Genomic DNA, 65,156 nt, shown 5'->3' on the forward strand with positions numbered 1-65,156 from the left:
GGATAATTAGTTAATTTAGTAACCTATTGTCAATTAGGGCATTAAATCCGTAATTGTTTAATTGCTCTGAAATAGTGACAGCTGGCATGATTGGATTTGTGTCAGTGGAATACGCGGGCAAATCTAAAATAACCCTGGTAGTGCGTTATTTGGTTAGAATAGGGCTCCTCTAATACGTAAGGCAATTGGGGAATTAAATCTTACGGGCGTACCTAGGATTATTCTCAATTAGAGCAGTGATTAATGGGCGTACCTTAATCATCGACACAGTAAGGAGGGGTTGACTGTCATCGCTTGTTTGGCAGTTATAACCTATTTATTAGTAAATAATTGGAATTGCCTTTGCATCGATGATCAATTAGGTGAAACATTGCTGAAGTTATTTCTTGGCTAGACCTTTAATTATTATTACCTTGATTTTAGTGAATTGTCATTTAATTTTTAGTTGGCTCTTTTATTCTTAGTTGAATTGTTTTAATTGTCATCTTTTATACAAAAACACCCCCTGTGTTACTTTGGATTTCTAAAGAGACAAATATCCCCAGTATATGAGGATACGACCCTACTTGCCCTATCTACAAATTCATAATTATTTGTGAAAAAAGCCATCCCATTTGGGTATATCGGATCAAGCAAACTCTTCGGGAACAGGGTGAATCAAGTAACCTATTGCACACCTAGAGTCCCTGCTCTAGTACTTGGAATCGGGTTTTGGTTACCTTAACTGGCAATTAGATTTATTTTATTATTGTACAGGTTTCGACAACCTGTCAGTACTGGATGCGATTACATTCAAATATCTTGTGAGTTTAGTAGTGCATGAACAACTAGATTTGTATCTAATGGACATAGTCACTATTTATTTATATGAAAATCTTAATAACAATATATACATGAAAATCCCTGAAGGATTTAATATACCTGAAGCATGTAAATCAAATTCCAAAGATATTTATTCTATTAAATTGCAAAGATCTTTATATGGGTTTAAATAATTTAGACGTATGTGGTATGACCGTCTCAGTGAATGGTTAATTAAAGCAAGTTATATCAATGACCCAATATATCCATGTGTTTTTTATAAAGAAAAATGTGTCAAATTTTGTAATTATTATAGTATATGTCGATGATCTTAATTTAATTAGAACACCTGAAGAGCTCCAAAAGACTGTCGAGTAATTGAAAAAAGAATTTGAGATCAAGGATTTTGGAAAGACTAAAATTTGCCTTGGTTTACAAATTGAGAATTTAGAAGGTGAAATTTTTGTCCACCAAGTTGTTTATACCCCGAAGGTATTAAAGCGGTTTTCTATAGATAAAGTACATCTATTAAGTACTCTAATGGTCGTCAGGTTTTTTTATCTGGATAAGAATTCTTTTAGACCAAAAGAGGAAGATAAAGAGATTCTTGGTCTTGAAGTACCATATTTTAGTGCAATGGGTGCACTAATGTATCTTGCTAATTGTACAAGATCAGATATATCATTTACTACAAATCTATTAGCAAGATTTACTTCCTCTCCTATAAGACGACATTAAAATGGTTGAAATTTATGTGCAACATATCCAATTTAGCAATAATCTAGCAGATTTATTTATCAAGATATTGCTTACTGCAACGTTTGAAAAATTAGTGAAGAATATTGAAATGCATCGGTTAAAAGATCTCAAATGATATTTGAATCTGGGGGAGAAATTTAAACACAAGAATAATGCACTCTTTTTCTTTCATTAGGGTTTTTTTCCACTAATTTTTTTCCTAATAAGGTTTTAATGCAGCATATTCTTTGTGTAATAGACATCTAAAGGGAATTGTTATGAAATAATTAAATATTATGGATATCTATCACATTTATCTTATCTCCGATATAGTGACAAACCTTTCTTTCATGTTATTCGAGACGATAAAGTTATCATGACTTTCGAGGTGATAAGTTGGCATGACTTTTGATAAAATTGACACGACCATCGATAAAGTTATCATAACTTATGAAAAGATTATATCACCATCTTAAAGAAATTAGTTGGTGTACTTTCCCCTATAAATAGGGATTACCCTCTTTATATCTAAGTCATAGAAAACTGATGTTTCATTTGAGCGAATGAAAGAATAGCTCTTTTCTTACTTTTCTCTTCTCCCAAGCTATTTAGTATTCTTGTTTTTCTTAACATATTACCCACCGTATAAACAACTCAAATCCTATAAGTGTGGTTAGTCTCATATCATGTTAGTAGGCACATAGTAGTTATAATAGATGTGATTGGTATATTTGTGAAAGCATAAATCAGGTACATTTGAAAATTATGCCATATTTAGTTAAGGTAAATAAACTTAATTAACCGGTAATTTTTACTTGCAAGAGTAATTAGGAATTCCGTAATTTTAGGAACCTCTTTCTTGTTACTTTAATACTTTTGTTGCATGTTGATAGTGTAGATTTACTTATTTTATTTATGATAGTCTTAATAATAGAGAAGTTTGAAAACCACTAAACCACTGGTAATTGAAAATTTTTCCTATAAAATCGATACCTAATATCCCCTATAAACGATAAGCGGTCTATATACTTGCAGAAAATGAGGCATTTAGGTTTCTAAAATTTGGTGTGAAGTAAAAACCTCGTCAATGACGATAAATGATTCTTGCTCTCCACCATTCCATTTTGCTGAGAAGTGTATTTGGCTATCAATTGGTACTTAATCCAATTCTTTACCCAAAATATCATAACAAATAGTAAACTCAGTGTCTCTGTCAGTTCTCAAAATTTTAATAAAATGACCACTTTACTTCTCAATAGACACTTTAAAACTCTTAAAAATATCATAGGCATCATATTTATTCTTCAAAAAATATATCCAAGTTTTTCTACTAAAATTATCAATGAATGAAATAAAATATTTACTACCATCATTGGAAGGGATCTCAACTAAGCACATGTTAGAATATATCAACTCCATTGGTTGATCAGTCCTCCAAGTAAACTCTGTTTGGATCCCCTGTTTTTGGAGTGTTTTTCAAATACAATAAAATTTTTTAAAAAGTACTCTAAAAGGTAATCTAAAAATTAGTTTAAATTTTTTTAAAATTTTAAAAAATAACTCAAAATATATTTTAGAAACTCTTCAACTCTTAAATATCCCAAAATATTTTCTAAAAATATTCCAAAATATACTCTAAAAACTCTGCTATAGCAAAGTTTTTCAAAAACACCCCCAAAAACAGCTATTCCAAAATGTTTTTTTCCCCAAAATACAAGACCCGTGGTGCTTAGCAGAAAAATTAATAGAAAACAGCCTATATGCCACATTCTTTTTGGCCAAAAAACTCGAAACCCCAAAATTCAATTGATAAAAGTGCATGTGTCACAATCAATCAAATATCATCAAATACAACAAAACTAAAGCAAAGTAAATCATGACAATTAAGAGAAATAGGCTATAGACGATTAATATTCACATATACCTTTGCTATTTATCCAAGACAATCATCATTGATAGTATCAATGCCACATTTAAATCACAAATCATATCCCTTCTTAGAAAGTTGTCCAACACTCAACAAATTATGATAAAGGCTTGGCACATAAAAATGTGAGAAATAAAATTAGATTTACCGTTTTTTCAAAATAATACCAATTTTTCCTTTCCCAAACATAGGCATCCTTTCATTATTACCAAATTTAATGAAGGATATGAAAGATTCATCCAAATCAATAAATATATTTTTTATCGCGACATATATGGCTACTATAATCAGAATTTGAAAACCAATTATTCTTCTTATTTTCTTCCATCCTCGAGGTAGACAAAAAATGGTTACATTCTTTTCACCATTATTCTCTGCTATATTGGTATGCCCAACTTTATTGTCAAAATTGTACCAACACTTTACAATGATCTAATTTTTTGCAATTATGGCACTAAATATTACATTTGCGAGAATTATTATTATTTTCTTATTCACTATTAGGATTATTGTTACCTCCTTGTTGTTAAAAATTATTTCCGCCTTGACCTCTAAAATTGCCTCTACTACAGCCTCTTCCTCTTCCTCTTCCTCTAAAATTTTGGTTCCATTGATTTGAAACATCACCCTTCTCCTTGGATTTATCCATCTGCACCTACAACACTTTTTCTACCGTTTCTTTCTCTACATCGGCTTCTAGCTTCCCATTAATTATCTGTTCATGAAGAATTAATGAGCCCTGCAATTCTTCAATGGTCATAATTGAATGATCTTTTGTTTCCTAAATCATAGTTACCACATGATCAAATTTAGTGGATAAAGTATTAATGGCTTTTTCTATTAGCACCCCATCACCAAAATCATGACCATTGAGCTCCATCTCATTTTTTATGTTGATCAACTTGGTTGTTTTTATTTTTTCATGGTGATCAACTCAAATTTCTTTTTCAACATCAGTAGATTATTTTTCAAGATTTTATCAACTTCTTTGTATGTTTTCTGCAAAATATCCCATGCTTATTTTACAATCTTGGCATTTGCAATTTTTCCAACTATTGAAGCATCAATTGCCTAACGGATTTAAAATAACGCCATACTTCCTTGCCTCTTGGTGCTTGCATCAACATCTGCAGCAATGTCTTACTGAACAGCAAATGGATTTCCATCTGAGTTCTACGAAAACCTGTGATCTTTTCTTAGTGAGTTATGATAATGCACAAGTAATATTAGTTGATGTAGTTGATGCAGTTGATGCATACATGTCTTTTTAATAAACCTAGCTTTGAATACCAAGACGTAAGCCCCCAAAATATTTTATTAAGTGAACAAAGCTAACAGGCAAAGACGGCAATCGGAACGAGCTGCAGGGCTTTGTTAAAATGCAAATTCAATAATGCAAGGAAAGACAAAAGAATTCCTCAGGCCAGAAAATAAGAAACAAAGCAACGGAACTTGTTGGACTTCTTACACAAACGAACCAGGGATATGGTTTCTATATAGACCATCAACTAACAAATCCTATAAGAACTAGATTACCGAATCACACTGGTAATCTAACACCAAAAGTTTCCTAAACAATAAACCTAACAAGAATAGGAAATAGACTTGGTTTAGAATCCTACATTGACCTATGCAAGCACTTAGGACAGAGCCATTTTCATACAAAGAAGGATTTGAACTTGGTGAGACACTATCTTTAATGTATTTCTAGTCAGTCCATCTTGGAAAGACACTATCTTTAATGTGTTTCTAGCCAGTCCATCTTATACCATCCTAATGCTGACCTGAAATCAATCAATTTCAGTCAAGTAGCTTCATCCATATCTTTTTCTATCTTTTATGCCCACGACTTGTGATTGATGAGGACTGGCGACCTTTCTTGGGATTCTTTTCAACATGTTGTTGCACTACCAACACAGAAGTTGTTGACGGGAAATCTGATGATATGAGAAGATCCCCAATTGATCCCAATTCTGGGAAGTCACTCCAGTCATCTAATCCTGACTTTAGAGGGGATGACATTCCAAGTCCTCTTCCTACCACAAATAAATCATAGCTTTCAGCCAAAGATTTTATGATTGAAACAGTTTCTGCCCCATTGTTTGATTCCTTTTCTAAATATGTAACCTTCTCTTTCTCTACTGATTTTTGCCTAAAATCAGAAATGAAATCAGCATCTAGCTGCTTTTCTGTTGCAATATCCACTGTTGCTGAGGCAACCTTACCACCATCTTGTGCAAAATCATGAGGTTCTATATTGCTGGCTGCACTTTCACTGGCTGAAAATTGAATTACTGTTAGTGTTGCCCTCGGATGCCCTGCCATTCGCCAGGCGTAGGTCAGAGCCTCTCTGTCATCATCTCCTCCAATGTATATCATACAAATACGAATTGTCCCATCATCATTGTCGTCCTCTTTTCTGAACGAGATCCCAATGCCACGATCGACAAGAATGCCAACTGAACATGGTGCATTTGCTAGTATATTATCGTTCATGTCTTTGTAGGCAGGGTTCATATCCTCCATTTGGTTGTGGATCGTTTGACGCTTGTGAAAGGGTAAAAGTATGAGGGTGACTCGTTTGTCTTCTGCAATGCTGCAGACATCTTCATGCATCGACCCATAATCAGACATGGCAGTTAGTGGTTGAACTGAGAACATGTTATTTGCTTCCTCTAACTTCTCGAAGGCCGCAATCACTTGGTCCGTTTGTCCATCGAAGCTGCGGCTACTTTGAGAGCCAAAACCTCCAGGACCATGCTCAATTAGCAAAGCTGTGGTGTGTTTGGCTAATCGAATCAGTTGGAGGGCAAACAAGAAAATCGGAGATCTTTTTGTTGCATTAGAAACTTCAAGGAGTGTTATGATCCCTGGAACAGTCTGTAATTCATGAATGCATGCTAGGAGTCGTAGCTCTGCATCTGGCCTCAATTTCTGAAGAGTCCTGTGCTTGCTTGGTAAGAAATGCTTTGTTGGTTTGTAGAGATATCCCAGTATTGGTGATGCTACAACAGTCATCAGAGCAATGGGCAAAATCATCATGGTATATCCCTGTCGGTTCAGAGCCTGGACAGATTTTCAGATTCAGAATACAAAGTTAGGATGCAAAATTACCATATAAAATGCCTCAAGATCCTCTATGACACTTCTTTTGCCAATCCTTATCCTGTTCTCTATTTTCTTGCCAAGTGTGAATATGTTACACGGTATATTCACAATTCTATTGCATGTGTAGTAATAAGTGGCAAGAAAATAGAGTCGGATATAGATTGGCACTGGAAGTGATCAGATAGAGATTCTGAAGCCATGAAACTCTAATAGTATAAATTTATACTAGGTACGAAATTAGACTTGAACACACAACATCATAGGCATTTGGGGCCACAAAAACTGCAGGTTCAACTTGAGCAGCAAATGCACGGTTTTATTAAACATGCAAATTTGTATCTGCTGTTCTAGTTTCACCCACAACCTGCGTACCCCCAAACACAAAAACAAACATAATCTAATTGGAAAAGAGAGGTATTACTAAATGGTCGTATCCCCAATTCAATGCCATTGGTGCAAGAATGCCTTTGGCGTTCATAAGGACACCAAGCGCTATTCCTTCTCTGAAGGGGATCTTGTAGAAGTAGGAAACAGCCAAAGTGGTAATAAGCTTGGGTAGAAAAGACAGAAAAGTCACTTGCAACATCAACGTCCAATCGTTTTTATCATGGATGGTCGAGCTATCAAGATGAGTTCTCATTCCAACACTACAATAGAAAAGCGGTAGTAATAGGTCTGAGACAAAACCCTGAAGCACAGTTAAGAATCTATCCCCAAGAACATCTTTTGGAATGATTAGTCCAAACATAAATGCACCATAAAAGGAGCTAAGGCCACACACATCGGTTAATAAGCCACAGAACAAAACCGTTGTGAGAATAACACAGACAGTAGACTCACTGAACTCTTCTCCTTCTTGAGTTTCTTTAATCACCCATAAAATGGCTGGACGGACCACGAAACAAAAGAAGACTGCTAACAAAACTGCCATCAACAGTGACACGAAGAACAATTGTTTACTACAAGTTATTGCAGAGCTGATGAGGAGAAGTAGCCAGGAAATTACACCATTCACAAGTGCTGAGGACATGGCTACCCTTCCAAATTCAGACTGGAGGAGTTTGTGCTTTACAAGTAAATCACCAACAGGTTGTATGCCTGTGACCGAGAGAACAACACCCCAATAAAGGAATCCCATTTTATAGTTCTGAAGGTATTGTGGGACGCCAAAAATGTAGAATGCAGCACCAACAATGAAGGAGAAGAGAGATCCTGATATGCCAATGCTGAGAGCTTTGCGTCCAACTCTGGTTACTGCAGTTATGTCCATCTCTAATCCAAGAAAGAAGACGTGGTAATTGAGGCCTAAACCTGCAACTGTCTCCATCATCATCAGCCGAGGGGTAGCAAATATAGTATCCGAAATGAAATTTTGCAAACCACTAATATGAGAAGTTAGAGATGGCCCGATCAATAAACCAGCCTGCAAATGAAATTACTTTGTAAAAACTTGTCTGGCATTCCATATTTGAATTTTAACTTAATGCCAAAACAGATAAATGAGATGACTTGACAAAGACAGACTATATCTTATATGCAGTTCAAATTAATGGAGTAAATCAACTCCCAAATCAAATAGAATTCTTTTGCCTAGTTGAGGAAAGGACTCAACAACCTTTTTCCAAATTTTTTTTAGGTGATGAAGCGTTTAGACATCGACCCCTTTAAAACCCCTAAACCACCTGAAAGAGAAAAGCTGATGAAAGCCAGGGCATAAAACTTACCAAAAACTCAGCCACGAAAGGAGGCTGACGGAGAGGTTTTGCAATCACGAGGAGGAGGCGGGTGACGGATGTGACAATAACGAGTTGCATAACAAACATAGGTAGCTTTTGGTTCAAGGGATTGATATCTGTCCATACACCACGGTCTATGGTTGCTTTGGTCAGGTAACAGCTTTGACTCTGCCCTTCTTTTGAACTAATAATACCATCCAGAGAATAAGTTTGTGGATTGTTCAAGAAATTCTTGTTAGGCATTTTGATTTTTGTTCTGAAGCTGAGTAGATGATGTTCAATGCCGCCACCACCACCACCAACAGTACCACCACTTCTTCCTCGGCCTTGCCGGCTCCGCCTCTGCCACGGTGAAGACAACTGAAGCTGCTTCTAAGGAGAACAAGACAATGGCATAGCAAGAATTATGGGAAAGAAAGAAAATTTCATCTCTTGATGACTCCTGCGACCTTCTAAACCATATATTCGTCATTGTTTCTTTTGTTGAAAATTCAAGCGAGGATTTAGGACAACATTCAAATGTATGGTTTTCCGCTTCATTTGGGGATATGACAGTCTTAGCACTATTTTGTTGATGACTCTGTGATCATTATCGTGACATGCATATATAGGCACAGTTTTGATCACAAAAGTCTTACATAGTCCAAGCAGAGTATCATTTATGTCTTTGTGATTCATTAATTAACAATTTATCATTTTGCTTCTTTCTTTATTAATTTTGCAAAATCCGCTAACCTTTCTAAATCTCTATTGAATTTCTCTCCCAATTTTGTCAAGGAAATTGTGATGGACGATTTTTTTCCATCAAAAAAAATTGTTCCATGAGAACAATGATCATTTATATAAGTCGATAATTACACACACATATACGGAATTGAAGGTTTATTCTTCATCATTGAATCATAAAAGCTTATAAAACTGTTACCAAGTAATCTGGTTTATGCACCGAAATATGAACAGATTAAAAATTCTGAAATCGAATTTTTCAAGCAACTTTGGAATATATAGTTCCTTCGCGTGATAGACCTGTTTAGTTCTAGCATCTAATGGAATACTAGAACCTTGGTTTGGTTCATTTTTCGTTTATGCTTAGTCATAATTTTAGGGGAAAAAACCTTTAATAGAGCACTATCTATTTTATCCATAAAAATCAAATATTTTTCTAAACTAAGGCAAATAAAAATTTCACATTTAGCATACGTATCATTGTGATTTATCAAACAAAAAAATATATTTGGGAGGGAGATGAATTGGATGGTTTAGGGGAGAAAGTGTACATGAGAGGTTTCAAATTTAAATATTCACGCTTAAACTAAGTGCAAAAATGGATGAGCTACAAGGAAATAACTTGAATAATTCTCATTAAACCCAGATTTCAGTTTTAATCTATTGTTTGAAATTATTCACATGCAAGATGTGCTTTCTGTAAGATTTTTTTTGATTCAAGTTTGCTTTAGATTCCAAAATGTTGTCGATCTTAAACTGATGAGCCATCAAATTTGTTAACAATATATTGAGTTTGTTCATTACCCCAATCGGATAACTAGAAAAATCTAAAATCGCATAGAACTTTTCTCTTTGATTTTTTATGTATGTACATCTTTCTTTCAATTGGTGAGGTTAATATATCAAGCAATGGCAACTGGCGGGCCACATTAACTTTTAGTTATTTAAGTGTGTGAAATTTTTATTTGTAGACCGTATTCACCATTTAATGCTTGTAAAACTCCCTCTATTTACTTTGCCTCATAAATTTTTCTACTCCCTTTTCGTAAAATTTAAAAGTTTATAATAATTACATTCCAATCAAAGATTTGATATCACTTTATGAAGTAAAAGTTCCTAAAAATTTGATGCCAAATACATAATTTATTATTCATGAATAATCCAAGAAATATTTTATTTATTTATATATAGAATTTAGGGGAATGATATTGCACTACCCAAAAAATTTCTATCATCCAAGCACAACCTAAAGGCTTTTACTCAATAAAATTATACAAAAATTAGGGGAGTATTATTTGCTCTGCCTAAATGATTTCTTGCACACATTTTCAATATTTTTATAAAGCCAAATAACAAGTATGTATAACAGACAAAAAATATTATCAATGTGAAATGAAAAACTACATAAACAATTGTGACGCCAGTTTTATGAAATCGTAGTTAACAACCAAGAAATAAACTAAAATAAAATTCACACCTTTTTTTTCTTCTACAATTTATTTTCTTCAAATTAACTTTTAAATCGGCACATATATAGATTGTTGCATGAATAAATTCTATAGTCAATCTTCCTCCTTTTAGGGAGGAAGAATATTAGAACCCGTTTGAATTGTGAGTTTTCATAGTAAATTTTTTAAAATATTTTATGTCATATTTTTTTTTATTTCACATATGCCATGTCACTTTTGAATTTTTTTTTTTTTTTGGCAGAAAACTAGAAAAAACGAAGCATCTTATCTATTGGGAGACTGAACAAACAGTCGTCCCCTTCGTGCTGGTGCTCTTATCCCTCAACACTTCCCTGAGGTCCCTCCAAAAGCACACCCACACGCACTGAAATCTGAATAGCATTATGAGTTGCTGCAGTTGTTCACCCGTTTCAACCACACCCAAAACCCATTTTAAACCCGGGAAAAACCCATTTCTTGTTGGTGATTCTCTTTTCCCCAGAAGCATTATTTCGTTATCTACATCTAGAAGAAGAACTTCAGCTGCCAAAATATCGATAAAGGCTGTGCTTTCACCTTCCAAAGAGGCAGTTTTGAGAGACTTTCATGAAAGAAACGCTTTAAAGGTATTGTATCTAATCCAGCTATAAGAGTAAGACGTTTTAGCTTTGCACATCATTTTCTCCAATAATTAGGATTCTTGGTCAGTGATATTTTGAGAAAATAATTTTCAGACACGCTTTTCAATTACTTTTTTGCCGCATTAACACGTTTATCTAAAGTAACACTGCATGCTTATCTGAAAAAAATCTTATTTCTGAAAACTCTTGTAAAAAGATGTCATCCAAGACTTAACTGGAATAATTAAAGCTTAAATCTAAAGCCTTACGATCAAATTACTATGTTATTTATTTGTCTGCTGAGATATTCAATGTCATAATATTTAGAATGGATTAAAGCCAATTTATATTAATGAAATAAGTATCATGAAAAGAAATGTCTTGTTTTCTTCTTTTATATATGTATGCATAGATATGGATATTTTGTTAATTTTGTTGTAAGGGGCAGATTATGTTCTTGCGCTTTGTTTGAGGTGGTTATTGTCTTCTCTTTCCAGATAATTTCTGGCTTGCAGAATTTCAACAGAGAAAATGTTGCTTCTGTTGTTACTGCTGCAGAGAAGGTTTGTAGCATTACTATCAGTTCTGTTTAAGCTGTGTGTGAATGAATGGGGTACACTGAACTTGCATCTCATTTGGTGTACTAATGTGTTCTTTGGATGATCAAGGTGTTTACAAATACTTCTGGTGGAATTGTTTATTGACCAGTATGATACATTTTCAACATATGGAAATTTCATAATTTAGAGCTTTTATCTTGCTCAGAGGTTAAATGGTGTAGTAATAAGAAAGAAGAAATTCTGCCAATCAACAGATAGTGTTTTGACCTAGGATGATCCTCATATTCTTGTTAAAATCTATTAGGGGATTAACGATTTAGATTAACAGAATTTTGTGTAGTTCTGTCTTGCTTGATCAGATGTATGCTTTGGATATTTTAATTTGATCAACTCGTTGATTTTGTTTCACCTACAGTAATGGCCAATTAGCTAACGAAATTTGTAAGGTTTATCTGATGATGTTTGCGTAGTTTGTTTTCCTATCTTAAAACCAGCTACTGCACAAAATGGACTGAACTGTTGAATCATCTGTTTTATAGCCTGAACTATGGTCTTTCCAATTGGTCTAAATGCCTTTTTCCCCTTGTAACATTATTTTCTTGTTTAAACCAAGCAGATCAATAACTGTATTACTCGTCTTTTCTTGAAAATTTTTGTTTTCTGTTGCCTTTTGTTACCTACTCTGTACTTCAATTCGCAATTTATGTGCTTAGATGAAAATGTTACTTATTTACATTTCATCAGCCAGAAAATTAACAAGCAGAATCAAGAATCTGATGCTGACAGAAAGATGGTTGAACATGCCAATTGGACTGACAGAAAGAAGGGTGAACGTGAAGATTATATTGCTACAGTTGACTGTCCACTAGAACTATGCAGGATGTGTGTGTGTGTGTATATAGATAAATACATGCAAACATACATGTGTGTGTGTGTGTATATACATGTGTGTGATATATATATGGTGATGGAAACCTCAAAACCGCTCAAGGATAATCCATTCTCAAAGTAAAGTTTGGAACTTAGTTCTATAAGAAACTGCTTGAAATAACTTTAATTGGTCCAACTTAATAGATGACGAGCATACTTATACTCCATACTCAAGATACCTGACCAATCGCAAGCAATGTTAAACAAAAATCACCTATATTCCCTCTAAGATATGATGATAGGTAACAGGATAACTGATCAGTTCATCATCAAAACAGAAAGAAGAAAAGCTTGACTTCTTGTTTAGCTGCAATCATTAAAGTCTGTGATTTGGTGTGACATTCCCCTAAGTTGACTTTTTCTGATGCAAGTTCCTTTTTTAATCACTGCATTTCACATTTCTTTTTCTCCCATTGATGAAACAGGGTGGAGCAACTCATGTAGATATAGCTTGTGACCCAGATTTGGTGAAGCTTGCAACTAGCTTGACTTCCATCCCGGTAAACTTTAAGCATATAGTCCAGATCTAGCATTATATCAAGTCATCATTTGAGAGGAGAAAAGTGTATTTGATGATATAGTTTACAGCATCTGTTTGGCTCCCAGTTTTTAAGATATGGTAGCTACTGGGAATGCAGAAACTGAAATCTATTGATGTTTATAGTTCCAAGACTTTGGAGCTTTCATCTTTGATTGTTTTACAACATTCTTAGATTCTCAGTCAAAGTAAATTTTAAAACTCACTATTTAGGATGTTTAACTTCATGTAAGTTTGTAGAAATCTTACACATCAAAGATAATATGGTTGGAGCTGTAAATTTTGGATTTCAGTAATAAAGAAATTGCACACATAACAATGCCAATAAACTGAATGTTGGATTTGAGTAATAGAGAAATCTATCAATGCTTATATTTCCAAGAATTTTGAGCTTTCATGTTTGAACATTTTGCTACATTCTTAGATACTCGGTCAAATCTATTTTAAAACTTACTCATTTAGCATGTTTAACTTCATCTAAGTTTGTGCAAACCTTTCGCAAAACAATGATAATATGGTTGAAGCTGTGGATTTTCTTGTTTAGGGATATTAACACATCTATTCTAGACATTATGGTAATCCAGCTGTTATCCTTTTTCTACTTCTAACCATTGAGCCCTTGTTATGATGCATATAAGTCAATACTTCGGAGTTCTAAAGTCTTCTTGCTTACTTGTCTGCCTATTGACTAACTAGATAGCTTTACTTACTTGGAACCTATATTTGGAGAATTTAAATAGCTTTATCCTGTATTTGTAGGTTTGTGTTTCTTCCGTGGATCCTGCAGCATTTCCCATTGCTGTTGAAGCAGGAGCTTCAATGGTTAGACAATATTTTCTTTTTATTCTAAACGTGTTGGCCTGTGCTAATACATACTTCTATAGCATTTTGTAAAAATATCACTATCTTGTAACAGTTTCAGAGTTGAGTACTAAAAGATATCTTTATTTTCTAGGTGGAGATTGGTAACTATGACTCCTTCTATGAAATGGGCTTGACTTTCTCACCAGAGCAGGTACAAATAAACCTTGGGACATTGTATGAAAATGTAGTTAAGTTGAAGGAAGCTTTAAAATGGAAGTGCTAAAATATAACCAAAGCCAGGGATTTAATGAGATAAGAATAGAGAAATATCCAAGCATGATAGCAGATGGTATTTGTCTCTATGGATTTCCATGAACGTATACGTTTTAAAAATTTGTGGGACTTCTGCAGAAATGGGTCTGACCAAATTTTCTCTTGATCCTATTCCAAGAAAAAACTAGCATTAGGTAGCTCATTTTGGTTGAAGAGCATTCATTGATGCTTCCACATTGTTTCTTATATTACTATTCGTGTATACAGATTTTAGATCTGGCAAAGGAGACTAGAAGGATTCTTCCATCAGTGACATTGTCAGTCACTGTACCTCACTCACTGAGCCTTCCTGATCAGGTGACTATTGGTATCTATCAAGCAAAGATGTCAAATCAACTTGGAAAAATTTTGTAAAACACATTCTGACTTGACAATGAACAGGTCAAGCTAGCTGAGCAGTTGGAGAATGAAGGTGTGGACATCATACAAACTGAAGGAGGAAAATGTTCTAGTCCTTCCAAGGCTGGAATACTTGGTCTAATAGAAAAGGTACGGTACTTCAATACACTAGTTAACATATACAAGCATCGACATAACCAGGTATTTAGGGACTTTAGGCTTTCGATAGAGCCCGCAGAATCTAAGCGGCAATAGCTGATAAAGTCAATCAGTGTGGTTTGGATCTACATTCATATCTTCAGGAGTCTATCTTGATGACCTTTGGTCCTGATAAAGTCAATCTTTGTGTACAAAGCTTCTGGTGATCAGCATACCATGGAACTTTTAGTTCCAAATCTGTGAAAATCTTGCAGTATTTGGGGGCATTTTTTGAGCTGTTGCATCACTGACTATGCTTGGCATTTACTTTTCCATCTTATCATTTACTATCAACTCTTTGAAGTGAAAGAGTCCTTGCACATGCCCATTTTAATGAAAAGTTGGTACTAACATGTTTGCAGATTTGGGAAAGCAACAATCTATATTTCATTTTTGAGCTGCAATAATCCAATTTACTCAAACTCTTCACTTTGTATTGACATACAAGTGTCAGATCTTTCATTTTGCACTAGAATACCGGTGTCCAAGGGACTCCCATACCAGAGTCTGAGTAACTTAGGCAACAATATTGACAGAGATCTCTTAACACAATTGTTTACCTAGTTAGGCACTTGCTCTAGCAATCTGCATTTTGCTCGTTTCCCATCAGTTTCAAAGTTGACTTTCCTGTTTGTTCTTTAGGCTCGTCAGAAAAACACTAAACTCCTTAAAATGTGCTCATGTTCATCATACTAAACACCTAATGTGGATTGGTTCAACTATTTTCTTCTAATCTCTTGGAAACATTGTTAAAATTCATGAACTCTGTATATTTTTACTAAATTGAAATGAGTGCTAACTTATTTCTGTTTCCTTTACCTCTTAGGCAACCCCTACATTAGCAGCAGCATATTCTATTTCACATGCAGTAAAAATACCTGTTATGTGTTCATCAGGACTTAGTGCTGTCACTGCCCCTATGGCAATCACAGCTGGAGCTGCTGGCGTGGTATGCTTTCAGACTTAAATAATTATTGTTATTTTTGAAGTCATGCAAAGGAAATTGCTAAACTTCTTGTCTTAATTCAAATGCAGGGGGTAGGCTCAGCAGTTAACAAGCTAAATGATGTGGTAGCTATGATTGCAGAGGTCAAAAGTATTGCTGAATCTCTGAGTAATCTGAGCAAGAAAAAACCTGCGTTGGACGGGAGAACTCTAAGACTGTAAATCTCTGCATTTACAAAAATATATAAACGGTTTCTGGGCGATATATGATTGTTTTAAAATAATTTCACATGTGAAATAATTTGTTTTAATTTAGTTATGGCTTTTTCATATTTACCCAAAAACTCAACGTGGACATCCTCCTAGATCAATCAAATTCTGCAAAACATTCTATGTTTAGATATATGCAAACTGTGCTTGGAAAAGTATCAAGTATCTGCATAAACATTGAGGTATGATTTAACATACTGGCCGCCATAATCTTTCATATTTCCTGCTCAGCTGTACTTGCCATGATGACATGCGTATGATGAACAATAGGATGCTGAAACAGAATGACTGTTGTGGAATCCTCCCCCAATTTGGGACACATCTCAGACTCGGCACAGAACCTCCGCTTCCTCCCTCCACCTTGGCTTGTTCAAAAGGGATTCTCAGCATCCCGTCCCCTAGCTTAGGGTGCGTTTTTCGAGGTTATTCAGCCTCGACTAACCTCACTGACATAATGGGATAACCTGATTTGTCCAGGGAATCTTCTGTTTTATGTCAGGGCTAAGGGTGGCAATGGGACGAGATTGGGGTGGGGCCTGCCCTGCTTCTCCCACGGGGGCACCCGTGGAGTTAAAAAAATTTTGTTATATAATTTCATTATAATTAAATTTTAACAAATAATCAAGTGCTAAAATATTAACACATCACCAAATTATTATTCATTGTAACTTCACAATTGAAACTCATAAAAATAATTAAATAAAAATTATTTGAATACAATTCATAGCCCCTTGCCACTATAAATACCTCCTCTCATTCACTAATGAGGCAATAATTTTTCCATTCGCTCGCTCAGTACTCTCCTTGCTTCGGTACTAACTTAAGCATCGGAGTGGTCCGGGGACTCATCCCTGCCTCTTCTTTGCTTTGCTTTCTTCTGTTGTTGCAAGCACCGGACTTTAAAGAGATCTTGCCGAGACATTAGTTCAACAATGACTGAGACAGTTCCATGCACAAATAAAGAGAATATCTGTTCACTGAAACAATTCCCAGGATAAGGTACCAATGAATTGGTAATGTTCAAACATATGATTGTATCAAATCTTTGGATTTCAATTCACCTCTTCAAGTTAGTTGACCGGCAGTCCGAGTGGGTATAGTTTTAACAAAATCAACTCAAGGGATGAAGGGCAAGTGATTCCCTGTTATAGGGGATTTAATTAAGCCCCCATTTCACTAGCACAAGTTGCAGGATGAGGATGAACTCGGGATCACCAAAAATTCTGTAAAAACAAGCTTCAACGATGGTTGCGCGAAGAGTGGACTGGGCGGTAGTTTTAAAAATCGGTGCTGCAATGTTTTATGTACTCATAGCATGTTAAGAATACTTTATAAACTGTTAAGAAAACCAAGTTATGGATGAATAAGTTCACAGCTACTAGAGCCTAAACCATACCAACTTGGGTGCCTCCCCTGCCCTAATTTTGACTATAAATGCAATTTGCAACTAAAACCCCACTACCTGTAAGGGATAATTTATTGAATTTTTGTACATAATTTTGCAATGTCTGTACATGTACAAGTACATACCAAATTCCTACGCAGCATGGACACATGCTCAACTATGAACATATTCGATTCAGTATTTCCAACCGGTAACCTTGTGTTGTGTTGATGGCCACTGGAGGATGTCGAAGCTCCTTTTTACCCCTTTTATGCCATATGTGGTGCTTAGATGGGGTATAAGGTAAATTGCTAATTCCTCCAATCATGCTGTATAAACAATATTCAAGATAATTTTTATCAACATCCCGACATGCATGCCGGCTAAATCCTCAAAATATTGTCAATTGCTAAAAAATTCAACCAAATGCGTGTCTGCAGAAGTATAGTACCAAACTATGGCCCCGTTTGGCAAGTGAATTTTTTGATTGTTTGTCTAAAACTTTATTGTAACTTACTGTAGAAGTTTTTAAAAAAATTTTTTATGTGTGTAAATTTTTGAATATTTTGAAGTGTGTAGTTTAAAAACTTTAAAAAGTTTTTTGAGATTATTATAGTTAAAGTTTTTAAAAAACTTGTAGCAGACAAACTTGGCAAAAAACTCAAGTGCCAAACAGGGCTTATGCCGGTCGCGCCAACTCCAATTTCTTTTTAAAATGGCCTAGGAGTGACGGCCCCACAAATTTTTTTTTAAGAACCTGTCAAGCCATTGCTCCATGGTGGAGCACAGGATTTTCTTTTTTTTTTTTCTTAAGAAAAATTGTGTATAAAAATTTGTGAAATAAGAATTAGGGTCAGTAAAACCATTTTAGCAAACTAAGGGCAAAGATGTTATCCTCCACAACCCTTCGTGAGTGGGCTAAGGGCAAAGATAAAGGCAAAAAATACTCGAGGCATTGATATTTTTTTTTCAACAATGTTTTAAACTTCATCCATCTTGGCATTTATTTATTTCGATTTTTGTGTTTAATCTAGTCGCTTTACGATTGAACAACGTTAAATATTTTCAAAATTGAGAAGTACACGACATTTTATGAAACCTTACAATACCAGAAAAGGGTACATTAATTTAATAGATAAAAAGGTATAAGTAACTCTATGATCAATTTAATTTTTTTAATCGTTAAATATGAGTATCGTATATCAAATAATGACCTATAAAAGCACATTTACTATCTGTGCGTTTTATACAAACATTCTTTATTTCTACGAAGATTAATTTTTTAACACAATTGCATTTTATATAAATTTCTAAATATAAAAAATTGCAATTCACTCAGTAATATTTCTACTTCTATACAATTACAATTGATTTTGTAAACCCTAAACCCTAATTTGTAAATTGTAAACCCTAAACCATAAACCCTAATTTGATACAGCTAAGTGTTAGAAGACTATATGAACAAAGTTAACATTAAAAAACCGTCACTTTACTAATATGTAAATGTTACAAATTATTTATCATGTGTAAATGCTAAACACTTCTACATTTGGTAAAATGGTTTTACCGAACCTAATTCTTATTTTACAAATTTCTATACACAATTTTTCTAAAGAAAAACAAAAAGGGCGTTCATGACAAGATAGAAAAGCATGGAAAATCCTGTAAGCCGTCACGCCATGGTTGACAGGTTCTTAAAAAAAAATTTGTGCGGCCATTGCGTCATGTAGCTTTTTTGTGAAAATTTGGAGCCCGTCGCGCCATGCATAGTTTGATACTATGCTTTTGCAGACTAGCATTTGGTTGATTTTTTTAGAAATTGACAATATTTTGAGGGTTTAGCCCATGCATGCCAAGCTTCTATTTTTTTTGGGACACGATAAATTCTACGAATAATTTCAGAAACCTTCCCTGAGGTTTCTGATCATTTCACTTGGCTCCCCTAAGTTTCAAAAATTACACGTACCTCCCTTACCCATTTAAAATGATAACACTAACTTTAATATTTTAATAAAACTCTCTTGTTGTCATGTTTAAGCAAAGGATGGATTTTGTAATTTTTTTTCCTTTTTCCTTCTTATTCATTCCTCTTATATTTCATTAGGAGTATAGAAGAACTATCAATATTGTCCTTAATATCTATCCAAATCAAACGTTAAATTAGTAATATTTTTTTTATAACTTTTAACATCATCCATTTTTTTGTAACTCTTTTTTTATATCAAAATCAATAATAAATCAACAATAATTAAAAACAAATAACCCAAAATCACTACCAAACTATGGTAGTTCTATCACTAAGCCAATCCATAAACTTTTATTAAAAAAAGTAGTCCACAAACTTAAAAAAAAAAAAAGATAACACTTTCTTCTCTATTGTAAAAAGAATCTATATCCCCCAATAAGGTTCTATAGAAAAAATAGCCTATTATAGCAAAAGACTTATTATTATAGTTGATTTTTAAATAACAAATATTTGTATGAAGAACTTGACCCTCTTTTTTAAAAAAATTATGCTAAATTACTTTACAATTGTTTAGAAAAACAAATTAAACTTTATAAGATAAGGACATTTCAGGATATTCATTAAATTTGTTACTCTATTTTAAGTTTTGGTTACCAAAATGTCAAATCAAGAGAGCTGAGTGTAATTTTTAAAATGTCAAAGGAACTAAGTGAAATAGCTAAAAACCTAAGGGAAGGTTTATGAAATTATCCCTAAATCCTAATCTAGACCTACTCCTATTCTACACTAAGGGGAAGGGATGGACCGCCACCAGACCAGACGGGTGCCTTTAAATCCTGGGGTCAAATTTTCAGAAAATTCTGAATAAGAATACAGGTCAAAGGATTTGATTCTTTAACGTAGCTCTCTCTGGCCAACTATTCTCCAAACTTCTATTAAGGGGCAAGAAATGTCAGTGGAAGTGTTTATGAATGGTGTAATATCTTGTAAACAAGTTGTAATTTATTATTAAAGCTAGTTTCATAGAGCATTAATAGCCATGCAACAATGGTACGTTGGCAGTGAAAAGTTTCTGACAATTAAGTTCGTTGGGCTGCAAAATTAATGCCGGGGTGGAATTGACCCGGTCAAAAGAAAAAAATAGTAGGGGGTTAGGGTTGAAAAACTACGGGTCCGTTTGGATCCCTTGTTTTTTGGGCTATTTTTGAAAAACTGTTTTTTACATTCCAAATGCTACAGTAAAGTCTATTTCCAAAACAACTCTAAAAACACCAATATCCAAACATTATATCAAAAGCAACTACATATGTATATTTCAATTATGTATATTATATATATATATATATTATATTAATATAAATTGAAATATACAAATTGAAAATTATATATATTATATTATATAAATATTTATAAACATTAATATTATACATAATATTGTATATTATACATATACATAATATAATATACATAATATGTAATATTGTATACATAAATGTGTAAATATTTATACATAATATATTATGTACATTATATTATAATATATACATTACTAATGTATAATATTATTATGTACATTATTGTGTATAATAATGTATAATAATGTTATGAATATACAATATACATAATATGTAATAATGTATATTATGTAAAAATATATTATATTATGTATATTATATTATATATATACAATATTATGTATATTATACAAATTGAAAATTATATATTATATATTTAGATATTATATATTAGATATTATATAAATATTTATATAATGAAATATACAACAAATATTACAAATTGAAATATTATATAAACACCATATTTATAATATTATAATATTTATAATTAATATTAATGTATATTATATATATTAAATATTTATTTATTTATTTATACATATTATAAATATTTTATTGTATTTGAAAAATATTTTTATATATTTATAATATATTTATATGAATATTATATAATATATAAATTATATATTATATATTATATATGTTATACATTTATATAAATGTACATTTATACATAATATATATAATAATGTATATTTATAATATACATTTATATTATGTATTATATATAATATAATACAATTATAATACATTTATACATTTATATTAATATACATGATATTAATTTTACATTTATACATAATATTAATACTTTTGTACATTTATATTAATTATATTAAAACATTTATACATAATATTAATATATATTAATAAAATTATAATTTATAAATTTTTTATATATTTCATTTATAATTTATACATTTACAATAATATACACTTATACATTTATAAATATATTTATATTATGTATTATATATAATATAATACATTTATATATTTTTATATAAATATATAGATATATTTATTTATAAATATTTATAAATGTATTATAAATGCATAAATGTATATTTATATAAAAATATATAATTTATAATTTATAATTTATACATTTATATAATATTCATTTATAATTTATACATTTACAATAATATACACTTATACATTTATAAATATATTTATATTATGTATTATATATAATATAATACATTTATATATTTTTATATAAATATATAGATATATTTATTTATAAATATTTATAAATGTATTGTAAATGCATAAATATATATTATATAAAAATATAAAAATTGTAAATTATAATTTATACATTTATACATTTATATTATATTCATTTATAATTTATACATTTATAATAATATACACTTATACATTTATAAATATATTTATAAATGTATTATAAATGCATAAATGTATATAAAATTATAAATTATAAAAATACCCAAAAATATGTTTTAAAAATACCTCTAAAAATAATCCAAAAAACATCTACAGTAAAAGTTTTTCATAGTTTTTGAAAAACAACCCCAAAAACAACTAATCCAAACGGACTTGTATTTCAAAAACGAAATGCCACAGTGCTGTTTTTGAAAAACAACCCCAAAAACAGCTAATCCAAACGGAGCCGGGTTTAAGTGGCATTGGGTCCTGTGGGACGCACGAGAAAGTGGGATTGAAAATTTTTTTTCTTGTTTCTCAACATGAGGAATGCAAATTAAGGCTATTCTAGGACTAAAAGAGCTAGAATTTGGCAAGTAATGTACTAACAAAGCAAGTGTTTTAGGAATATGAAATAACAAAGCAAGTGTTTTAGGAATATGAAAAAAAAACTAAAATTCTAATTTACTCTGTATGTGTGTTATTCAAATCTTGGGATCGATTGAGTTTAGGGTCCAATTTGAGCAACTCAAATGGCAATGGAACCTAGTGTTCAAACAAGAGCGTATGTCTCTGATGCTCAAAACACGGTCAAGCTTAATCAAGCATTAAAAAAATAAAAATTTTAATTGAGCATTGCACACATATACACATATACATACATATATACATACATACATACATACATATATAGTTTATTAGTTTTAAATGTTTATTGTATGTCTTATCACAATTAAAATTTAGGTTTTAACAACGAAAAGTTTTAATCAGGGATTGAATTTTCTTGGGTTTTGATTAATTCTTGTCATTTTGCGAATCATATGCCCTTTGTCTTATATATCAATCTCCATTACCAACCGCTTGTTGATTTATGATGCCACCTTATGTATCAATGCATTCCCAACCTGCATTAGATACTATTGTATTTTCGAAATGCAATGTCTAATTCACCTGTCACTTCCTTTTGAGGTTTTCTTTGTGGTCTTGGAAGGTCAATCCATCTACTTGGATACTGCCTCAACCCTCCCCAGTTGGATACTCTTGCCATAATCTATGCGAATATGCGACCATCAGGAGATTAGGTCTGAACTCTGAAGTGGTTGTCATATACCGCATTGCTTTGACTCTCACAATGGTACTCTTTTTTTTTTAGTAGAGTAAATGGCACAAATAGTTTTAAACTATTTAAAATTTCTTATTTTGAACTTCAAAATTTTTTTTGGGAGTCGTATCACTCAACTAGTATATTTATATTAACATACATTTTTTGATCGAAAATGTACATTTATATTAGTTGAATGAAAAAAGTATTTTTTTTTCTGGTTGAGTGACAAAAATGTTTACTTGGCATTAGTCGGCCACCTTTTTTACTAAAGAAAAACTTAATAATATTAACAAGAATATTAGTCGGATTGTTTGACTTTGAATTTCTAAGATTCATTACTTCTTTTGTTTTCTTGCTGTGGAGGTCAGATATGTATGAACCTAGCCTACTTAGGCCGATCAATTAAAGCATACTCCGTTAATGTATGCAATTATGCATGCTCGATTACAGTAATCTCCAAATTTGGTTCTTCGAGTACTCCAAAAAATCCATTGTATGCTCCTTTATGTATTATAATATGTTGGTACTTACTACCTGCGGTTTATTTCAAGGTCGAATTGACTTATGATAATCAATGCAAGTCTAAGCTGCCTTAGTTACTGATTTGGGCTTGTCGCACCCCATTTTTTAAATAAAAGAGAAAGTGTTTAAAATGAATATTTTATTTTATTTTAGAAAATAAAGAAAAAGAGCCTAAAATGGAACTTAGAATATACGACGGTTTGCGTCCAAAATAATAGTTTAAAAAGAGTTTCTAGAAAAGTAGAATCATCACTTGGTATTAAATTTAGATGTACCAAATCACTCAAAATATATTTTAAATGAAAACAAATAAAATCCTTTTAGACGACTCCAAATCTTTGAAAACGAGATAAAAGAGTTCAAGAGTCACGGTTAAAAAAAGGAAAGGTAAATATTTGATTAATTCAAATCTAAGGCACTCTTTCAATCTAACCAAGTTTAGTTACGAGATTTAGTCAAAAAATTTTCCTAATTTAACCCTTAACTTATCACACTTGGATATTTCCTATATACATGCAAAACTAAACCTATGGGGTATCGAAAGGAATGAAATGTCTTTTCGAAACTTAATTGGTGCAAATCACATTAATTATGAAATTCAAAAATGATCCCTTGAAGAAATCACGAATATACAAAAGATGATACTTAAAAAAGAAATTATGGTATATACATGACCTAAAGAGAAATGCAACATAACGGTTATGAAGGATTAAAATTCGTGACACAATTTTCCTTCTTATAGAGGGGTAATAGCGTGTTAAGGTTAAAAAAAAGTCATATTCGCCAATTTCCCATATTCGAAAGGAAACTCTTCTAATCTAGACAAACAAATGGATTAATCTATTTTGTTAATTATCTAAATGAAATGCAAGTCTAAATGATATAATTTGCACACATAGGAATAAGGGAATAAGATGGCATATCATCAAAATATCCTAAAAGGAAAAATGCATGAAATGCGAAAAATGCCACACAAAATATGAATTTAGCGTGAAAATGGCATAGACGGGTCTAGCATTGGATTAACCCATTTTTACAAGTCCTCACTAGCATTGGACTAATGAGAAATCGGGGAAAAAACCCACAATTAATGTTGGACTACTGTGGTAACATCATGCACTCATTATAAATAAATAAAACATATAAAATATAATCAAAATAAATAAACATATAAAGCACATAGAGCATGTAGAGCACATAACAAATAGGCATAATATCTAAACGCAAAACCCTAGAGAAAGTGAATAAAACACATAAGCATATAAACACACAAATACATAAAGACCTAACTATTACATTGGGGACTCTAACTACAATCTAAAAGAGGAAATATAAGATTATAAACTTATCTAGCCTATCTACTACATTTATCTAACTAATTACATTTCTTACAAAAATAAACCTATCTATTACATCGTCTATCTAATTACATTTCTTACACGAAAGGATATTACTTATCTATTACAATTTGGACATTTAAATGCCTCCAAATAATCATAAAACTTAAATTAAACAAACATAAAATGAAAGAAAGATTAAAATAAACAAATAAAAAAAAATACAGAAAACAAATAAACACATAGAAGCATGTAGGAGCACATAAAAGAAATTTAAAGGATAATAGAGCTACCTCCCTTTTGAAATCATGGCTAAATGAGAGGAAGGGAGAGTTGTCTATTTTTCCAAAATTAACACATGGGTTAATGCACCAATTTGATTGACAATTTTAAAAAACAATATAAACATATACTAAACTCTCCTTTTTATTGTGAAAAATGTAAATAAATATAAAGTAACCAAAATTTACAAATTAAATGCATCTAAATGAAACACAATTAGCAATTAAAGAAGTGAAATAATTGTAATTGAGAAATAATAAAAATTAGGGACTAAATTGCAAAAATTAAGAAGTTTTGGAGTCAAATTATAATTTCAAAAAGATTAGGGGTTAAACTTAAATAAAAATAAAGTGAAATAATCATAAAACTTAAATTAAACAAACATAAAATGAATGGAAGTTTAAAACAAACAAATAAAAAAAATACATAAAACATATAAACACGTAGAAGCACGTAGGAGCATATAAAAGAAATTTTAAAGGATAATAGAGGTACCTCCCTTTTGAAATCATGGCTAAATGAGAGAAAGTGAGAGTTGTCTATTTTTTCAAAATTAACATACGGGTTAATGCACCAATTTGATTGACAATTTTACAAAACAATATAAACATATACTAAACTCCTCTTTTTATTGTGAAAAATGCAAATAAATATAAAGTAACCAAAATTTACAAATTAAATGCATCCAAATGAAACACAATTAGCAATTAAAGAAGAGAAATAATTGTAATTGAGAAATAATAAAAATTAGGGACTAAATTACAAAAATTAAGAAGTTTTTGGAGTCAAATTATAATTTTCAAAAAGATTAGGGTTAAACTTAAATAAAAATAAAGTATGTGGACCAAAATGCAATTAAATTAAGAACCTAAGTGAAAAAATCTAAAATGTTAGGGCTATAGTGAAATTACTCAAAAGATTAGGGGCTAAATTACAGAATTCATTTCTAATTTCACAAGAAAACAATGTTGGGCCATCTTATGCATTTGGGCTGAAATGAAGAAAAATAAATAGATCCATTTTATTTAAAATATAGTCCAACCCAATTCATTTTTACAACATTTAACCTAATAAAATTTGGACTTGAACTCCAAAACCCAATGTTACAAATCTAAACAAAATAAAACAGCAGCCTACTTCTTATTAAAATCATTTTTCTTAAATTCCTAAAATCATCTAATTAAATAATCTAAATCCAACAAATTTTATTCAAACCCCAATTATACTCTAAAGACTAGAATCAATTCACCAACAATATGCATAAAATATATAGAGGAAGCCCAGACCTCCAAAAGGAGTAATTTATTCATTTTTTCACAAATTTTGGGGGCCATATTATAATTATGCAAAAATTTGGAGGCCAAATTACAAATATATTTTCTCATAAACTTAAATCAGTAAATAACATTCCGTGAATTCATCTGATTTTCAGCACTATCAAATGTTTAAAATCCACCCAATAAAGATAAAATAAAAGAAAGAGAAAAAAACAAAATTCTTAACCCAATTCATAAAACCCATCCCATTTAATCATGCCATAGACTTGGGTTTTAGTGTCTTGATTCAAATAAAACTAACAACAACATCCAATATAAAGACACAAAGGTCCCAAACAAAAAATCCAACACAAGCCCACATATAAATAATAAAGTTAAATCCAATAATTTAACACACAAGCCCAACCTGAAACAATTTTCTGGCCCAACTCTCAACCCACAAACATAAATTAACAACACCCAAATGTCTTAAAAGATCAAAACATAACAAAGAAAACAAAGAAAAAGAGAAACAAAAGAAAAGAAAAAATAGATGAAGTTTCCGGTGGGTCAAGAACACAACCCACCGGAAGCTGGAAAAATTCCAGCCAGAGTGGTCGAAACTTCACTGGAGGACATTTTCAAGGGTATTAAAGACCAGATACATGTTCCCTATAGCCTCATGAGTTCATTAAAACACCAACCCAATCCATAAAACCCCACAAATCATGAGAATGACGAAATCTAAGTTGCAAACCCATAGTTACCTATAGTTACCTACAAGAGAGGAGGCTATAGTTACCTACAAGCACTGGCAAACTCGATTAAAAGCCGGAAATCTCAAGAAAACGCACCCCAAATTTCGGAAACGAAGCGAAGAGGTTCCCGTAGTGGAGGTTCAAGTGCTAATGAACCAGCAACTTTGAGCTTGAATTTGAGGGATTTAGGGACGTTTTTTCAGGAAATTTTCAAAACAAAAGTTGTTCACTGAAGTGCATAGATTATGCAGAAATAAATTTCTCACTTAAAGGGCTACGACCGAAGTCGAATTTTGATGAGAAACAGGGCTGACGAATCAGCCCTGTTAGTAGCTTTTTCCAGAAAAAAAAAAAAAAAAAAACTTCTTTCTCCTCATTTTTTCTCTTTTCTATTTTTTGGTTGCTTGGTCGACTTATCAAAACTCTCCCCTTTGCTAAGAGGCTTATTGCTAACTATTTAAATGGGGACAAAAATCCAAAAATCTGAGATGTATGTTTGGGATAAGAATGGGTTTATGTGGCTTATTTTTTGTCTCTTGGATCCATTTGTTGAGTTGTTTTCTGGATAGAAAGAATAAAAAATCCCTCACGATTTTGTTGATTTAATGGTTCCTTCATCTGCAACAAGAAGGGGTATGGCGCGCGTGAGTTGCATGCGCGTGAAAGTTTTTTTTTTTTTTAAGAATTGGGCTCGATGGGCCTTTTCTATTTTCTTTCTTTCCAGGCTTTTGTTGGTTTTTATTTTGGGTGATTTTTGTGGAGTTTTGGCTTGGGCTAAAAGGAATGAGGAATATTTTTAAACTTCCATTTCTTTTTTCTTTTCCTACAAAATAACACAAAATAAAATGATTATTTATAAAATAAAGATACAATAAAATAAACAAGAATTTTTGTTTTGGAAAAAAAATTTGGTGTCTACAGTGTTATTTTCAAGATTATCAGCTACTTAACTATTGGTGCAAAAGCGATCGGCCTGATTGGTCAAGGCTATCAAGTATATCAATAGTTTGCAAGAGTGAACAATCATATTGGTGACGTTCAGTCTGATTGGTCAAGGCTATCTATGTTAAGTTTGTCTTTATATCCCTCATCGGGAGTTTTACAAAGAAATCTCTCCCCATGGTAGTTATAAATACAGAGGGTTTAAATGAGTTTAAGTGTACTAAGGGCACCAGTTTGAGTATCGTATGCACCAATACAAGAGAGTTTAAGGGGACCAACGCCCCATTCTAAGAGGCGTTTTGATTAAACATCAAATCGAAAGAGCAAGTTATAGGCTTTTGACTTGTTAAGTATTTTGTGTTATTTAGATTCTTTTGTTTTCAGTTTTAAATGTCTTTTGGGTCTTGGAATTATTTTCTAGGTTTTGTACTCTCATTCTGTTATAATAAATCTACTACCTTTTTACCCATAGATATAGGTCAATTTGACCAAATCACGTAAATTTTTATGTCTCTTTGTTTATTTTTTTTGGGTTTGTTATTGTCTTTATTCGGTTGCTGATGAAGTGATGAACGGGCAGACAAGTCGAGTTGACAACACAAGCACACCTGCCGAAATATGAAAATGACCGAGGTCTTGTCCCCCGATCTCCCTCCGATGATAAAGTCAGTTATGGGACGAGAGCTGAAATAAAAATAGGTAGTTGGGTTGTTAGTTCTATCTACCTAGCGTTTAGAGAGTGAGGGTATTTATAGTGGGGATCCAGAAGACAGGATGTAACTCATACACTGGCTAATTGTCAGATGACAGGCTAGGGCAGCGGGCTCAGTTGTAACTCTGATCATTAGGGTGGCGAGAGTCTTCATTAAACACCAGTCAGCTCTACCTCATGGTGTTTTATGTTGGGCCCACAATAGTTACGGGAGCGAAGTTCAACAGGTGGGATTGACCAAGGAGATATCTATCTTGGGACGGTGAAGACGAGGTCTTTCTGGAATAAGCGATCTTGGGTAACCACCTTGGTAATGATGAGCTAAGGTAGTACCCACAAGAAGCCCCCCAGCCTCGGGGTGGAGGAGCTCAGATGCCTTTCTTCCCGAGGCCAAAGTGCAAGATGCACAAGAGACACGTGTTGCGATGCCATGTGATGGGAGGCCAAGCGTTAGTTGGAGGCGACTGATGGGAGACATTCTGAAGGGGTGTCAGATGAACCATTGCTTATTAATGAAGAGAGAGAAGGGCGGGATTTTGAGATTTGGAACGTCCCGCCTTTTCACTTCCACCCTCCCTCTATAATTAGGGGACTTTTACCTGTCACTTTCACCATTGTGAAAATTATGGTGATACACTCTAGGTGCATTTTCATAGTGTTTTTCTCAAGTCAATTCCAGCTAATCCCACATCCAGAAAATAGTAAGTCATCCCTTCTTTCTTGAGTAGGATATCATGGATAGAGTAGCTAGGTCGCATAAGGAAACGGTCAGGCCAGACTTTAGAGAAGCAGAGAAGCCTGATCCGTCGGAGGAGGAGACCACATCATCGGAGGAAAAGTCTAATTCAGAGGAAGAGACCTCAGGAGACATAGTTGGCGAAAAGGCCTCAGAATCTTGAGAAGCCGAGGCAACTGAATCCGAGGTCACGACCTCAGGATCTCAAGAAGCTGAGGCAATGGAGGCCAAGGTTATGTGTACAATGACGTCTTCGATTCTGAAGTCCCTCGAGATGAAAAGGTAGTAGTCCCCTCAATTCTACCCAACCTCGGCTAGATAGATTTCGGCAAGCTCCCTTTATTCAGGAGCACGATCGAGGAACTTGGGGCGGAAGCTTTGCTACGAAAGTATCCCTTCCATCAAGGTTACAGCATTAACTGGGCCAAGGCTGATTAGTCAGCGGTTATTCCATTGAAGTCACGAGTACCCATATATACTGACCAGTTGGAGGTCTGTCTACGGATGGTGACAACAAGGTTTCTGTGAGACAGCCTCTCATACTAAGGTGTTTGGATATTTCAGCTGGTTCCTAATGCTATTCGGATTCTCGTCGAGTACAAGGTGCTTTGCAGAGAACAGGAGGTAACCCCAAACATTAATCTCTTCCGATGATTCTACACCATCAAAAATAGCAGGAACGAAAGAGGGTAGTTTTATTTTGGAAATCGGAACAAGAATATACCGAAACTAGTGGTGGGTGCCCCGACCTCAATAAAGCATAGAAGAATAACTTTATTTTCATCCCAGTTAGGGACTTTCTTGAGGGCTTCTGGCGGAGGCTGCATAACGCCTAGGCTAATCCATCCCCAAGGCTCGTCGGGGAGCACAACTTTCAAAAAATAAAGGGGTTGTTGGTTCTTCCCAGAAGCGGTGTTAGTGGATGGAGGAATCAGCCGAGCTCTTCTCAATCCCAACAAACCCCCTTGCTACTCTTCTAAGCTCAAGAAAAATTGTAACTTTTATTCCATTGTTTTGTGTCTTTTTTCCTAAACTAAATAATAATGTGTCACTTCTTGTAGTGGTTAAGGTGTCCGATTTCATAACCTTGGGGATGGAACAGTGGGCAAAAGGTAAAAATGCAAAGTTTCAACTAAATCGTCGATAGCGGAAAAAAAGAAGAAAGACAGTACAACTACACTTCGGCCCCCAGTAGGTGGCTTGGCCCATCGCTCCGCCCTTATCCAACCTCCTGTAATCATAGTTGAAGAGGAAAACTCGGATATTTCCCTAATTTCGCAGAGTGTAACTACCTGAGATTTTATTCGTAGTCTCGGCAGGATGAGGAAGAAGTAAGTCACTACATCCCCTCCAGTTATAGTGGGCGCGTCCTTATGGAATAGGTATCCGGTGGTACCTCGCCTCGCTGGTGACAAGACAAGGCATCCCGGTGAGCACTACTGTTCAGATTGGGACGTTAATGTGAATGATTGGTGCCAGGACCCGTAGCTGTCTCAGAAGCTATTAGTGAATTCAACCTTGCCATGGGACGTGGAGTACACCAAGTAGTTACCGCTTTCTGAGCTGGTGGACCACTTGGTTATTGCCTGGGCCTCGACATCAGCTTTTACCACCGAGATAACTAGGCATTACAATTATCTGCTCGAGACACACTAGTCTACGGCTGAGTTCCAGGAGAAAATATCTCTATTGGAGAAGAGGTTGGCCGTGACCGCTCATGAAGGGGATCGTACCCGAGAAGAGAGAGATCTGGTCATGGCCGAAGCAAACTCCTATAGAACAGCCCTTGAAAAGGAACAAAAAAAAAGACATCAGAAGGAACTGTCCCATAAGGAGGCTATCGAGAAGGAGGGGGCCTCGGCTATGGAGGTCTTTCTCAAGTCCGAAAACTTCAAAAAGACCTCGGCGAACTGACCCTAGCGAGTTTCATGTTCAGCTAAATCTCGGCTATAAACGAGGTAAGCCTACTGCTGTCTGAAGAAAATCTAAATATTTTCAAGGCTAAAGATAGTTACAATGAGGATGTTAAGGAATTATGCGATCACATGGCTGCAGATATCCAGGAGGGACCAAACTTGGCCGAAATATTAGAAGAGTTCAATCAACAGTTGGCTAAGTTCGATATTGAGGAGCTTGGATAGGAGGAAGATGAAAAGGATCAGGACAGCATCGAGGCTGCATTAGATGCTGAGATAGCTGAGAGTGATGACAGGGTTGAGACGGAAAACACTTAGAAGTGTTCCTGGACTCAATTTGTTTTTTTTTCTTTTTTTGTTTCCTATGATTCACCCGATCCATTATACTATTATTTATAACAATTTATAATAATATCAAATATTTATGGCATCGGCTTCTTCACTCCCCCATCTCTCCTTTATTAGAAATAACAATAGCAAATATTATTTTTAAAAATAAATTAACTATTATGACATCACGGACGATACAACTTGAGATTTTCTACATCCCAAGCTGGAGGCACAAGAGTGCCATCTCAGTAGGTTAGTGTACAATAGTCATTAAGGCTAAATTGTGTGACACGATAAGATCCTTCCCATTTAGAAGTTAATTTTCCTTGGGATTCAGATCGGCTAACAGAATTTTTCCTTAAAACTAAATCACCTAGATCAAAACAAAGGTCCTTAACCCGAGTTTTGTAATAATGAAATAGGGTATTTTTGTATAGAGCGACCCTCGCTACCGAAGTTTCACTTTTTTTTCTAGCAAATCGGTCCGTCTTTCTTCATCATTTGTCTCGACGATATAAGTAGTCATCCGAGAACTTAGAGTGAGGAACTCAGTAGGGACAACGGCTTCAGATCCGTAAGTCCGGGAAAAAGGTGTTTCCAGGGTAGTCGATTTCGGAATAGTTCGATAGACTCATAAAACGCTGGATAATTCATCCACCTAGGATGTTCTAACTCAGTGTAATCGTGTCCTGAAGCCGTGCAAGAGAGTCGTATTGAAGTTTTTGGCCTATCCGTTAGCTTGGGGATGTCCTACTGAGGTGAAATATTATTTGATGTTAGATCATCACACCATTTCTTGAATGGGTTGTCGACCAATTATTTCCCGTTATCTGAAATGACGATCCGAGGTACTCCAAAACAACAAACTATACTCTTCTGAAGAACTTCTGAATGACTCGATCTGTTATGCTACTTAACAGTTCAGCCTCCACCCATTTGGTGAAGTAGTCAATAACTATCACTAGATAGGCAAGGTTTTCCAAGGCCCAAGACAAGGGGTCAACTATATCTGTTTTTCACTGCTTGAAAGACTAGCGGAACGTGATAAGAACCATAGGGTTAGTGGCTAATAGTACTCGGGAGCGTAAAATTGGTAAAAAAGACAGTTCAGTGCAAGAATTTGGGCATCCTGTTGAATTGATGGCCAAAAATACCCGAGCAATAGGGTCTTTTTTGCCAGCATTTTAGTCCCAATGTGAGCTCCACAGAGTCCTTCATGTATGTTCTCAAGTACCCTCTCTCTTTTTTTCGCGGTGATGCATCTTAGTCATGACTCAAAGTAAGACATTTTTATACAATGACCCGTTATACGGAGGCTAATGAGTCAACTTATGTTGGATCCTCCTCATCTCAAACTGATTTTCGAGAAGAATTCCTTGGTCCAAAAATCGGACAATGAGATCCATCCAAGTTTCTCCTATATAGATGGGGTACACCAACTCTTCTTGGTAACCCAAGTTAGTTAAGACATTCACTAAGATCATTTTGTTCAACTGAGAGAACGAGGTGGAGGCTAATTTGGAAAGAGTGTCTGCGCACTTGTTTTAGGACCAAGGTATGCAGTGGATCCCAAACGACTCAAAAAGATTAACTAGTCTCTAGACTTGCAAAATGTACCTTTGCATGACTTCTTCCTTAGTCTCGTATTCTCCAAGGACCTGCCAAACTATCAATTGGGAGTTACTATATACTTAAACATGCCAACCTCTCAACTCTCAGACTAGGCGCAAACTATCAATTATCGCTTCATACTCAGTCTCGTTGTTAGAAGCAAATCAAAATGCAAGGCAAACAAAAATTCCTCTCCGCTTGGCCCAATGAGGAGCAGTCTAGTTCCACTATCTTCATTATTGGAAGAGCTGTCCACATAAAGGCTCCGTTTGGATAAGTTATTTTTTAATCCAAACGGAGCCATAATTTTTTGTATATTTGGAGTTGTTTTTGATATATTGTTTGGATATGGTACTTTTGGAGTTATTTTTGTTTGTGTATTACTATAGCATTGTAGGTAAAAAAAATATTTTTCAAAAAATGCTGAATCCAAACAGAGCCCTAGGTAAAGGATGTCAGCATTTCCTTAGGAGCATCTTGATTCACCGCAGGGGTGAACTCGGCTAAGAAATCGACTAAAGCCTGGACCTTTATTGCAATTCTAGATTTGTAAGTCAAATCATACTATCCTAACTCAATAACCCATTTTGTCAACCTCCCCGAAGTTTCAGGTCGAGTTAATATTTGTTGGATGGACTGATTCCTTCTGACACATATTAGATGAGTCAGGAAATAGGGTTTCAATCTTCGGGCAGCATGTACTAAGCACAATGCCAGCTTTTCCAACTAAGGGTACCGGATTTCAACCCCACAAAGGGTCCGACTATTATAATAAACGGGATATTGAACCCCTTCCTCTTGCACTAGTACCGTACTGATGGCTTCCTCAACCGAAATGAGGTAAAAGTAAAGAATCTTTCTCGACTTCGGTGAGACAAGGGTTGGGATATATTATAGATAGTCCTTCATTTAATCAAAGACTTGTTGGCACTTCTCGTTCCAAGAGAATTTCTATGCCTTCTTCAAAATCTTAAAAAAGGGCAACACCTTCTAGGCAGACCGAAAAAGAAATTGGTTCAACGTCGCTAGTTGTCCTGTCAGTCTCTAGACCTCGCAAGCGTTACTTGGAGCTATCATGTCCTAAATTGCCTTTATCTTGTTGGAATTCAGCACGATGCCTCGATGGGATACCAAATATTCAAAAAACTTTCTCGAGCTGACTCTAAATATGCACTTTTTTTTAGTTGAATATCATCCTGATTTCCTGTAGGATCCCGAGAATCCCCCGCATGTCAAAGAGGAAGACATCAGTGATCTTACTTTTGATAAGAATATCACCAACATATACTTCCATGTTTCATCGGATTTGTTCGGGAAAGATGCGGTTAACTAGACGTATAGGTGGCGCCGGCATTCTTTAACCCGAAAGACATGGTGGTGTAATAAGAAATAGCTCGGTCAATGATGAAAGTCATTTTCTCTTGATTTTTTTCATTCATTTTTATCTGATGATAACCTTTGAAAACATTTAAGAAGTAGAGGATTTCATGACCCGTAGGCGAATCAACTAGGGTGTCTATCCATGGCAAGGGGTAGCAATCCTTTCGGCAGACTTTGTTGAGGTCAATGACGTCTACACACATACGCCATCCTTCATCATCTTTCTTGACCATAACTGGATTAGAGAGTCAGGTTGGGTATTGGACCTCTTGTATTATCCTTATTGAAAGAAATTTGTCTATCTCACCCAAGATGGCTTGGTTACGCTTCGGGTCGAAATGTCTCCTCTTTTGTTGCATAGAACGAATCTGAGGATCGATATTAAACATATATATCATAACGTTAAACGACATGCCGATCACTTCTTCGACCGTCCAGATAAATATATCTTTAAATTCCCTAAGGAGATCAATAAGTCCTTTTCGGATAGAGAGGGGTAGGCTTATGCCAAATTGGACACTCCGTTCTAGGCACATGATATCTAATGCAATTTTTTTAACCCCATCCTCGGTCTCTAGCCTCTTTGGCTTTCTGTACTCATGAGGTTCAATTGCATCGATAGATAAAACATCTAGGGGCTGCTTGGTTAGAGGGTTTTGGTATGGGGAATGACGATGATTCCAATACTTGGTGCTTGGTGTACTGTAATGGGAATTAAAATATTGGAATCATACCTAAAATTTTGGGGATTCATGATTCCTGAGTAAATTGGGAGGAATCACCCAAATCCTCCGTTTCATTTCCAACAGTATAAATAAAAGATAAAACATTTCCTCTCTTCTCCAGTAGACCCTTTCCTCTCCTCTCTCGCCATCAAATCGTCCTCCCCATCACAATCGATCTCTTATGTTCTCTTCTCTCTGTGAAGAGAAAAATTAAAAAAATTAGGAACCAATCTATTCCCTCGATTTTGCTCAAATTATTCACCAATAAAGTTTATCTTTTGGCCCAAAAATCAGCCTGAAAGTTGATAAAAATAGCGTCTTCATCAGCAGCAACCCAATTCAGAACCCATTTTTGCATTATAAACCTCAATTTTACAGGTCTTTGAGTGTAATGAATGAAAAGGTTGTTGGGATTGATTTGGGGACAACGAATTCAGCAGTGGCTGCCATGGAAGGAAGGAAGCCTACTATAGTTACTAATGCTGAAGGGCAAAGAACGATGCCTTCTGTGGTGGCCTATACCAAAAATGGGGATAGATTGGTTGGGCAGATTGCAAAAAGGCAGGCTGTGGTGAATCTTGAAAACAAGTTTTTCTCTGTGAAGAGGTTTGTTGGGAGGAAGATGTCTGAGGTGGATGAGGAATCTAAGCAGGTTTCGTATAAAGCTGTGAGAGATGAGAACAATAATTAAAAAAAAAGAAAATTTAATTTTGATATCATTCCAACTATGTTTGTACCAGGCATCGGTCTGTGTAATGATACCAGGGTTCAAAACCCATACTGATTTTTTGTATATTATTTCATCTCCAATTCCAATTTCAGAGTATGAAACAAGCACCTCCCTAGTCTTCTACCTCAGGTATTGGTATCGAGTTAGTGGAGATCGCAACTTGCAAAGTGACTAAGTAACATTCACGAGCCACCTGTTCATTGCTGGTGATCTCGACCATTCCGGTTGGAGTTAAAAATTTGAAACTCAAGTGATAAGTGAAATACACAACCCGCAGGGCATTCAAGGTAGGTCAGCCAATTAACAGATTGTATGAGGAGTCTACCTTTACTACGGTAAAATTAACGGGAATGATTTAGCAATACGGATGGCTCCTAATTGTCATCGTCAAGGTGATCATTTTGTTTAGAGTAAACTACATGTCCTTCGAACCCAACTAGTGAAGTCTACACTGGGATCAGTTGATCATCCATCAACTGCAGCTTTCCAAAGGTTCGGTAATACAATACATCCATTGAACTTTCAGCGTCAACATATCTTGACAATGAAGTTATTGATGCGAGTTTCGATCACAAGGGCATCATGGCTATTTGATATATTGGGTATAGGATCATTCAGGCCATTGACCACGACTTGTGTGAGCTAAAAACTAGACTCCATTTGGTCAAGGGTGGCTTATCAGTAAATCCTTTTTTGAGAGCTTTGGCAATCTCCCCCTGTCGATCCACCTACAATGGTGTTGATGACGCTGGCTATGTTAGACCCGTAGTCAGGCAATCCATCTCGAGAAAGCTGACTAGACTCTTTAAGGTGCCGAGGGGTCCTATCTTAGCTTTCTCTAACCATGTCGGTTATCTCGTCTATGATCTCGATGATCTTGCCGACAGTCCTAGTCTCGGATAAACTATTTTAAATGCCACTTTTGATGAGGTTTTCTATTTTCTTTTTGAGATCATTACAGTTTTCGGTCTTATGATCAAATTTCTGTGGTACGCACAAAAAAGATTGGCGTTCCTGTTTTCTTTTTTTCCCCCCATCTTGGGTGGAGCTCTACCAAGATGGTGTTCTTCCATGATGGCGATGACGTGTGATCGGGCAGTGTTGAGGGGGGTCAATTCGAACTCATAGATAGGTTGTTTCTCCTTAGCGATCCGATCGAAAACGCTACAATGGTCCCGTGCACTTTGTGTGCCACCACTAATAGGTGTAATTTCGGCTAAAACCAGATTTTTTCTTCGTCTCGGGTTAGGGACCGCCCTAGACGCTTGGGCTTCCCATTTCATACTGTTGACATCCTCACTTTGAATACCCTTGTCGACCTTTTGCCAAAACTCCCTCAAGATCCGAGGGCATTCCTCATGTACTTCAGTGTTGAAGATTCCGACCACCAATCCATTAGTGAAAGCCATGATAGTGCCATGTTTATTAAGGTTAGGGATTTGAACGCTTTCGTCATGAAACCTCTAGACGTAAGAACGCAAGGATTCACTGAGGGCTTGCTGGATATTCATCAGATATGTCGTGATCTTCGTCATCAGGCGAGATGAGATGAGACAAACCTGTGTATGAACTTATCTACAAGCTCCCCTAGGGAAGATATGCTCCTAGGTTCTAGACTCCAAAACCATTTTATAGCAGTTTCCTAAAGGAAGACGGGAACGGCTCGACAAATAATTGGGTTAGGCATGCAGTAGCATGGAGATAATCTTCTGGATCACCTCGTCCCGCATAAGATTGCAAGACAAGGAGTTTAAAATTTAGTGGAATCAAATCTTCATTTATCTCATCAGTGAAAGGAGGGGCTTTCATGTAATCGGCGCAAACCCTTCAGGGCATCGGGATACTTCGTTGGCCCGTCGCCCGAGAAGGCCTTGAGAAAGAGCCCTCAATATTGAGGTCTGCCTAGAGCTAGATTTGGAGGGAATTCGTTTAGAATAACTCCGTCCGAGATGTCTATCATCCAATTCCTTCTCAAATAGGATCTCAGGAGAGGTAACTGACCTCCATTTTGAGGATTCGACCTTCTCCTTTCCATTTCTCTTGAAGAACCTCTCTAGCTCTTCGAAGATGCCAGGGTTCTTGGCCACATACTCAATCATCTTTGTGAGGGCCTCTTCATTCGTGGGTTGAGGGTCTCGCTGAGGTTCTTCATGGTTTGGATCTACTTCCTGTTGAATCTCGGTGTCAACTTCGGGATCGTTTCGAGGAACCTGACAACTTCTAGAATGCATGGGTATCATACTAGTGAAATTGTCGTTCCCACAGACGACGTCAATTGACGAAATGATGAACAGGTAGACAAGCCAAGTTGACAGCACAAGCACAATTGCCAAAATACGAGAATGGCTGGGGTCTTGTCCTCCCAGTCTCTCTCTGATGATAAAGTCAGTTACGGGACGAGAGTTGAAATAAAAATAGGTAATTGTTGTTAGTTTTGTCTACCTGGCATTTAGAGAGTGAGGGTATTTATAGTAGGGATTTAGAAGACAGGATGTGACTCCTACGCCTGGCTAATGGTCAGACGACATGCTAGGGCGGCGGGCTTAGTTGTAGCTCTAACCATTAGGGTAGCGGGAGTCTTCATTAATCACTAGTAAGTTCTACCCCATGGTATTTTATGTTGGGTTCACAATAGTTGCAGGGGCGAAGTCCAACTGGTGCGATTGATTGAGGAGATATCCATCTCAGGACGTAAAGATGAGGTCTTTCTGAGATAAGCGAGCTTGGGTAACCACCTCGGTAATAACGAGCCGAGGTGGTACCCATAGTTGCTATCGAGGTGATACCCGTAGTTGCCAAGAATCCTATCATTCTTGTTGGTCAATTTCTTGGGATCAGACCTAAAAATTCAGTGTATCAATACTTTGCATGCGTGAACAATTGTATTGGTGACGTTCAAACTGATCGTGGATTTACAGATAACAGCGAACCACTAGCAAGTTGATTGGAAGTAACTTAAGCAAGGAAGGAAATGTTGTTTGGAGAATAATTATTTAGAAAATTTTGTTTTATTGAATCTCAAAACACATTTTTTGTGATACCCCGACTTTTAGGATAATGTTTTTGTTTAGTCTCAAAGAGGATATTACGGTTTCTTTATTTTATTTTTATTTTAAAACATTGTTTTATTTTAAAGACAAGAAACTCTACTTGTACTTTAAAACCCTAGTTTACTTGTGACTAACAGGTTGTGTTTAAATCCCTCATATTTGACTCAAAACCCTAATTTTATTCTATGAAATTGTAAAATTCATCACATTTTTCTTAAAATTCCCTTTTATTTGAAATACATTACCTTATTATAGCTATACTATTTATTTACATCCTCAAGGGTTAGAATAAAGAATAGAATTAAGAGTTTTACCCTTAGTTTTATAGTTCGGATAAATTAGAGTTTTCACGTATTTTGGTAATGTGATTAAGTGTGAAGGTTTGTGTACTAAATTTAGTAATTAAGAGTGAGTTTTAGATGAGAAATAATATGATATTAGAAGTGAGAATAATAAATTAGTGAATTATAAGTAAAAATCCTAGTACGTGCGAGTTAAGGAAAAACGGGTAGAACCGATGTGCACCGTTTGTTACCGAGTGAGTGCACCACGTGAGCACCACTTTATTACTTTAATACCCTTGCTATTAATTGAGTCAAATCAGCCCCAAAATATCTAATAAAGCAGCCGAAAAGTCGGACAAAAAACAAGAGAGAGAAAAGAAAATTTTGACCACCAATCAAATTGTGACATGTGTTAAACTTTGACCAAGCCTTTTTCTTGCTTTCTTATCTTTCCTTGGGCTGCATTTCTTCTTCATTTCTGCACATTTGGCTGTGAGAGTGAGGAGAGAAAAGGAGAGAAAGAAACACTTCATTTCATCTTGATTTCTTACTCAATCTTGCAAACTAACCGATAGATTCACCAAATAATCCATGGAAGTTGCTTAGGAAGCTGGATTGCCATCTTGGAGTGGAGAGTTTTGGTGGTTCAAGCTTCCTAGAGGCTGTTGTGCTTCTCCAATCCTAGGTAAGGAAGGTATTAGTTCATGGTTCTACTACTTAATGGTTTACAAGTGAAAGTTATGGTTTGTTGGGCAAATCTCATGGTTTAGTAGTAGATTTGGTCAATTCCAGCTTTGTAGTGTAAAATTTCAGCTTTGGGTTTGAATGATTTTCTTCTTATACTTGCTGTATGGATGGTATATGATGTATATAAGATTGTATATGAGGTTGTAGTGCTGGTTTCAAGCTTAAAATGAGAGTTATACCTTGAATGGAGCAAATTTCCAGAATATCGGTTTCTTATGGTTCAATTCTGCCTGTTTCTGTTTGAGTATGTTAGAGACCGAACCAGCCTTAGCCTAAAACATGAAAGTTGTAGAGAATGATATTTTATGATTTTCTACAAAATTTCAGCCCAATCCAACCTCGGTAACCTGTGAAAAGACCGAAATACCCCTGCTGCCCTGTTTCTGTCCGAAATTGATAATCAGCTTCTGTAATTGGTTAGCTTGACCAGGAATACTACTGATTTGGTTGTCGATGTCTTCTTAAGAATTATAGCCTTGTATCTTAGCTTTCAAATGGCTTTGGAATTACCTAAATCGGAGTTGTGTGTGCTGAGATATGATCGAATGAATCAGGACTGCTAGTTGAATTTCACAGTGAGCTTCGAACTAGAAAATCTGGGGTTGTTTTGGTAACTTTGACCTATTTAGGATGAGAACTGGACTAAGTACTCTTCATCAAAGTTATAGCCCTCTGTCTTAGCTTCGAAACGGTATAAATTTCACCCAAATCCGATAAGCGAGCTCCGGTTGTGTCCATTACGCAAAATAACGTCAAATCTGCCTTTTGTTTCCTAACTTAAACTTCATTTCCGCACATGTTCTGAATTTGATTTTGTACTTGTATGACCTTGAGTCTATTGGACGGCTAATGAAATGAAATTATGTTGTATGTAACTTTAGGTTTGATTGAGGAAAAGAATGAAGTCATAAATGGCTGAAAAATAGGTAAATACAAAGGACGTGCTGCCCAAATTTACGCTCGAGAACTAGGTAGATATGCTTGCGACTTGAGTAAGGTTTGAGAGCGAATACCACTTGAACCATCTAGGATATTGCACCTTCTTTTATCGAGGTATATAAGTTAGAACTTGGCCGACCTTGTACCCTTGAAAAAATGAAATTTATGACTAATAGATATACTTTTCTCCATTTCGTCGACCCAAATGGTATTTCAAAGTATAATTGTTTCCAAGTTTCAAAGTCTTAAGAGCGAGCATGAATTTCTTAGAATTTGATAAGTATCTTGAATACTACTCAAACGAGTTGCATTTACTTGATTTTCTTGAAGCGAAACTCCTATGTTTCGAACTCTAGAAAATTTTACATTCGTAAATGATATTTTATCGCAGATTTGGACTCCAACCAAGGAGTTGGACCTGAACGTGTTTTTGAGAGGCACTAGACTTTTGATGAGTGTTTCCAAATATCTGGTTGAACTTGACACTTGTTTTAATACTTGATCCATGAAAATACATGATACGAGATTTGTTGATCGGGCAAGGATGTACTTTATCGCACTTGCCCTAATATGATATCTACTTGTTTATTGTTGCAATTAACTTGATATACTTGTACTTGATTTGTAAGTGTGGAGCGGCAGTATGTACCACACTCTATTCGAGTGGGAGGTGCCTCTTATTCCCGTCTCCATACTTTTATTTTAATTCAGTCGATTGGAGTGTTACCTCATTGACTTTTGGAGACCCTAAACCCCATTGGCTAGTTAATCGAGTCGAGCCGGCAAGGGCTTGGTCGATTGGGTAACGAACCATGGGTCTTTCTTTTTGTCGAGTGGAGTGATATCTCCTCGACTAATCGGTATATTCGAGTATTACCACCAATATTTATTGAGGATTTTGGACCCAGTAGGGGGTGTGAATGGTGGATGGAGAGTAGTGTAAGTGGTGCTCTATTGGATTGGTTACTTACTTGAAAGTTGACGGAGTGTCAACTATTACTTGATCAAACTCTGGTGATGCAATGGGAATTTGGCTCCTGAGAGCCATCCGTATCCTTATACTTTGGAGTGATTATTGTTTATTGGATTATTGTTTCTTTTGAAAAACTTTTACACTCGCTCACTTTGAGATTTGCTATTTGAAGTATTATTGCTCACTTTTATGAACTATTCATGCTCATTACTTTGCTACGTGATACTTGCACTTTTAAATAAGGGTTAACTTGTTATTTGGAACCTCACTGGGCTTTTAGCTCATTCCACGCCATTTGTTTTTCTTACAGGGGTACGAGCGAGGCGTGAGACGTGTACAGACTAGTGTAGTCTAGTTGTTTTGAATTTTGTAATTGTACTTGCACTAGCTGCTCGATTAGGGTTGAATGTACTGAGAACTTAACTCTTTTGATGTATTTGGGACTGTATGGATGGTTGGGATAGCAATGAATGTATTTGTATGTTCCAAACTTGGGAACCGTTATTTCGTTTATTATTGAGGTTGCACCTTATTTTAATTGATGCGAGTGAGTGAGTCCTGGCGAGAGTTGGGCAGGCGATCTGCCGAACCCTTTGGTTCGCCTTAGGGTGAGGTGGGGCTGTCACATTTTTTAACTATTTTTTTCTCATACAGATTAAATTAAAAAAAAGTGCTATAATAAATAAAAATCTTATTCCCCAAATAGTCTTCAATACAAATGAATATAAACAGAGTTAAGTTCCTATCCTCATTGCATGGCTGCGACTAGGTATTATCACAGTTCAAGAATTGTTTGTTTCAAATTTTGTAGGGATATTTATGGTTATAGTTCTGGAACTTTCATCTATAGTCTTGGTTCCTTTTTGTTGTGAAGTTCTTTTAAGAGGAATCATAACCAAACATTGTGGGGACATTTACACTTATGGTTTTGGAACTTACATTTACGGACTTGGTTCCTTTTTGTTGTGATTTAGGCTTTGTATCTTTCAATTACACTTATCCACCTATGATTTTTTTTTTTAGCAGGAGACATGTAGGATTAAAAAGTGCTGAAGGAGAAGGGGCATTTGAATTTAGAATTTTTAATTTTTAGACTCTCGACCTTAACTAGTAGAGCCACTTATGATTATAAAATTGATTCTGAAAAAGTAAAGTTCCTGTTCTAGTTGTATTGCTGTGACTAGGCATGGCCATGGTTCAAGAGCTATCGATTTTAGTTCTATCATTTATGCTTACGGTTTTGGAACTTCCATGATTCCATCTGTGGCTTTGGTTCCGTTTTGTCGTGATACAAGCTTTGGTTTTTTTTTTTTTTTTTTTTTGTTCCTAGCAAGGGAGATTTTATATTTGATGTGAGCAAGGGAGAATTGAATTCGGAATTTTTAATTCTTGGCATCTCAATCTTACCCACTAGAGCCACTAATGATTATAAACTTGATTCTTAAAAAAATTACAACAACGAGTTTAGATTAGAAAAAGGGAGAACTAAAGACAATAATGGATTTAGAATAAAAATAAAGCTTTCATGTTATTATTAGGAAACAAGAAGGATGGTACAAATTTATTGACAAAATATATTAACTTATTGTTTTGAATAAAACAAAAGATACATAATTTTCTTATTGGAATGAAAATGGGAATAACATTTCACTAGTCAATCATCTAATTACAAAAATCGAAATAGAAATGGAAGATGGGCTGGGCCGAAATGACTCAGAGTTGACGTTGGTTTGTTTCTTCAATAGACGGTTAACCCAATTGTGATCACCAGTTCCAACAGTTTTAGAGCCCAGTGTAGAACCTTCAGCCAAGGTCCCAGTCTCGGTTCCACTTCCACATATGTTGTTCCAATTTTTGTTTAAGAAACCATTGGTCTGGTCAAATTCAATGCCGGTGCAAACATGAGCTATGGTCATGCTTAGACACCTTAGCACAATTATTTCACACGAAGGCTAGCAATATTTCCAAAATAATAATGTTCTCACCAGAGCAAATTTTTCTTAAATACCAAGATTACCCTCAATTAATTAATTCCATATATTCTTTTTGATTTTTTTTAGATCTATTAAGCACTAACTAGAATTTATCTGTGCCTTAGCACGGTCTCTTTTCTTATTTATTGTGAATTTATACAAATATAAATAATTTAAATATGAAAATTAACAATAATCCTACATGTTCATTCATATTAACTTTTAAAAATTAATGTATTCTAAATGTCCAATTATTTACTAATTTTTAAAAATTTCTTTACATACTTTCACTATAATGATAATAAATATCAAATAAAGTATCCCATATCAAAAACTTGGGAGATATTCTTTTTTTATAAATATTCTTTTAGATAATTTAAATTTTTATAATGCCCATAAATCTAGAACTATATATTCACAATTAATTAAGTAGAAAAGATCTAGCAATCCAATTTTTTTCATCAATAAATATTTAGTTTTCAACAATATTGGTAAATCTGTTAGTATAACCATTAATTCTCTTTTTTGTACTAAGTTAATTCAAAATTAAGAAAAGAAATGATGAATAATTTAAATACTAATCAATGATATGGTGGTGAAAGGAAGTAATTTATGAAATATGTAAGATTTTAATAATTGTGATTTGAAAAAGGTTTTATTATAGTTCTATGTAATAATTTCATTGAAAGCATTAAGATAAGATTAGTTATTTTTTAAAGTTATTTTAGATATCATTAAGATAAGATTAACTATTTTTAAAATTTATTTTAAAATTAGGGATAATTTTTAAACATATAATATAATATTCAATATGGGTAAAATTCAAATGACTCATAACCCGTTAATTCTCGTCAATTACGGATGCCACATAAGAGTGAGAAACAATTCTAATTAAAATAATTACTTTCATATATATATATATATATATATATATATATATATATATATAGATTACTCCTCTTCTTCTCTCTCCAATTAAAGTTTCTCATATTTCACTCACATTCTTCTCTCTCTCTCTCTCTCTCTCTCTCTCTCTCTCTCTCTCTCTCTCTCTCTCTCTCTCTCTCTCAGACACACGCACACATTAATTCATCAATTATTTTCATGATTTACTAAATTGGTCTTGGCTTTAATAATTTCTAGTATACTAATTTTACATGCTCTTATATTTTTCTATTTTTAAAATTTTACTCAAAAGGTTCTTTTTTTCAAACACAATGTAATTTAAATCAAAGAAAATAATAGTTTAACATGAAAAATAATTCCAAAAAATAGCCTTACTTTCCGTTCAATGTTCATGTACTATATAATGTAATGTAATTTAAACTTACTTTCATCTAATTATTAGAGAATATGAATATTTGATAGAAGTCAAGTCTTACATGATAAATATGAATACTTGACAAAGGATAAAAGTCAAGATTTACATGACAAGTATAAAAGAGGAAAAAAATGGTAAAGTTTCAATAGCATTAGTTGCTTAGAGTCATGATAAAAAAGGAAAAATGCATTTCTTTATTAAAATTTTTTATACTATAAGCAGAAAAATACATGTTGCATGTCAAAAAAATTTTATACTAAAGTGTTGAATTACAATGACATTATAATAATAATAATAATTTTAAAATGAAATTTATTGGAGTTAAAATGAAGTTCTATCTGAAAAAACTAAATAAATGAATAAATAAAAGTTCTAGAATTGAATAAAAAAGCAAGAATGCATAGAACTAAAAAGATACAAGAAAAGATTAAGGCCAAAAAATTAATTATAAAATAATGGATCTATTAGAGTGTGAGTGAAAAAGAGAGAAATGAGAATAATAGGAAGAACAGTGGGAGATTCTAATACAAAATACATAATTAGAGAGAGGGAAAAGTAGCAATTAATGCATAATAAATTCTAGAGAAATCAAAGAAACATATATAAAGTTAATTGATTGAAAGTAATTTTGACATTTGAATAAAATATGCTTTAGTGGGAAGATAATTACTTTGACAATATCGCTTGCCCACTACAAAGCATAGGAAATTTACATGAAACAAGCCCAAAAAAACACACTTGAAATCCAAAAGAAAAAACACAAATTTAGGGACAGTAACTTATTGCCAGAGTACTTTTTATAGTGCCGCAGCCGGTTTCTTGACCGCTAGGGGCATTTCTATTAGGTGAGCAAAATTGGTTTGGCCTATAGAAAGTGCTCTCGAAAAAATACCACCCTTTTAAATTTACTATTCTTAACAGCGAAAAACGTATATGTTTGATAGAAAGTAAAAAGGTGATTTGGGGTTAAATGAATCGATAAAAAAAAGGGTGAAAAGGTGAATTTATTTATTTATTATTTCTTCGTTCCATAAAATTTGTCATATTTATCATTTTTTTTGTTCCAAATTAATTGTCATCTCAGAGAACCACAAAGAGAAACCACAAAATTCTATAGTTTCCTAGCGTGCAACGACTTGATATTCAAAAAGAGTTAGGAGCAATGTCATCAATCAAAATCCGACGAGTCAATAAATTGGAAGTGCGGAAGTCCTCAGCTCACTTTCAGAGGAGACTTTAGCGACGACTTAAGCGACTTAAGATGTTGAGCTGCATCCATTTCCCGTCCACATATTGAAGTTATAGTCTCGAAAGACTATTCCAGCAAAAGTAATGTCAATCCTGACCTGGTAATGCCACAAGTGATTAATAAGAGACGACTTAAGCGACAAAAGATACGCATTCGGTTAATCATTCACATTGGACCAACCTTGGCTTCATACTCAGCTAACCAAGTAACCAACAAAAGATTTAAAAGCCGTGTTTAATTCTAATTGACCTATTTGTCTAGAAAATGACCCTGTGGAATAATAACATCTATGCTAGTTGGTCATAGCAGCCTCTATCTCGATTTGATGCCTAGAGCTGAGGCAGAACCTTTACTTTGGGAGGGCAAATTTGATTTCACATGAACTAGATGGTATAATAAAAAGACCTTGCAAAATTTTGTATTCGGGCAAACATTTTAGCTCAAAAAAAAAAGCAAATTTTTTTGAATGCTTTCAAACATTTGAGGGGTGAAAAAAATTTTATGAATCTAAGTTGGGGCGGTGACTCCTATCCAGTCTCCTCTCCTAAACCCCTACGCTGGTCTGCCATAATTTGATAGTTAATAAGTTGGAAAATCAACAATGATATTGATTGGTGATACTTTTTTTGGTATTGATGTTTATCAGAGCTGGACACCACCACACTAATTGATGTTCCCCACCTCCTTGTGTGTGTTACCATGTTAAGAGGACTTCCATGCTCATCTTCAGTGTTTATGATTTTGCGGTTGACACCAATTCATGTGAGCTACCGTTACAAAAATGCCTGGACTTGATCAATAAGCATGGCCATGGCAAAACTCATTGTGTTTGGATAGGAGATTAGTTGAGAAATTTTTCGAAAAAGCACTATAGCATTTCTTTTGATGTCACGTGTATGAGATAAAAAAAGTAATTAAAATATATTTGTAATGTAATCAAATAATTTTTGCAAATAATAAGCTATCCAAGTAAACTGTTAACTTTTAGCTTAGTTTCGTTTGCCATGATGGCACCTGCCAGCAGCACAGTAATATTACTAGGGATCAACCACCGGTTCATGCTTTTAAAGATCACATGACCACTTTATGAAAAATTCACTTTTCGTCCCTAAACTTTGAGTTAGGGATACATTTTATCCCCAAACTTTTAGATGTATCACATTTAGTACATGAATTAATTATTTTTTACCACATTTAGCTTAAAAACAGTAAATTGCTTAATTTGGATGGGGAGAGTCATGTGTTTGGTAAGTGACCGTTAAGTAAAAATAATTTCTCAATCAAAATCAACGGCACCATCAGTTTTCTCCATCCAAATTGAATAATTTATTATTTTTTGACTAAATATGGTCCAAAATAATTAATTCATATACTAAATATGGTGTGCCTAAAAGTTTAGAGACGAAATATGTCCCTAGCTCAAAGTTTAAAGACGAAAAGTGGATTTTTTCCGGACTGCTTCAGAACCTCAAGAAATCTTGGCTAAAGATCGGTACGTTACCTCCTCCATTTGTGATTGGATAGGAGCCACCTACGGCCCTCGGCACCGTTGATTGACTGTCTTGAATATTTCAAATCTGAACCTTGCTGGTAGCCTGGTACCATACCTGCTCAACTTGGGAATTTGTCCTTTCTTGTTTCCCTTGATATTAGCAGTAACAATTTCAATCGAGAACTGCCTCATGTTTCCTCTAATGCTTATGGGCCCTAATTGGACCATGCTCAAACATTGGGGACGAGAATTATAGTAGTAGCGAAGAGAAAAAGAGAGATGGAATTGCCTTCAAGAAGCTTATTTTTAGCAGCTTTTTCTTTCCGTAGGATTTCAACAGTTCTGCCTTCCTTCGTCGGCTGAGCCTTCAGGTGACTTTATCAGTGAGATTTGTTATGATACATGAAACATAACGTTTTGTGAATATATTCTCAGATCATATCCTAAACCTCAGGTGGTTATACTCGTGAGGTTCTTCGCAAATTTACATTGTACGTGTCAAATGGTGCCGCCGACTGGACATGCGACTTGATCGGCTCACTTCTGAAAAATGAAACGGATTCCAGAATCCGGGTTAAATTAAACGAATACTTGGGCGATTCAAATTGACTATTGGACTCATTGACGAGTACTACAAGTTACTGATTGATCGTGACTATAAATCCCTCAAAAAGAAAGCACATGCTATTGTTGATATGGAACTGAAGTGTGAGAGGGATTTCACTGACACTTATCTGGATGAACCAATCCAACTTACAAAGGCCAGTAACAGGTTTTCAAAATTTGGCTAGCATTATTGTGGTCCTAGCAAATCATGCAATCTAAATTAGTTGATGCATTAGATGGATATCTCGCTCCAGCGTTTTGCCTTTTGACAGAAAAGAATGGAATGGTAGATAAAAATTTCCAATAGATGTCCAGATCTAATGTACGTTGTTTTTTTTGTTAGCAAACTAGAAAATTTCATTAAGGTGAGGATAGGTCCGCCGAAATTGAGGAGAGAAGAAAAGGTGGTGGAGAATAACTCCAACTACAGATATCTGAAATAGAGTTAGCATTTCTAGCTAATAAATGTGCTAGCACATTGGCCTTCCTAGGGACCCAATTAGCCTCCCAAGCGGCGAAGTTCTGTAACCTAACAAAGATATCATCTAACAGCACCCCGTAGGCTGAGTCATCAGATTCCATAAGCTTAAGCATGTTGATGATCTTCAAAGAGTCTCCCTCCAAAATAATGTTGGGCACTTTCCATTGAAGCAGTAAGGAAATTGCAGTTCTCGCAGCATAGGCTTCGATGACCTCAGGGGCAAAGATACCAAAGATTTTGTGAGAAGTTCCTGCAACAAAATTGCCCCGCTCGTCCCTCACAACAACTCCAACACCAGAGTAGCCATATTCGGAGAAAACTGCGCCATCGAAGTTTGCCTTTAGGAAGCCCACAGGGGGCTTTTTCCAGTGGAGTGGAGCAATAGAAGTGTGGATTGGAGTATTTGGAGATGTGTTGGCTTCCCGGTACTTCTGTAAGAAATTGAGAGAGAGAGAGAGACTAGACTGAGCGGATCCCGATATGAACCATCGAATAAAGAACCATTTCGGTTAAGCCATAGATTCCAAAGAATTATGGCTACCAATTCCATGTCCTGCTTCTTCAAGAGATTCAGAAGGCCAGGCAACCAAGAAGAAACCTGATTGGCGGAGTCTAACCTTATCTTTAGTGTAAGAAAACTGAGGACCCAAGCCTGAACTGCTACAGGACAGCACAAGAAGAGGTGATTAACATCTTCAACGGGGGCCTTACATAAAAGGCACGTAGGGTCAAGGTAGACTCCACGGCTATTCAACGTGGAAGATGTAGGTAGAATACCCTTGTAGATACCCCACAAGAATATCTTGACTTTACTTGGTATGTTGAGCTTTCACAGGTGAGGCCAAATATCCTGCATCGAGCCATTACTCCCTGAAGCTACATCTTGCCAGCTTGTAGATTGTGTTTTGATAAGGTGGTAGGCACTTTTCACTGTGAAGGAGCCATTTTTAGAGTAGTGCCAAATGAGTTTATCTTGATTTCGACTATAACCCAATGGAATACCCATAATCAGCTCAATCTCATCCTGCCAAAAAAGCTCATGAAGCAACTCAACTTTCTATTTCTTGCTATTCCCGTCAATTAAACAATCCACAGTGGAATCATTCGGCAGCGCATCAGAACGGGATATAATTTTGAAAGTAGAAGGGCGTGGAATCCACCTATCCTTCCAAATTCTGATATGATTCCCATTTCCAACTCGCCATCTGCTACCAGAGAGTAAATATCTTCGAACAGCACACAATCCCCTCCAAGTAAAAGAAGCCCTGGAAGTAGGCTCGTCATGAAAAAAGTCCTTCGTTGGAAAATATTTAGCCTTAAAAACCTGATGAAGAAGAGTAGATGGTTGGGTTGCAATGCGCCATGCCTGTTTAGCCAATAAAGCTAAATTGAAAGCCTTGAGCTGTCTGAAGCCCATGCCCCCATCATTTTTGGACGAGCACATTCTATCCTAACTCACCCAGTGGATTGGTCTCTGCTTTGTGCCATCACCCCACCAAAAGTTACTGATCATAGATTGAATATCGGAAAGCAAGGAGTCCGGGTACTTGAAACAGGACATTGAGTATGTTGGAATGGCCTGGACAACAGCCTTGATCATGATTTCCTTACCTGCCGTTGAGAGGCGTTGTTCATTCCATCCATGTATCTTCTGCCAGATTCTCTCCTTTACGGATGAAAAAACTTCAGACTTGGAATGACCAACAACAGTAGGAAGGCCAAGATACTTATTGTGAGTGGGAACTTCCTTGATGTTAAGAAGCTGTGTGATACTTCGACGAACTGTGGGGTCTGTGTTTTTGCTGAAGACCACTGCTGATTTATCAAAATTAACCTCCTGACCTGAAGCTGCTTTGTAAAGGTCAAGGATTGTCTTTATGTGCTGAGCTTCCTGCAGCGATGCCTTTCCGAATAATAAGGTGTCATCGGCAAATAATAGGTGAGATAGTTTGGGTCCGCGTGAGCCGATCCGAAAACTTGAGATGCTTCCGCAACGTTCAGCTTCCTGCAATAAACAAGAAAAGCCTTTGGCACAGATCAAGAACAAGTAGGGTGATAATGGATCCCCTGTCTGATACCACGGTGGGGTTGTAGGTTCCCAAGTTGAGACCCATTCAGTAGGAAAGTGTAAGACACAGTAGAAATGCAGTGAAAAACAATGTCCACAAAATTGGAATGGAAACCTAAAGCTAACATCATATGTCGAAGAAAAAGCCACTCGACCTTATCAAATGCTTTGCTCATGTCCAACTTAATGGACATCGATCCCTCCTACCCATAGGACTTCAGCTTAAGGGAATGATTGATTTCATAAGCAATTAGGATATTATCAGTGATACAGCGCCCAGGGATGAACGTAGATTGACATGGTGAGATGACTTTGGAAAGACAGTTCCTAAGCCTATTAGCTAAGACCTTAGAAACTAGCTTATAAACTACGTTGCAAAGACTAATGGGACGAAATTGGGTGATATTGGATGGACTGTGACACTTAGGGATAAGGACAACAAAGGTGTGATTAAGACTTGTGGGTAAGGTGCCCTCGTTAAGGACAATAAGAACCCAACGAGTGACATCTCGACCAACAATATGCCAATATCTTTGGTAGAAGACTGGTGACATGCCATCCGGCCTAGGAGATTTAAATGGATGCATTTGACTTAAACTAATGTACGTTGTTATACATACACTCTAGACTATTTTACACAGGATAAATTACATATCCCCCTACGATTTTGTATTTCTTCTGAGATTTCAAAATAGACACAAAACCCACCTATAGTTTTAGGTAAAGTGAAAATGGATATAACGCATAATCAGTTACGACGATTAGACCACACGCTCTCTAACAGTGCGTGCAATGAAAACATAATATCTATTTAACCTCTCTATGATTTGCATCATATCCACTTTATCCCATGTGATTTTTGTATTTATCTACGTAATCCCTCTATGATTTTGTACAAAGTGTCTAAATCGTCACTTGATTTAGCATTTAAATAAGGATACTACTAATATTTCAACCAATGTTATATAGATTATTTTTTATTAAAATTTTAATTTATATGAACTACAGGGGTGAAATGGATATTTTAAAATATTAAAAAGATTATGTAGTAATAAATGAAACCACAGGAGTGTTATTAATAATCACCCTTTTACGCAACGGCGGAGAAGGAACGGAGGGATAATCTATGAATTATGATAGAAGTAATCATGAATTGGTTACATTGGTTGAGGAAAAAATAGGACAGAAAATTGTATCATTTTATAATTGGGTAATTAGACGTCTTGAACAAAATCAACGCATGCAAAATCCAAATGATACCGTAAGACGCGTCACATAGTTTTATTTTTCCGAAACCAGTACATTGGAAAAGTCAAACAAGGATGGCCAGTTATCAAAATTGCACCAACTCTTTGTTGAGTTCCATGAAGCAGACAAAATTAGATAACCAAAAAGGAACAAAAAAAAAAAGAAAAAAAATACTTTTTTTCTGTTAAGCTCCTCCCCCTCAGGTTCTCTAGTCTCTATAGTGACTACCAAACCTGGACTACGTCCTTTCTTTCTAACACTTCCTCCAATGGCTTCTCATTGCCAGTCCCATCCCCTAACTCTTCTGTGTTTGGATAGGAAATTATTTGAAATAATTATTGTAGTATTTTTTTAATAATATAATATATATGAGATAAAAAGATGATTAGGAAAATAACTTTGAGCTCCTCCCTCTCAGGCTCTCTAGTCTCTACAATGACTACCAAATCTGTACTACGTCATTTCTTGCTAACACTTCCTCCAATGGCTTCTCATATTGGTAGTCCCTGTAACGACCCCACCTCCCCCTAAGGCGAACCAGAGGGTTCGGCGGGTCGTCTGCCCAGCTCTCGCCGGGACTCAGTCGTTCACTACAATCCTCAAATGAATTACAATACAAATCTCAAATATACATCCACGTCTCCAATAATTACATATCAAAAGCGAAACGGAAACAATTCCCAACTATACATAAAATGATTCCAAATCCAAATTGTACAAAACATAGGCCATCCATTCACGTGAATAAGCACAACAAGTCCTTCCTTCGCCTTGAGCCCTGTGGAGGGGAATAAAATAGTTTTTGGGGTGAGCTAGAAGCTCAGCGAGTAACCAGCAAAATCATTAGTCAAATATATTTCACAATGTTGCATTTCGATGATTTCGATGATGTCATGATTCAGAGATCAAATGTCCGTTTAGTGCTCTCGTGAGCCGGTGAAATCATAGCACTTGAACACCCAACGCTCAAATATTTCATTTAACATTAACACACGAACTCACGAAAGTGGGAGCAACATCGGTGCTCCAGATAACCATGAACATGAACCATAAACAAGGTGGAGACGTTGGTGTCCAGCACAAGACTTTCCCAGAACTCATTGAAGCCAAATCATGTCATGAATTCACATGCAAGCACGCATGATATGCAATCGAATAAGTAATGCAAGAAACATTTCACAGGTACTTTGGAAATAGTTTAGGGTCACTCACCTCCACGGCTCCGAAACTATCCATCATATTGCATTGCCTTGCTCAAACCCAAGTCTTAGATCACAAACTCAATGCAAACAAATCCTTTAAAAGTTCGGACAGCACTTCCCCTAAATTTGCTTACTTTTCCAGCCGTCATGGCTTCATGATTTCCTCATTCCAACCCAAAGGTACACACACAACAACAAGTTCATCCAATAGCCATTCAGCAAACTCCAAGTAGTACAAAGACAAGTCAAGCTAGGGAAAAGTCCGGAAATGAAAGTTAAGCTCAAAACCAGAAAAACAGTTTTGACGTCATTTTGTGGTAATGGTGCCAAAAGCACTACGATGGTCGGATGAAGGTGAAAGACCCACCGTTTCGAAGCTAAGAGATAGGGCTACAATATTGCAGAAGGTCACTCAACCCAGTTTCGAGTGTAACCAGGTCAAAAATGCAAGATACTACACCAGAATCACAAAACCAGATTCACAGAACGCATTCTAGCGGAAACATCATAACTCAGGCTCTCCAAGTCCAAATCCAGAAATTCCAAAACCAGCTGAAAGGTAAGAAACAGGGATAAATTTCATCAGAAGGCCTCAACAACCAAATCCAAAACAATTTCAGTCAAAACAACCCATTACAGGCGCAGTTCTTACATCCTGATGAACCCAGAACAGCAACAGTAAATTCGGGTTATCTCATTCTACACTACTCCAATTGACCTGAAATTTTACAGGCACCCTTAAAACATCAATACCTACAACTTTCATGTTTTGAGCCAAGGCCAATTCGGCCTCTATCTATGACCTAAAAATTCGGACAGAATGTTCATCACAAAACCCTCACTTTTCAATTTTTGGTCCAAAACAGAAATTGGTTGCAATTAATCACTTTTTCCACCTCCTAGAGTCATTAAACATCATTTCCAATCATCATACATGACCCCATAATCATATTCATATGAAAACAGAAAAATCCCCAATAATTATAAAACTTCACCAATTCAACCAAAATCAAGATTTAATCCATAAAAGTGCATCTTATACCACCACCAATCATGAATTGAACATCAATTAAGGGAGGAGAGTGGTTCTTCACAACTCACCTTAGCCATACAAGAGATAGAGCAACAAATCACCTTAGCTTTCCAAACAACTCCACAAAACACCTCAAGACCACTTAGCAAAGAGATTTTATGGAATGATTTGGAGTTTTATTGGTTGGATTTGAAGATTGAGCAAGAAATAGAAGGAAGAAATTGAGAGCTTTTCTTTCTTTTCCTTTGAGAGAGAGCCGGCTATGAAGCTTTAGAAATAAGGATGATTTTTGGCAATTTTTTTGATATTTATTTGGTAAAGGTAAAGGTAAAGTCAAATGGTCAAAGTCCAAGACTTAATCTTATGGTGACACTTGTCACCTTTTGGTTCAAAACTTATCTTTTTGTCTCTCCAATACAAATATCTTAACACCTTGTAAAATAATATCACTAAATACAAAATTCCAAGAAGTTGTCAAAAATATATTGCGTTTACCGCACTTGCGGGTCCCACGTTCAAAATACGCTCTTAATTTCTCAAAAACTAACCGATACTAGAAAAATCATTTTAAAACTATTTTTGCTCATAAACTTTTTTTGGGGAATTTTTCTAATAAAGAAACTGTAGAAAAGGCGGGCGTCACAGTCCCATCCCCTACCCTTTTGTGTTTGGATAGGAAATTATTTGAAATAATCATTATAGCATTTTTTTTAATGATATGATGTATGTGAGATAAAAAGGTGATTGAGAAGATAAAAGAATATGTTGAAAATTGTGTTTGTAATGCAACTAAATAATTTGGAGCCAAATAATGGCAAATATTTATTTGGGACCCAATTGAACTTTCAGTATCCATTCTCTTAACTTTGAATAAATTTTGTTCAACTTCACCAAAGAAAAAATACAGGCTTTTATTCAAAAAAATTTTTTTTTTTGCATAACACATACCTTTATTCTTTTGACGTGGAGCAATTACCATATGAATTCATGATGGAAAAACTATGTCGATTGTATGCAATTTGTCTTCACACGGATTTTCTAAATAATGTACTTATTATTATTTCCTTACAACCATTTCTATGAAAAAGAAGGGAAAAACCTAAAATATTGGATAAAACATCCTGGCTCCATGATTAATTATTTCTCAAATTTCGAGAGGTAGAATAAACATGTTGACCAAATTGAGATTGAAAGTGTTTTTTGTGCTTCTTTAAAGATTAGGTTGCCTTATTTTGTTTCATTAATTTGTCATAGGACTAAAACTAATTCTCTCATTTTCCTTTCTAGAAGATCTCTCTAGCTAAAACTTTCTCCAATTCTCCTATGAGAGAGAGGGCAGATATTTATGATCTTTCTCCATGGGAGGAACCCTCTCTCTAGTTTCTTTCATTTGAGTGAATAAAATCTCTCTTAGGATTTATTAATGAGAGTTTTTTCTCTCCTAGGGTTACCTAATGAGAGTTTTCTTCTCTCAAATTTTTCTAGTGAGACTCTTCTTTTCTCCTAGGGACTAGCGAGAGTTTTAGGTAGTTTGTTTTGTTTTTTTTTTATTAGATTTGAATTTTTTTCAGGTTTTCATTATCAGATCTCAAATATTTTAGGTCTATTTGGCAGATCTTACCATAATATTTGAACTTGAATCACTTAATCAGCAAATCTGGTGATTGGCAGTACACCAGATATTCGTGGATTGCAATTATTTTATCTTATCTTTTATAATATTTTTTTGAGTTTTGTAGTGTAATTTTTATCTATTTTTCAAATCTATAGTATCCATTCTTCAAATCTGTTCTTTAATATCTGTGTATGTTTAATGATGTAACTTCTATAATTAGTTCAGATTTTAATGAAATTATGATGTTTTGTTTAAAAAAAAAAGTAAATTACATGTAACACCCCTTGCCCCACCCCCTCCCCCGATGATTTCATTTATTGCCACATGACCCTCCTAACGTTTCAAAATGCCCACTTCACTCCCTATGGTTTTATGTAAAGTGAAAATTTGATGAAAAATACCCATGTAACGTTAGTTGAAATACCAATAGTGTCCTTATTTAAATGCTAAATTAATCGATGGCTTAACCGTCTTATATTACAGTATAGGGAGATTACATGAATAAATGCAAAAATCACAGACGGTAAAGCGGATATTTATACAAATCATAAGGGGGTTACATGGATATAAAAATTTTATCACACGCGCTTTAAAAATGCGTTTGGTATAAATACTGTAACTGACTGTGCAGTCTATCCATTTTTCACTTTACATAAGATTACAGGGGATTATGTGCTTATTTTAAAACCTTAGGGGGGTCATCTGGCATTCTATAAAAGCACAGGGGGTAATAAGTAATTTACCCTAAAAAATTGTTTGTAGGAGTAGATTCCATATCGTGCATGATATATGACACGAAGGCATGATACAAAGCATTGAGGTCCCTTGTGCGACAATACAAAATCCAATTTCTATCGGGCTATGGTTTATAGCAATTTCTTTCTTTTTCTTTTCTCTTTTAAATGACTAATAGCAATCAGCATATGACTTTAAGAGTGGAGTGAAACTTTAAAGTAATGGCGACTAGACATGAAAGCCCTGAAAATATGCTTGAAATCTTCAAAGAAGCAATGACAAAATCCAAATTAATGAGAAAATCCTATATCCAGGATAGGTATATGTAATAGTCATATTTATGTTTTAAATTGCAATTTTGCAGAGAGAATACCAAAAAGGTACTATTCTGACACTTTATTGGAAAATGTATATGTCCGATAAAAATGCTATAGAGGTTAAAATAACAGTTCAGAGATTTTCAAATAGTAGATGACCAAAAAAATACAGCTTGCAAAAATTTGTTCTTTCATGATACATGGTGGACTAGTTTCTATCCAATATGGTTCACTTTTTTCACAATTTGAGCAACCATATCATCTGTACGCCCTCTAAGTGTTCTGTAATTATTTTCAATTGATATCTTTCTTCTATAGTTCTTGAATAACAGATTAATTCCCCAAAAAATTATTTTAGATTTCTTGCACAAAATTGTATATTTTCTGAGCTTGCAACCGACTTGAAATTCAAAAAAGCTAAGAGCAATGTCACCAATATACAAAATTGAATGATTCAATAAATTGAAAGAGTAGAGATGTAAATCTCACTTTTAGAGGAGACTTCAGCAACTGGAGGTAACTTTTTGAGCTGCATCTATTTCGCAGTCCAATGTTGAAGTTGTTGCTTCAGCGTAGTCTCCGAAGACTATTCTGCCGGTAAGAGACCACATAAGCAGCCAAATCGTGTACGCATTCGCTTAGTCATTCCATTCGAACCACCTGAATTCATAGTCATCTAACCAAGGAACCGATAAATTATTTAAAAGCCGTATTGAATTCTAAGGGTTAACTCAACTTCTTTGCACCCTCCAACTTGTGCCACTTTTCTTTACATTATAAACTTTAATTTTGGATATTTTGTGTTCTAAACTCTCAATTTTAGATACTTTGCACTCTAAATTCTCAAAGTTATCCTATTTAAGTCCAATCAATAATAACATTAGCAAAATTACCATAATAGAGGATTGTAAAAATCAATGACAATGTACTTAAAATTGTTAAAAGGAGAAAAGGATTGCAACTAGAACAAACTGGTCAAAAGTTTGTCCCATTCAATAACTAATATTGTTAGTAATGTTAATGAGATAAAAGACAATTCAAAATAATGATATGTATCATTTTGTTCTTCATTTGATTCCTTTGCACCTTTTGACCACATTTAGGATATTGTCATTGATTTGTTTGATACTCTGTTCGGTTAATTTTAGTAATGCCGTTGTTCATTGAACTTAATTGAGACTAATTTGAGAGTTTAGGTTGCAGAGTGTCAAAAGTTGAGCTAATTAAAGTTCAAAATTAAATTTTTGGGTGTAAAGTATAAATTTGATATTAGTTTGGAGGGGTAAAGTGGTGTTACTCCTTCATTCTAATTTGCCCGTTTTGCTAGTAAATGGCCCTGTGGAATTATGAACATCTACCAATGAATGTTGATGCAAGTAGAAAAGGTTTGTATTCCTTAATCATGAGGTCTTAGATTTGAAATTGATGAGAATGTAAATAACAACATTAGAAGAGTTTTTTATCGTAAGGGGCCCAATCTGGTTCGAACAGAATTAGTTGCAAACTATTAACAGATGTGGATACCTATGTTTTGTACAAAAATTATCAACATCTATGCAAGTTGGTCGTAGAAGCCTCTATCTTGATTTGATGCATAGGCCCGAGGCAGAACATCTTACATTGATTGGGAGGGCAAATTTGATTTCATATCAACTAGATGGTACAATAAAATGAACTTGTAAATTTTGTACTGGGGCAAGCACTTTATCTCAAAAGAAAAAAATTTTTTGGAAACTTTCAAACATTCAAGGGGTTTCCTGAGTCTAACTTGGGGCATTATTTGATAGTTATTCAGTAGGAAAATCCAACATTTATATTTGACTGGGGATGTTTTTCCTGCTATATTGATGTCATCATAGCTACAGAGAAGAGACGACGACACTAATTGCTGGCCCCACCTCCATGTGTGTTAGTGCGTTAAGATGCTTCCTTGCTCGCCTCCCCTATATATGATTTTGCAGTTGACACCATTTCATGTGAGTTACAGTTTTTCATTTGTTTTTGTGTTTTTTAATCTGAACTTGATCAATGGGCATGGCCATGGGCAAAATTCACTACTTTTTCTTGCTAAAATTTAGCATGGTTTTCCTAGCAGTGGGGGCTGCCAGCAACAGTAATATTACTACGGATCAATCAGCGCTTCTTGCGCTTAGAGATCGCATGATCACTTCATCAGAACCTCAAGAAATCTTGGCAAAAAACTGGTCAGTCACCTCCTCCGCCTGTGATTGGATGGGTGTCACCTGCGGCCCTCGACACCGTCGGGTGACTGCCTTAAATATCTCAAACATGAAACTTACTGGCGACTTGCCTCCTCAACTTGGGAATCTATCTTTTCTAGTTTCCCTTGACCTCAGCAGCAACAATTTCCATGGAGAACTGCCTCGTGAGTTAGCTCACCTGCGGAGATTAAGATACCTCTATCTTGGGATCAACAATCTTGGTGGAGAGCTTCCCTCCTGGTTTGGTTATTTACACAAACTCCAACAGCTGACTCTAAGCAATAATAGCTTTTCGGGTTCTCTCCCGCCTTCCATCTCTAACATGTCAAAATTGGAGAGTCTATGGCTGACAGACAATTCCATTGAGGGGACCATTCCAATAGAATTTCAGAATCTTCATAGTTTGAAAATTTTGATTATTGATAGGAATCAGCTTTCGGGTCCTTTGCCTCTCCACACTTTCAATATTTCCTCATTGCAAATCATTTCTCTATTCCAAAACAGCCTATCTGGCATTCTTCCAGACACCATCTGTCACGCACTTCATAAACTTACATATCTTGGTCTGGGAGGCAATAATTTGATTGGCCAAATACCTTCAACATTGTCTCAGTGTTCCATGCTCCAGACGCTTGCCTTGCCTCTGAACTATTTATGGGGACCCATACCTAAGGCAATTGGGAACTTGACAATGCTCGAGACACTAGCCCTGGAGTCCAACAATTTAACAGGTAAAATGTATAGTGCCCTGTTTCTATTCCTATTTTATTAATATATATTAAGCTTATACTTGTGCTCTTGCTTATACTTGTGTTCTTGTATATGGTTTGTAAGTATATATTGAACTTATGCTTCTGTTCGCTGTGGATCATGCTTTAACAAGTATGCAAATCAAAATTGCAACCTTAAACATGCAAATCATGTAATCGGATTTTGCAATATATATACATACATACACCCACATATATAGACACTCTCGTAGTCACGTTCATGTATGAGTCTGCATATATTCTTTGGTTGATTACAACTTCCCTTCGGTTTGACCAAATTACAGATTAGATCCTGAGGTTTGTCAATATTACCAAAGGTCCTACATCCAAACATATTTATAACAGAAACACCCCTAATGGCCTAACCCATCTGTTATATTCTCTCTATTGATGTCAACATTATTTTTTATTAAAAGTCCGATAATACCCCGAAGCCCCACCATTCTTCTCTTTCTTTATTCAAACAAGTTTTCCATTACCCCGAAGTCTCACCATTCTTCTCTTTCTTTATTGGGCAAATTACACTTTACCCCCCGTGGTTTATTTTTTTACATTACCCCCCTATAGTTTTAAAATCTATACATAACCCACTCATTATTTAAATTAAACTGTCAAAGTAATGGAATTTGCTAATGGAGTTACCTAAAATATCAAAAATGTCCCTATATATAGTTGAAAATTATTTATTAACTACAGGGGAATTAATGTGTATATTTTGAAAATTATAAGAGAATTATATGGTAAAACATTAAATCATAAAGAAGTTATATGATAAAACATAAGATCAGACGAGGTTAGTGCATCATGTATATTACATTTATATATTCTGGTCACTATAGCCATTTTAATTTTTAAATAAGGGTAATTTCGATATTTTTAAAGGTTCCGTTACGAATCATCATTTCCATCATTTTGACATTTTAATCCAAATCATCAGGGAGTTATGTATAACTTTTGAAACCATAGGGGGTTATGTACAAAAATACTAAATCATAAGGGGGTAAAATGTAATTTGCCCTTCTTTATTCAACCAAGTTTTCCATTGCCAACAATTTCTCTCTTTCATGTCCGTCTGTTTCCTAGTGAAGTGAATCTTTAGTCTGAGAAGTTCATGAGCAAGAATGGTCAAATTTAGACACAAATAATCTAAATTTTAGGCCATAAAATACCCTTACCAACCCAAATTTCTCAAAACAAAAAATCACCATCTCTCTCTGTGACACCCCGCAATTTTTGGTTCCAGAAATTAGATATATTAGTTTGAAATTAGCCATAATTTTATTTGGGAAAATTTTGTTAATTGCAAATTTATGATATAATTCGATAAAGGTGTGCGCCGTTGGAAACTTTAAAGAATATTATTGAATAAGTTTATTGAGAAGAAATAAATATAAGGAATGATAAGTATGAGTTAACTAAAGTGATAAAGATGCAATTATTAAGAACGAGATAAGTTTGAATTTATTATGTTGTGGTTATAAAACTCTCATTTTTGATAAGTTACGAAATACATTTTAAGTGTGTTAATGGTAATGATTTCTTTATGAGATTTCATTGAGTTAGTAGCAATTAATTGTGTTGAATACTAAGAGTAGGAATTGATGACCGAGGAACCAAAATAAAAGGAAATGTGTAGAATTTCATGTATCTAGACAGCTCTTGTGCAATTAGACCTAGAAATAATTAGTAAAGTGATAGTATTGATTTATTGCAAGCTATTAGTATGAACTAATGAAGGGATAAGTTTGAATTTACTTCTTAGGTAGTTACACAACCTTTAGTTTTCTATCCAATAATGAGAGTAGAAATGGCTATTATAAAAAAGTGGGTACACTACAAAAAAAACCCCTGTGGTAAATCTAATATACAGAAAAGTCTCCCATAGTTTCAAAATATACAACACGACACTCCGTACTTTGAACTAAATTGTAAAGGTGACGGAATCCGTTAAACTTAACGGAAATAATTTATTGGAACCTAAAAAAAAAATTTATACCTAATTTTTAACAAATATACCTATTTTACCCCTTAACCCTCAATTCTCTCTGTTTAGAAAATAAAACAAATGTTATGAAACAATTAAATGGGAGTGAATGTCCATTAAACTCTCCTATGTTTATTAAGCTTATTTATTTCTATTGAATCCGTCCAAAGATAAAAGAATATGGATGATGGTTTGATCTCCCGATACAATTAATTTGTAACCCCTCAGTGTATCTATAAATAGAGGTGCATTCTTGATTGTTTGAAAGGATATAGAAGAAATATAGTTCTCTACTTTTATCGGCTTCTCCCTATTTTATTTTACCCCACATCTTGGGAATATAGTTAAGTATATTGAGCCATTGACAGGTGATTTATTTACTGCAAGATTTGTAGATTGTCATTTTCATGAATCACATTTTCCGACATTAGGGGGAGGAAAAGATCAACCGAAAAAGAAAATCCCGAAAAAGGAAATCATTTGGAAAATTTCATTGGATTTCTTGGATTCTCGTACAAAAGAATGTGAACTAGAAGTTCAAAGGATCATACATTTGAAAAATATTGCAAATCAATTGCCGGATGCATTTAGTGACTCCAGAAGAGTCACAAGATCACATATTCCTACTGAAAATGCTCCGATTAAAATAAATGTCCCTGAAAGACAAATCACAAGTGCTAATGAATCTAAAGCACGCCTGAAGCGTGGGAGACCTCTTGGTTCCAAAGATAAAAATCCTAGAAAGAAAAGAGGATCAAATGAATCCATAATTAGTGACAAAATTCAACCTCCTGAAGATGTTGCTCCCAAAGAACCAACTCCTGAAGAGAATGAATTATAGAAAATTCAATAAACTTTGTCACTACAAGAAAAAGTTGGAACCGAAGAGAAATAATTGTTGATGGTACTTTTGCATATAATGTAGCACTTAATATTATGGTAGAGGACGAGGATCATGAGCCTACATCAGTTGATGAATGTCGACGTAGAAATGATTGGTCAAAATGGAAAGATGCTATACAATCTGAATTAGATTCACTGGCTAAAAGGCAAGTTTTTGGACCTGTAGTTTAAACACCTGAAGGTGTAAAGCCAGTCGGATATAAATGGGTATTTGTGAGAAAAATGAATGAAAAGAATGAAATTGTGAGATATAAAGCAAGACTTGTAGCCCAAGGTTTTTCACAAAGACCTGGATTTAATTATGATGAAACGTATTCACCTGTAGTGGATGCAATCACATTTAGATATCTTGTGAGTTTTGCAACGCATGAAAAACTAGAAATGCATCTAATGGACGTTGTCACTGCTTATTTGTATGGAAATCTTAAAAATGATATTTACATGAGAATCCCTGAAGGATTCAACATGCCTGAAGCATGTAAATCAAATCCTAGAGATGTGTTTTCTATTAAATTACAAAGGTCTTTGTATGGGTTCAAACAATCTGGACGTATGTGGTATAACCACCTCAATGAATGTTTAACTAAAGAAGATTATATCAATGACCCAATATGTCCATGTATTTTTATCAAGAGAAATAGGTCAAATTTTGTGATAATTGCTATATATGTTGATGACCTAAATTTGATTGGAACTTCTGAAGAGATCCAAAAGGCTATCGAATATTTGAAGAAAGAATTTGAGATCAAAGATTTTGGAAAGACAAAATTCTGCCTTGGTTTGGAAATTGAGCATTTAGAAGGTGGAATTTTTGTCCATCAAATTGCTTATACCCAGAAGGTATTGAAGCGATTTTATATGGATAAAGTACATACATTAAGTACCCCAATGGTCGTCAGATCACTAGATCCTAATAAGGATCCTTTTAGACCACGAGAGAAAGATGAAGAGATACTTGGTCCTGAAGTGCCATATCTCAGTGCAATTGGTGCACTAATGTATCTTGCTAATTGTACAAGACCTGATATATCATTTGCAGTGAATTTATTAGCAAGATTTAGTTCCTCGCCTACAAGACGACATTGAAATGGTATTAAACATATTTTTCGCTATCTCCAAGGAACAATTGATCTTGGTTTGTTTTATTCAAATAAATCCAAACCTGAATTGCTTGGTTATGCTAATACTAGGTATTTATCTGACCCACATAAAGCACGATCTCAGACTGGCTATCTCTTTACTTGTGGCGGTACAGCCATTTCTTGGCGTTCTACAAAACAATCATTAACTGCCACTTCATCAAATCATGCTGAAATAATAGCAATTCATGAGGCCAGTCGAGAATGCGTTTGGTTAAGATCAATTACCCACTACATCCGGAAGAGTTGTAGGTTATCCTCCGAGAAGGAAAATCCTCCAACAATTTTATATGAAGATAATGCAGCTTGTATAGCTCAATTAAAAGGAGGATATATTAAAGG

At 34.9% G+C, this 65,156-nt stretch overlaps 2 protein-coding genes across 3 annotated transcripts; one reads left to right on the forward strand and one right to left on the reverse strand.

Annotated features, from left to right (window-relative positions):
• Nucleotides 1-5,296: 5,296 nt before the first annotated feature.
• LOC113710057 (cation/H(+) antiporter 15-like) lies at nucleotides 5,297-8,969 on the reverse strand. The gene is made up of 4 exons (XM_027232904.1): nucleotides 8,949-8,969; nucleotides 8,299-8,682; nucleotides 6,996-7,997; nucleotides 5,297-6,532 (listed from the first exon to the last, which is right to left on the reverse strand). The coding sequence occupies exons 1-4, from the start codon at nucleotides 8,967-8,969 to the stop codon at nucleotides 5,297-5,299; spliced, it is 2,643 nt and encodes an 880-aa protein (XP_027088705.1).
• Nucleotides 8,970-10,784: 1,815 nt separating this feature from the next.
• LOC113710568 (uncharacterized protein ycf23) lies at nucleotides 10,785-16,176 on the forward strand. Of its 2 annotated transcripts, XM_027233649.2 has the most exons (9): nucleotides 10,785-11,110; nucleotides 11,602-11,667; nucleotides 13,020-13,094; nucleotides 13,892-13,954; nucleotides 14,088-14,147; nucleotides 14,477-14,566; nucleotides 14,651-14,758; nucleotides 15,633-15,755; nucleotides 15,842-16,176. In XM_027233649.2, exons 1-9 carry the CDS (start codon nucleotides 10,889-10,891, stop codon nucleotides 15,971-15,973), a joined length of 939 nt encoding a protein of 312 aa, XP_027089450.1. In that variant the 5' UTR covers nucleotides 10,785-10,888; the 3' UTR covers nucleotides 15,974-16,176. The 2 variants fall into 2 exon arrangements, with proteins under 2 accessions (XP_027089450.1, XP_071922460.1); XM_072066359.1 differs by lacking the exon at nucleotides 11,602-11,667.
• Nucleotides 16,177-65,156: the final 48,980 nt, after the last annotated feature.

Source organism: Coffea arabica, chromosome 9e (assembly GCF_036785885.1).
Source record: "Coffea arabica cultivar ET-39 chromosome 9e, Coffea Arabica ET-39 HiFi, whole genome shotgun sequence".
Classification (NCBI taxonomy): domain Eukaryota; kingdom Viridiplantae; phylum Streptophyta; class Magnoliopsida; order Gentianales; family Rubiaceae; genus Coffea; species Coffea arabica.

Bases quoted from the DNA above. Each gene is read 5' to 3' on its own strand.
- LOC113710057 (XM_027232904.1), bottom strand. From the start codon at position 8,969: ATGATACTCTGCTTGGACTAT. The intron at 7,998-8,298 runs GTAAGTTTTATG...TTTCATTTGCAG, and splicing joins CTTTCGTGGCTGAGTTTTTG to GCTGGTTTATTGATCGGGCC. The intron at 6,533-6,995 runs GTAATACCTCTC...AAATCTGTCCAG, and splicing joins ATTGGGGATACGACCATTTA to GCTCTGAACCGACAGGGATA.
- LOC113710568 (XM_027233649.2), top strand. From the start codon at position 10,889: ATGAGTTGCTGCAGTTGTTCACCCGTTTCAACCACACCCAAAACCCAT. The intron at 14,148-14,476 runs GTACAAATAAAC...TCGTGTATACAG, and splicing joins TGACTTTCTCACCAGAGCAG to ATTTTAGATCTGGCAAAGGA. The intron at 15,756-15,841 runs GTATGCTTTCAG...ATTCAAATGCAG, and splicing joins CAGCTGGAGCTGCTGGCGTG to GGGGTAGGCTCAGCAGTTAA.